Genomic DNA, 72,089 nt, shown 5'->3' with positions numbered 1-72,089 from the left:
GCAGAGAGGAACTTTGCCTAAACATCAGACTGTTACAATGGTTACACCATGAATATCAGTCTGAAAGAAGTCACTAAAAAAGATGCAAGTCTCTACAAGGCAGAATATTGACTACAATTACATTTACTTTAAGGAATTGGGATACCTAGTCAGTTGCACAACTAAGTAAGCGTTTCACTGTCAAGTCTACACCAGTTGTATTCTGCACATGTGACCAATAACATTTTATTTGAATGCATTCAACTGAAATTTTTCTTCCACATTTAACCCAACCCCTCTGAATCAGAGAGATTGTTGTTGGAGGTTAACTGACTTTCTCAAGGGCAGAACGGCAGATTTTTCCATTTGCCGGTTCGGCGATTCAAACCAGCGACCTTTTGATTACTGGCCCAACGCTTAACCGCTAGGCTACCTGCCGCCCCATGTACTGGTTGTATATTTTGTTGGTCCTTTTGGCGGTAGGAGGTGGAGAAAGGGTATCCACAGGAAGGCGTTTACCCTACTTTATGCAGTGCTGGTAGGTTCTGTCCTTTGTATTTTCAATCTGTTGAGGCATTGCTTGTGATGCACAATATGTAAATAATAGTCGAATTTAGTCCACCAAAGCCCTCAGCTGGAAGGGGTTTGCTGGTCTGTTAGGCACTGCCATATTGTGCAAGTGTTTGTCACGTGTGAATTGCATTAGTATTGAAATGAAAACCTGTAAACACAAACAATATATTTACACAAACTAACGTTAGCATACTGAATGTCTGATTGATGGGGATTTGTCTCACATTCCTGCCTCCAAAAGGACCGATCACATGGACAACCAGTGAAACATCATTTTATTCAACATTCTGGTTTGTTGAGGTCATAAGAGGAATCTTCCCTGATCTGAAAGCGAATTTCTGCCCGAAATATAATTATTTGCAATTCAATGGTGGGTCTTCAGGCTAAGAGAAACTGAACTGACCTTGCTGAGGAACTACAACAAACCAACGTTGGGAAATTGTTTAAATATACTTTCCATTATATGATACTTTCCAAGCCTAGAATCAATCGACAGAGTAAATCTAAATTGTATTTTTTTTTAATTGACAAGCTCATTTCCAAAAATCAGCTAGGGTTATGTAAACTAACTAGGCCAGCGGTCCACACTGAAAAAAATACAAAAAACAGCACCTCCGGCAAACAGGGGTGTAATCATTAGTTCAAACAGTTGCATTCCGTTTTGTAAATTAAAACGGGAGACAATTTTGCAACTAACACGAGGGGCAAATTCAGGTAGGACCCTCCCCGTTTCGTTCAGTTTGCTTCCCTTTAAGAAACGTTTTGCAACAGAATCGGCCTAATTAATACACCCTTGGTTAATCGACAGTATTGCTACCTCCAGTGAGTTGTGAATACCCAGGAAGCGCAATTGGAAGTAGTTTTGTATACACAAAACTTAACGGAATCGAATGTGAATATCACTCACCTTAACTGCCGAGAATCAGTCTCTGAAAAAAAATGGTCCGTTGTATTGTGTAACTGCAAAATAGAGGAAACTGTCAACTTCAACACAAGCCGCTCAAACAAGATAAATTGTGTAATTTAAACGAGTTTAACTATGGTGTTGTCTTGTCACCAGTCTGACGTTCAGCCGTATCTACTATCGTACAACACAACATAAGGAGAGTAATTCAGCATTCTTAAAATAAACGCCTGAGCGGTGTTTATTACTTTCTGATCCTGACGAGAGAAAATAACTATCGGGGAGGTTCTCTTTTGCACTGTTCAACCAATCGAATAAACGTGGAGGAGGAGTTAAGATGGAGTTTGCCCTTGTTAAATGGATGTTAATAACGTCCAAAAGTAACATCACATGCTCTCTTTCCATTCCTCCTAAAGACCGGATGCAATCGTTTGACTCCACTGACGGTGTACGGGACAGTTGCCATAAAGGCAATACCACAGCTAGAATAATGAGACAGATATTTCACCGGATGTATAAGTGTGAAGCATCCGGTTTTCCGCTTCCACTCACTACCAAATATGGTGATGAGAGGAAGTCCATTGGATGGCAGTGAGAGGAGATGGATTTTGTCTGACATTATGCAATTTTTTCACCAATTAAACTTTTGGTCTCAAAACAGTTTTCCGTTCCCAAAACTACACTCTGTTCCGAATAGAGTGGACTAAGTTTTGTAGATGTTATCCTTTGCCAAAGGAAAACACAAATGTTTTGTTTTAAAGAAGTGCAAGGGGGAATTGATTTATTACACACGTACTTTAGGGTAGGCGCTCCCTAACGGAAATATGCAAATATCTGCTTGAACGCTCCAATAGTTTCTCGCTAACTCATGCTTGGCTCTAACACCCTTCCTTGCTTGTTCTGCCCACAATGGCTCATTTGTTTCCATTTGAAACGACAGGAGTTGGTCTATCTTGGGTTAGTTGTACAATTCCCTTTGATACAAAGATAGACACTTTCACAGTACAATATGAAGAGCGGCTGAAACTGCTTCTCCATTGAAGGACCGATCACACTTGTCGGCGATGTCATATCGCAGCGACGTTGGCTATGCTCATGCGTAGGAACACATAATCAGGTCTAAAGGTAGTCTAGCAACAAAAAAAAGGTAGTCTAGCTCCAAACTGCGCATGGGCAGGCTGTCAAATCAAAGGCGGGCTGTCAAATCAATGGGCAGGCTGTGAAATCAATATAAAAAATCTAAAAACTTACTGAACTTGGTTTATAGTAAACACAGTAGACCGCTAATTTGATCAACTAGCAGTTGCTAGCTCATACACCGGAGAAAAACCTCCACCTGATTCCTCATGTGAAGAAATTGAGGAATCTGGACATTCGGTTGATTCAGAAAATCCAGTCAATAGTCCCACACCCAAAAAGACACAAATAATTGTCTTTGCGCGAACTTCAGGTCAACATTGTTTAAATATATATATATATATTCTTTTTTTCATTCTCAAGGTCGACAATCGATGCTGCCTCTGCAAAGATAAATGAAAGAGCCAATGGTCTGGAGAAAATTATACACAAAAAAATCGTTCACCTCTAGACCTCTCTGAATCATGCATAAAATAGTATCTAAGAGCTTAAACTTGCAAACACTGCTTCTTCTGATAAATGCACTGCACAGGAGAAGACCATCCAACATGCAAGAGTGCTTATCTGAAGCAGAGTGCATAGTAGGTGGCACCGGACTTCCCCGATGGATATATGGACATGGCTGTGGATGTTGCTCATTGTATTGGGATGAAGCAAGATGCCATCAGCAGCCACTCTATCATCATCCAGTTTGCTTTTCGCACAGTGAGAGATGCAGTTTGGAAGAAAGCAAAGGAAAGCGCCTTTCTGAAAGATAGAGAATTTAGATTCGGTGAGGACCTGACTGCAGGTTATCCAAGATGGCGTAGCAGTGAAGACGTGTTTGTTTGTCCTCTCGTGTACTTTTGTATTTTTCATATTTTTTTTGTATATATATTTCAATTTATTTTCAATCTCTTTTCGATTTTTAATTTGATTATACCTTCCGGTAACCTGCCTAACCCAATGTGATACGGAATTGCTATTATTTTCAATTTTAGAACACATTCAAGAACCTCCAGAAGCTAACCAGCTAATTAGCTACAAGCTATTAGTCATTGTTAGCCACTGCTAACGGCTTTTACCTTCTGTACAAATACAGGCCCTGTTTTTAGCCTGGATAATACTCGCTAGTCTACCAGTATCGGACTGACTCCACAACAACGCCGGATTCCTGCCGTAATCCCTGGACCACTACTTCTGATCGTCACAGCTAGCTTGCAGCTAGCTAGCTAGCTAGCTCACAGCCTGCAGCTAGCTAGCTCACCGTGGCATCCAGTACCGAAGCTATCCCTAAGGCCCACCTCTCGGCCTAGTCAGCTGTTCACCCAAACCCCACTCATACACGGCTAGAGCCCAATACTCCACCGGATCCTTGCTGTAAACTCTGGACCTTGGCACCGGATCACCGCTGCTACCGATTGGCTATAGTGGCTAACGCCACTGCCACGAAGCTAGCACCAGTTAGCTGTGAGCCAGGCGCATCTCCCGGCTAGCAAACTAAATTCTACAATACCTCTTTTGCCATCTGGCTTGGATTCTCTGTCGACACGGCGCCCCACCGCACCACCACGACTGGTCTGCCGAAGAATACTCCATCCGCTGTGCCTTCAACTGGCCTCCGTCGGAGCAGACGCTCCTACTAGCCCCTTGCTACTAACTTTAAACGCCGTGTCGCTAGCGTAGTGGTGGCTTCCCTGTTTCATCTACTGCTGCCCCCTGGACACTATGATCACTTGGCTACATAGCTGATGCCTGCTGGACTGTCCATTAATCACGGTACTCCATTCTGTTTATTTTTATTTTTTTATCTGTCGGCCACAGCCGCGAACTCAGACTCTGTGTGTGGTTAATCCGACCCTCTCTGCCTAGTCATTTTACCTGCTGTTGTTGTGTTAGCTTATTAGCTGTTGTTGTCTCACCTGTTGTTTTAGCTAGCTCTCCCAATCAACACCTGCGATTACTGTATGTCTCTCTCAAATGTCAATATGCCTTGTATACTGTTGTTCAGGTTAGTTATCATTGTTTTAGTTTACAATGGAGCCCCTAGTTCCACTCTTCATACCTCTGATACCGCCTTTGTCCCACCTCCCACACATGCGGTGACCTCACCCATTACAACCAGCATGTCCAGAGATACAACCTCTCTTATCATCACCCAGTGCCTGGGCTTATCTCCGCTGAGACCGTGTCTGTGCCTCGACTTAGGTTGGGCAAAACTAAACATGGCGGTGTTCACCTTAGCAATCTCCCTAGGATAAAGACCTCCTCCATTCCTGTCATTATTGAAAGAGATCATGATACCTCACATCTCAAAATAGGGCTACTTAATGTTATAGATCCCTTACTTCAAAGGCAGTTATAGTCAATGAACTAATCACTGATCATAATCTTGATGTGATTGGCCTGACTGAAACATGGCTTAAGCCTGATGAATTTACTGTGTTAAATGAGGCCTCACCTCCTGGCTACATTAGTGACCATATCCCCCGTGCATCCCGCAAAGGCAGAGGTGTTGCTAACATTTACGATAGCAAATTTCAATTTACAAAAAAAAATGATGTTTTCATCTTTTGAGCTTCTAGTCATGAAATCTATGCAGCCTACTCAATCACTTTTTATAGCTACTGTTTACAGGCTTCCTGGGCCATATACAGCATTCCTCATTGAGTTCCCTGAATTCCTATCGGTAGTCATAGCAGATAATATTCTAATTTTTGGTGACTTTAATATTCACATGGAAAAGTCCACAGACCCACTCCAAAAGGCTTTCGGAGCCATCATCGACTTTGTGGGTTTTGTCCAACATGTCTCTGGACCTACTCACTGTCACAGTCATACTCTGGGCCTAGTTTTGTCCCATGGAATAAATGTTGTGGATCTTAATGTTTTTCCTCATAATCCTGGACTATTGGACCACCATTTTATTATGTTTGCAATTGCAACAAATAATCTGCTCAGACCCCAACCAAGGAACATCAAAAGTCGTGCTATAAATTCACAGACAACACAAAGATTCCTTGATGTCCTTCCAGACTCCCTCTGTCTACCCAAGGACGCCAGAGGACAAAAATCAGTTAACCACCTAACTGAGGAACTCAATTTAACCTTGCGCAATACCTTAGATGCAGTTGAACCCCTAAAAACTAAAAACATTTCTCATAAGAAACTAGCTCCCTGGTATACAGAAAATGCCAGAGCTCTGAAGCAAGCTTCCAGAAAATTGGAACGGAAATGGCGCCACACCAAACTGGAAGTCTTATCATCAGTATCGAAGAGCCCTTACTGCTGCTCGATCATCCTATTTTTCCAACTTAATTGAGGAAAATAAGAACAATCCAAAATTCCTTTTTGATACTGTCGCAAAGCTAACTAAAAAGCAGCATTCCCCAAGAGAGGATGGCTTTCACTTCAGCAGCAGTAATAAATTCATGAACTTCTTTGAGGAAAATATCATGATTATTAGAAAGCAAATTACGGACTCCTCTTTAAATCTGCGTATTCCTTCAAAGCTCAGTTGTCCTGAGTCTGCACAACTCTGTCAGGACCATCGATCACCACATTCTTTTGGAGAGATTGGAAACCCAAATTGTTCTACACGGACAAGTTCTGGCCTGGTTTAGATCTTATCTTTCGGAAAGATATCAGTTTGTCTCTGTGAATGATTTGTCCTCTGAAAAATCAACTGTAAATTTCGGTGTTCCTCAAGGTTCCGTTTTAGGACCACTATTGTTTTCACTATATATTTTACCTCTTGGGGATGTCATTCGAAAACATAATGTTAACTTTCACTGCTATGCGGATGACACACAGCTGTACATTTCAATGAAACATGGTGAAGCCCGAAAATTTCCCTCGCTAGAAGCATGTGTTTCAGACTTAAGGAAGTGGATGGCTGCAAACATTCTACTTTTAAACTCGGACAAAACAGAGATGCTTGTTCTAGGTCCCAAGAAACAAAGAGATCTTCTGTTGAATCTGACAATTAATCTTAATGGTTGTACAGTCGTCTCAAATAAAACAGTGAAGGACCTCGGCGTTACTCTGGACCCTGATCTCTCTTTTGAAGAACATATCAAGACTGTTTCAAGGACAGCTTTTTTCCATCTACGTAACATTGCAAAAATCAGAAACTTTCTGTCCAAAAATGCAGCAGAAAAATGTATCCATGCTTTTGTCACTTCTAGATTAGACTACTGCAATGCTCTACTTTCCGGCTACCCGGATAAAGCACTAAATAAACTTCAGTTAGTGCTAAATACGGCTGCTAGAATCCTGACTAGAACCAAAAAATTTGATCATATTGCTCCAGTGCTAGCCTCTCTACACTGGCTTCCTGTCAAAGCAAGGGCTGATTTCAAGGTTTTACTGCTAACCTACAAAGCATTACATGGGCTTGCTCCTACCTTTCTCTCTGATTTGGTCCTGCCGTACATACCTACACGTACGCTACGGTGACAAGACGCAGGCCTCCTAATTGTCCCTAGATTTTCTAAGCAAACAGCTGGAGGCAGGGCTTTCTCCTATAGAGCTCCATTTTTATGGAACGGTCTGCCTACCCATGTCAGAGAGGCAAACTTGGTCTCAACCTTTAAGGCTTTACTGAAGACTCATCTCTTCAGTGGGTCATATGATTGAGTGTAGTCTGGCCCAGGAGTGGGAGGGTGAACGGAAAGGCTCTGGAGCAACGAACCGCCCTTGCTGTCTCTGCCTGGCCGGTTCCCCTCTTTCCACTGGGATTCTCTGCCTCTAACCCTATTACAGGGGCTGAGTCACTGGCTTACTGGGGCTCTCTCATGCCGTCCCTGGAGGGGGTGCGTCACCTGAGTGGGTTGATTCACTGATGTGGTCATCCTGTCTGGGTTGGCGCCCCCAAGGACCAGTTGCGCTCTGAGGTGGCTGATGTTGGTAGGATTTGGAGGATGATGGAGGCAACAAGGGAAAGAGCCTCAGATCCACAAAGTCCCCTCCACCAGATGGCTGATGAGATATCTTGGCACGACCGCCATATTGCATCTCCATCCCAAAGCCCTTGCTTGGAAGTGTAATTTGCCCGACTGCCAAGAATGTTGCCCTCATCCAGGCAAAGGTGGCGAGACACAGTAGTGATGACACCATAGGCCTTGTTGATCTCTGCACCAGACAGGGTGCTCTTGCCAGTATATTTGGGGTCCAACATGTACACTGCGGCGTGTATGAGCTTCAGGCAGAAGTCTTCACGCTTTTTGATGTATTTCAGAACTGCAGTTTCCTCTGCTTGGCGAAACAGTGAAGTAGGCAGGCCAGTGCAGATTTCTTCTCTTACATCTGCAAGCAGAGTCTGAACATCAGACAGGGTGGCATTGTCTCCCTCAATCCGTGCAATGGCTACTGCTATAGGTTTCAGGAGTTTCAGGCTGCTTACCACTCTCCCAAAATACATCATCCAGGAGGATCCTCTTGATGGGGCTGTCCATGTCGAAAGACTGTGATATGGCCATTTCTAGAAGAGACTCTTTCCCCTCCAGGAGACTGTCAAACATGATGACAACACCACCCCAACGGGTGTTGCTGGGCAGCTTCAATGTGGTGCTCTTCTCACTTTGCTTGGTGAGGTAGATTGCTGCTATAACTTGATGACCCTTTACATACCTAACCATTTCCTTGGCTCTCTTGTAAAGTGTATCCATTATTTTCAGTGCCATGATATCCTTGAGGAGCAGATTAAATGCATGAGCAGCACAGCCAATGGGTGTGATGTGAGGGTAGGACTCCTCCACTTTAGACCAAGCAGTCTTCATGTTTGCAGCATTGTCTGTCACCAGTGCAAATAGCTTCTGTGGTCCAAGGTCATTGATGACTGCCTTCAGCTCATCTGCAATGTAGAGGCCGGTGTGTTTGTTGTCCCTTGTGTCTGTGCTCTTGTAGAATACTGGTTGCGGGGTGGAGATGATGTAGTTAATTATTCCTTGGCCACGAACATTCGACCACCCATCTGAGATTATTGCAATACAGTCTGCTTTCTCTGTGATTTGCTTGACCTTCACTTGAACTCTGCATCCAGTAAATTAGTAGATAAAGCATATCTGGTTGGAGGGGTGTATGCTGGGCGAAAAACATTCAGAAATCTCTTCCAATACGCATTGCCTGTGAGCATCAGAGGTGAACCAGTTTCATACACAGCTCGAGCAAGACATTCATCAGCATTTATCTGACTATGTTCCTCCATTGAGTGAAAAAAACTTCTGATTCCAGGAGGACCATGAGCTGTTGCTATCGATGAGGTGTCTGATTCACAATTTTCACCTCAAATAGAAGAAGTAGAGGGACTTTTGTCAGAGGTTGCTTGTTGTGAGCACTAAGGGAACTTTATGCACTTGGCCAGATGTTTCTGAATCTTTCTTGCATTCTTCACATATGATTTGGAACATTATTTGCAAATGTACACAGCTTTTCCTTCTACATTAGCTGCAGTGAAATGTCTCCACACATCAGATAGTGCCCGTGGCATTTTCCTGTAAAGATTAGAATAAAAATGAGTAAAAAAATTAATAAATACAATTCCATGTACAGATAAATAGTTAAGCAGTTAGATTAAACAACTCCTTTGTAAGATAAATGTTTTAAAATTAAACATGTATGGTAACAGGTGAATTAACACTCCTCAGTTAGCAGGCTCAAGCAAGCTAAAACCCACATGGTAGCAAAAACTAACTAGCAGAAATTGCTAACAAGTTAGACATGATTTAAACACACTTTGCTGTAGGCTACTATTTACTAGTTAACAAAAAATCTTGTAGGTTATAAAATATATTCACCCCACCCAGTAGTGTAATCAAAACTTACCAGAAAGCATGTAGTCCTTGGCTCAGACAGTGTAGTAGTGTGGGCTCAATAGCATCTCATTAGTGTGCAGGATCTTGAGAATCAGCTGTACATGTGATGGAAGAGTGCACTGCACATGTGATAGAAGAATGCACTCTGCATGCAGAGGGTTGCAATTCCATTGAATTTCGGATAGTTTAACCAAAATATTCCACAAGACAGAGAATTGCCTTGTGTATCCCAAAAAAAGGTTCACTGTTATCAGCAAATTCTTTTGATAAATTTAAGCAACATTTCCGGGCTTATTAACTTCCCAAGGAAAATTTCCAGAAAATATCCGACCCTTTTTCCAACCCTAGATATCACAGAGATTGAGCATCTTGATCTTAATGAGAAAGCTAAATTGAATGATTTTACAGAATCAACTAGATACATTTTATGAGGAAAAGGCTAGAGGAACCTTCATAAGATCCAGAAAACAATGTCTTGAAAAAGGTGAAAAGAACAGTAGATACTTTTTTTAATTTGGAAAATCGGAGAGGGGAACTCAACACACTTTGGAAACTTAAGATTAATGGGGTGACCACTGAGGATAGAGAGTTGTTATCAGACTTTACCACTAAGTTTAAAGTCATGCTTGAATGATCTGATTGATGAATGACAATCAGGGTTTATGAAAGGGCGCCATATATCTAATAATCTGAGACTGGTGTTAGACTTGGTTGAGTATTGTGATCTATTGGATGACTTACCTGTTATCTTATTTTTGGATTTTCAGAAAGCATTTGATATCTTATGTCACGATTTTATCTTTGTCTTAAGCATTCTAAGTTTGGTAATTTGTGTTGTTATTAGAACTCTGTATAATGGTGACAATAGCTGTATCAAACTCTGTCATGGAACACCCTCAAGGTTTAACATTTACAAAGGAATACGACAAAGTTGTCCAATCTCAACTTCTGTATTTTTGTTAGTATCTGAAATCTTATGCTCATTAGTTTATCAAAGTCAATTTGAAGGCATTACATTCATTCCAGGCCAGAGAGAGCAAAATATCCCAACTGGCAGATGACACCTCACTTTCTTTGACAAATGTGTCACAAGTTAGATTAGCATGGGATATTGTGAAGCAGTTCTCCAAAATCTCAGGTTTGGTATTACGTCTTTCCAAATGTGAGATGTTTGTTCTGAAAAGAGCTGTCAATCCAGCAGATTGTAACATCTCTGCAAAAGATACTGTAACCTACCTCGGTGTAAAGATCACCAAAAATCTTAAGGCTGTGAATGATCTTAATTTGAATCCTGTAACGGATTCTGTCCCAAAAAAATGCTCATCATGGTTAGGGTGGGATTTAGGTCTTCAAGGAAGTGTGCTTTTATCCAAAGCTGAGGGGCTATCTTTTTTCTTCTATTGACATTCCCAAATCCACGTGCTGTACCTTTAGATAGGCTTTGTATAACTTCATATGGAAAAAAAACAAGCCAACAGCATTTGTGATGGCGGTCTAAATGTCTTAGACTTCACTCTCTTTAATCAGATATCAAAAGTCAACTGGGTTAAAAGGTACTTAAAAAGGCACATGCGGGTAAACTTGTGGGTAAACTTCCTGTGAAATTGGCAGCTTTTCACAAGCAGGCTTTAATGTGCTGGACTTTGCTGTATAAACACAATTTTTCACCTCAAATGTTTTATATGGATCAATGGGTCGATATTATATAGAAACAAGATGTTATTTTACTGTAACTGGTTCTCGAAAACATTGTCCTTGTCAGCCAATTAGTTAGTATTAGTGGGAATCTATTTACGCAAAGAGAATTTATGGAAAGATACAACTTTGAGGTTTCATGCAAGGAATATGACTGTTATAAAAGCTATACCAAGTGGGATAAAATCTTTACTTCAGAATAATGCATATTTTGGAACATATCCTATTGTCAGCGATATCCAGGTGAATGGCATAGGTTTACTAGATAAGATATTCAACAATTGTTTATTAAGGGATAGTTTCTACAGGAAGTCTATTCCCTCTGTGATATTTTGTTGGGATTCATTGTTTGATGTAAAGTGGCAATGTGCTTGGCTCACTCCACACACATTTATCTTTTGATCAATAAAGTAAAGGAGATCTCCTTTAAGATTATCCATAGATTATATCTGTGTAATAGCTTGATTTCCAAATATATTTATGATGTTACCATTGAATGCAGATTTTGTGAACTAGAAACTGAATCTATTGAACACTTATTCTGTAATTGTTTACATAATGAAGTGTTCTGGGCTGATGTAAAACTATATCTTGTCAACAAAATACATGCAACCATTGAAATATCTAAGTTTGACATATTTTACTACACTAATTCCACAATTGAACGTGAGTAGGTCATAAATCTCTTTTCATACACAAATCAACATTTTTGAAGAAAAAGCCCCTTCATTTTTTAAAACCTGATTTGGAAAACTATTTTGAATCATTAAAACGTGTACAAAACTAAATATAAAAAATATGTATTCGCTACATGTCTATTTTAATTGATATAATGTGGATTTGTATTTTTGTATTTAAAAAATGAATCTAATTTCTTTGTGGAATCCCTCTGGCTGTTCTGTTTCTTGTGTTTTGCATGTTACTGTTTAATAAAATACAAAATAAATAGAAAGGTTCGAGAGGATCAGAACCGCAAAGTATAATTGGTAAATTGTGACTGTTATTTAAAAATAATAAGTCTTTATGATGCAAGGTGACATGTAAACTCAGCAAAAAAAGAAACTGCCCCTTTTCAGGACCCTGTCTTTCAAAGATAATTCGTAAAAATCCAAATAACTTCACAGATCTTCATTGTAAACGGTTTAAACACTGTTTCCCATGCTTGTTCAATGAACCATGAACAATTAATGAACATGCACTTGTGGGACAGTTGTTAAGACACTAACATCTTACAGACGGTAGGCAATTAAGATTGGTCACTATGCTTATTTGACACGTCAACTAGTGTTATTTGACGTGTATCTTTTTTGACACACAAAGACACAAACGGTGTTCCATGGACATCCTGGTTGACAATGAAACGACGGAACAAATTAACAATGAAACAGCACAGCAAGTAAGTGAAAGAAATAGGTTTTGATGATGTTTTACTGGTAATGGGGACATACGTAAATGCCAACAAAATAACTTTTTGGTTAGTGTGGTGTGTGTGAGTTTGTAACCTTTATTTAATAACTAGGCAAGTTAGTTAAGAATATATTCTTATTTCAATGACGGCCCGGACGACGCTGTGCCAATTGTGCGCTGCCCTATGGGGCTCCCAATCACGGCCAGATGTGATACAGCCTGGATTCGAACCAGGGACTGTTGATACGCCTCTTGCACTGAGATGCAGTGCCATAGACCGCTGCGTCTATGTGTGTGTGGTAACTATTTAACTGTACTAGAATGCTTAAAAGGCCACCATTTTTTGTTATATCGGTATCGTTTTTTTGTCAAGGAAAATATTGGATACCGGCCAAAAATGTCATATCGGTGCATCACTAATTCCAATAAGGCATGACAAAGGTATAAATACAACATCCTGTTGAAACAAGGCTCGTATCGCTCTATTGTTGTTGAATGGATTAAAAGAAAAACAAATCTTTCCTATTGATGAGTCAAGTTTAATTGTAGGTATGTTCTGAGGTTCAGGTCTTGACACGTTCTGTCACGGCTGGCTGAAGGACTGGACCAAGGTGCAGCATGGTAAGCATACATTTTCTTTTTATTAAAAATGACGCCGACAAAACAAAGAACAAAAAACAAGCTTTGGGCTATGAAGCTTTGGGCTATGTGCCCTGAACAAAGTCAAAGTTAACTTCCCACAAAACAGGTGGGGGATAAGGGTACCTAAGTATGGTTCTCAATCAGAGACAACGATAGACAGCTGTCCCTGATTGAGAAGCCTACCAGGCCAAGACATAGAAATACAAAACATAGAAAAAAGGACATAGAATGCCCACCCTAGTCACACCCTGGCCTAACCAAAATAGAGAATAATAGCCTCTCTATGGCCAGGGCGTGACAGTACCCCCCCAAAGGTGCGGACTCCGGCCGCAAAACCTGACTCTAAAGGGGAGGGTCCGGGTGGGCCTTATGGCGGCGGCTCGGGTGCGGGACGTGGACCCTCGCAGCAGGCCCCGGACTGAAGACCCTCGTAGAGGGCGCCACTGGACTGAGGGGCGGCGGCTCCGGCAGCTCCGGACAGGAGGGGCGGCAGCTCCGGACAGGAGGGGCGGCAGCTCCGGACAGGAGGGGCGGCGGCTCCGGACAGGAGGGGCGGCGGCTCCGGACAGGAGGGGCGGCGGCTCCGGACAGGAGGGGCGGAGACTCCGGCAGCTCCGGACAGGAGGGGTGGAGACTCAGGACTCACCGGGCTGGGGAGACACACAGGAAACCTGGCTCTGGGAGCAGGCACAGGACTTACCGGGCTGGGGAGACATCCAGGAGGCCTCTTCCTTGGCCAAGGCACCAGATACACTGGGCCGTGGAGGCGCACTGGTGGTCTCGAGCGCAGAGCTGGCCCCACCCGTTCTGGCTGGATGCCAGCTGCCACGCGGCAAATGCGGGCCTGTGAATGCTCCGCCTCGACACCGTGAGCATCACCCCATAGCAAGGGGCCTGACCAGTCCCATGCTCTCCAGGGTAAGCACGGGGAGTTGGCTCAGGTCTGCTTCCTGACTCTGCAACACTGCCCGTGTGCCACCCCCCAAAAAATTTGGGGGCTGCCACTCGGGCTTCCTTGCCAGCCGTGTTCCCACATACCGCTGGTTCCTTTCTCCGGCTGCCTCTGTTCTCCTAGCTGCCTCCACCTGTTCCCATGGAAGACGATCCCTTCCCGCCAGGATCTCCTCCCATGTGTAGACTCCCTTGCCGTCCAGAACGTCAAATTGATACGGTGAGATAAGACAACCTTGCCTAATTCCTCTCTTTAACTCAAATCTAGGTGAGGTGCCATGTTTCAGTTTGATAGAGTTGTTACCATTCGTTATAGAGTCTTAATAGCCTTACAGAAATAAATCCCCAAAGAGGAACTGATGCTCCACTTGTGTCAAATTCTTTATAAAAAACAAAAAAATAATATGAAGCTATCCTCGGTTATTAGGTCTGAGTAGTCAAGTGTGTCTTATACTAGTCTGATATAGTTAGAAATATGCCTGTTCCTCATTAAGCCAGACTGTGTTTCATCAATGATTGCATCCAGGACTTCTTTAATTATTTTTGCAAGCAGTAAGGCTAATATCATTATTAAGAAGACAAATTGGACGCCAGTTATCGATGAGCAGCACTTCTTTTTTAGGCTTAGGTATCAATGTTATTAACCCCGGACTCATTGTAGGAGGGAGAACATTGTTTTAATACTCTCTCAAAAGACTTCCAAGTAGGAAGGGAGCTACTTGTTCAGAAAATAACATGTACAATTATGCTGTAATTCCATCAATACCTGGGGATTTATTGTTCTTTAGGATGTTTGATAGACTCGATAATCTCATCAACTATGATGGGTTTATCACACTGTTTAGATTCTGTATCACTGATAGAGTGAACATTATTCAGTGAGTCAAAAAACATCTGTGGTTTCCTGAGAGTACATAGAGCCATACAATTTCCTGAAAAAAATTGATACAGTAGTTATAACACAGTAAAATACTTATATTCCACCATAATTTGCAAATAAATTCATAAAAAAATCCTACAATGTGATTTTCTGGATTTTTTTTCTTCTCATTTTGTCTGTCATAGTGTCATAGGGGCATCATCATGCTGAAACAGGAAAGGGCCTTCCCCAAACTGTTGCAAGCACAGAATCGTCTAGAATGTCATTGTATGCTGTAGCGTTAAGATTTTCCTTCACTGGATCTAAAGGGCCTAGCCCAAACCATGAAAAACACTCCCAGACCATTATTCCTCCTCCACCAAACTTTACAATTGGCACGACGCATTGGGGCAGGTAGCGATCTCCTGGCATCCGCCAAACCCAGATAAGTCCGTCGGACTGCCGAATGGTGAACCGTGATTCATCACTCCAGAGAACGCATTTCCACTGCTCCAGAGTTCAATGGCGGCGAGCTTTAGACAACTCCAACCAACACTTGGCATGGCGATCTTATGCTCGGCCATGGAAACCCATTTCATGAAGCTCCCGACAAACAGTTCTTGTGCTGGCTTTACATCCAGAGGCAGTTTGGAGACACCCGAGGTCACACGTTTGTTAAAACACACTACATGCTTCAGCAGTCCCGTTTTGTGAGCTTGTGCGGCCTACCACTTCACAACTCAGCCATTGTTGCTCCTAGACTTTACAATAACAGCACTTGTATTAATTTTACTATCAATTGGGGAGAGAGCCTCAAATATCACATTAATTTGTACATCTCCACAATACACATATGAATCATGGCAAAGTTGCTTCCTGTTTGTCACATATTTGTTCCCATGGGTAAAATAAAAACACAAATGATTGATTGACAAATAGTGCCTCCCACAATGCAGGCAAGTTGCATCTGAGGAGGAGCCACTGCAGAAAATTGAAGTTGATTGCAGTCGAAACTTCATGATCTTTGATCACATGGTTCATGCAGTCGACATGTAGGCAGGCGCAAGTCAGACAAAATGTATCCCCATAATGCAACACTTTGAAAAGCGAACCGCTCGAACGCGCCAACATTCATCCACAAAGGCAAACGCATACTGTATGCCTTTGATTTTATTAGGCAAATGGATTTACAAAGAAACAAGTATATTTATCCAATGTATGGTTATGTCAAACAAAATACAAAACAAGTCTACCTTCTACCCCATTTTATGGCATCTGAAAGCAACAGTGCTCTGTAGAGGACAGTGTGGGTGCTGTCAAAACTGTGATCCCTGACTGTTCTCTCTGAACACACCAAGCGTGTGCTTCTGTCTAGGTATGTTCCATTCACTGTACTATGAAAGCTAGTTATTACAAATATTGCCTCGTCAGACCATTACTCTGTTCCAGCTGGCTGATAGGTACTGTTTGGTGTAACAGAATTTTCAACCAACCTTAGCCAGACTATCGATACGTCTAAAATTCCCAACTTGGAAGACAATCAATGTCTTATAAACATCCATGTCTAGTTGCAGGGGTTCGTTTAAGCAATAAGGCAAGAGGGGGTGTGGTATATGGCCAATATACCATGGCTAAGGGCTGTTCTTATGCGCAACGCAGAGTGCCTGGATACAGCCCATATACCATAAACCCACGAGGTGTCTTATTGCTATGATAAACTGGTTACCAACGTAATTAGATCAGTAAAAATGTAACGTTGTCATACCCATGGTATATGGTCAGGCGGCAGCGTTGCCTAGTGGATAGAGCGTTGGACTAGTAACCGAAAGGTGCTAGATCGAATCCCGAACTGACAAGGTCAAATCTGTCGTTCTGCCCCTGAACAAGGCAGTTAACCCACTGTTCCTAGGCAGTCATTGAAAATAAGAATTTGTTCTTAACCGACTTGCCTAGTAAAATACCACAGCATTCAGGCTTCAAACCATCAGTTCATAATTTAATTTAGAAAATTGGTTTTTCAATTAAATAAAAGTTCTGCTCCATGAAGTAATCCAACAATGTGTACGTCGCCATCTTAACCATTTAAAATCTTCTCTCATTGATCAAGAGAGGTAGGTCTCCACCACAAAGTGCTGCATGTCATGATGACACTCACCTGTCTCGATCAATGAGTGAGAAGACTTGAAATAGACAAGATGGCGGCGTACACATTTTTGGATTACTTCATGGAGCAAAGAATTTATTTAATAACAGAGCATTTTCTAAATTCAAACAAAGCCCCTGCAACTAGACATTGGCGTTTAGGAAGACATTGGTTGTTTTCCAAGTCGGAAATTGAGTAAGTGTCACCAAGGTTGGTCGGAAATTCTGTGATACGCCGCAAACAGTACCTAACCTGTAATGGTTAATGGAGCTTCACATTAGCCCGTTGCAATCTGCTAACTATATGAAAGCATGTAGGACAGGAGATCACTAACACTATCTTCTGTAAGTGCAAGTGGATTCCAGAACACACTAGTTAAGAAACAGTGCTGTAAACACAGAAGGACTAAGAGCTGAAGTTGAACCAAACAGACAGGTAGGTTAGTAATGCACAGAAGAATGGGAACAGTCTTGTTACTGTCAATGGTAATATCTGACTATTCCATTCTGCATACTTCCATGTCCATTCCAGAGCACCCAAAGGAGCATGAAAGTGGATTTCCAGTGTTTTCTTTATACCATTTTGACTCCTGTTCAGCTCAGGCTCCCTCCCTCAGTAACAGACAAGCTCCATCAGGACTCGTGGCTATTGGTCAATGCCCTCTTCCATCTCTGCTTCATTGCTGGGGGTAGAGCCTTCTTGTTCTGGGTCGCCTGGGAGCACGTCTGTGACCTTCTGAATGAGCTCCTCAATCTGCTCCTCTGATAACCGCTCCTCACTCTCCTCTACCATCTACACACACACACACACACAGTTAATCTCACCTACAACAAACACTAGTGTAGGATAGAAGGAGATGAGTAGGAGAAAGGGAGGAGAGTAAGTGAATAAAGAGTGAAGGATAAGCGTGGTCTCACCAGTTGAATCTCTACAGCAGTCTCTGGTCTGTGGTTCAGTAGCTGTAGCTTCTCAGCCCTATGGACAAACACACATATCACTATCTGTGTGTGTGTGTGTGTAATATGTTTCCGAATGACATGTCATGTTCATGATAGGAGGAGTGGGTAGTGTGTGTGTTTTGCCACTCACTTAGTGAGTTTGTGAGGCACCATGGTGGTAAGGAAGTTCTTGACAGTCTCTGGGTTCTGCCTGCTGCACGGAGTCTTGGACAGGTACTTCAGCGTCTGGAAAGAGAGAAAACAGGTGTGTGTCTGCTGCAAACCCTATACATTAAGTTCTGCTGGTTTTTGGCTACAGTGTGTTTGTGAGTGTGTACCCATCGTGGTACTAACCTCATACAAAAAATGTTGAGGTTCTGCGGTGTGCTACTAACCTCGTACATGATGGTGTTGAGGTTCTGTTGTCCAGCGCTGTGTTTGTTCTTCCCACTGTCCTTTCTCTGTTCCTTCAGATCTGTCAGGAGCTGGTACACCTAGGAGAGAGAAAGATTGAGAGGGAGATAGAGGGGGAGTGAGTGAGTGAGAAAAAGAGATTACCAGAGGGAGAGATGGGATGCAAATACAGTGACGGGGAGGTAGTGCATGAGACAGAAAGAAATGCAGAGGAAGGGAGGGAGAGACGGGATGAAAATACAGTGATGGGGGGAGGGGGACAGAAACAAATACAGTGGGGGGAGGGAGTGCATGAGACAGAAAGAAATACAGAGGGAGGGAGGGAGAGACGGGATGCAAATACAGTGACATATAACATGTCAAAAATGACCCCCAAAAAATAATACAATGGGCCGCAGCCAAATAATATAAATTACCTCATAGTTGCTGAGCATAGCAGCATTGGCATCCTTCCTGAATGATAAACATGAGACAGACGATTAAAAAGGTCTAATATCTTACGGTGTAATGCCATGAGATTGTACTACATACTTGACTCACTCAACAAGTGAAAATGTAGAAGACCCCTGTGACCCACCAAAACTACAGATTTATAGTGGTAATCTTTGTTGATTTGTGAGATTTCCTAAAGTCTAAATGTATTCTTTAAATAGTCTTGAACCAGCAGGTTAGCGTTTTTCATCATGAAAAATGTTCTGGATGCAGAATTGGAGACTGGTCACTAACTGGCACAGCGACAAAGTCATAAAATCTGATTTCAAACCGAACCTTAACCACACTGTTAAGCCGAATGCATAACCCCAAATTTAAATTATGACCAATAAGCCAATTTTAACTTTGCATCCTGCCTATCTATGGTTTAAGGGGAAATCGCTCAGTTCTGACTCCAGGACAAGACTCGTGATAATAAACGCCAACCTGCATACTGGTAATCGGAGGACACCATGTTTGTGCCAGAAAGAAAACCACTTTATAAGACATAACTAACTAGTAGTACCTACTCTGGTTATTTAGCTGAAAAAAATACATGATTCCATACTCGTCATGATCAGGCACAAGGCATCCAGGCAATAAGATGTAGGCCTAGCTATCATCTTTGTTTTATAATCACAGTTTGTTGCGTGCACTGCTGAGTATTTACAGGAAAAGCTAGCTATATATTTCACAAGACAACAACTACGCACAACAGTTAGACCATTTTAACATACATCTATGTCGATGAAATAAATGGTCAGAAAATGCTTACACTTCCATTTTGCCAGCAACTCTAGCTTGATCCCTTGCCAATTTAATCCGTCTGGAAACATGTTTGCTGATAAAATGAGTTCCTAGCCCGCAGACGTTTATATAACTCGTGACATTACCGTTCTACTAGTAGCAGGATATTATGCTGGCAGCACGACCTCTGATTTTATTTGTTTTAGGACTCTAGTGCAATATAACTGTTTTTCACAGCATTGAACCCACCTCTGAAAAAGTGTATGGATAATTTGACGTATTCTTCTTATTATTAAAAGTTTACACAAATTTTACGCAAATACTATAGCGCTGAAAGTGATTGTGCAGGCTATATTTAAAACAATACACTTTTAATAAAATAGAAATGTGCACTGAGTGCACAAAACATTAAGAACACCTTCCTAGTTGCACGAGTCCCCCACAGTTCTGTCAAGTTGGCTGGATGTCCTTTGGAGGATGGACCATTTTTGATACACACAGGAAACTGCAGTGAAAAACCCAGAAGCCTTGTAGTTCTTGACACAAACCAGTGTGCCTGGCACCTACTACCATACCCCGTTCAAAGGCACTTAAATATTGTTTTCCCCATTCACCATATGAATGGCACACATACACAATCCATGACTCAATTGGCTCAAGGTTTACAAATCCGTATTTAACCTGTTTCCTCCCCTTCATTTACACTGATTGCACTTCAAAGAATTTCATCGGTAGCCATGAAGTACTTTGAAAGGCTGGTCATGGCTCACATCAACACCATCATGCCGGAAACCCTAGAACCACTTCAATTCGATACTGCCCCAACAGATCCACAGATTACGCAATCTCAATCGCACTCCACACTGCCCTTTCCCACCTGTACAAAAGGAACACCTATGTGAGAATGCTGTTCATTGACTACAGCTCAGCTGTAGTGCCCACAAAGTTCATCACTAAGCTAAGGAACCTCTGACTAAACACCTCAATCTGCAACTGAATCCTGGACTTTCTGACGGGCCGCCCCCAGGTGGTAAGGGTAGGCAACAACACATCTGCCACGCTGATCCTCAACACTGGGGCCCCTCAGAGGTGTGTGCTTAGTCCCCTCCTATACTCAATGTTCACCCACGACTGTGTGGCCAAGCACGACTCCAACACCATTATTAAGTTTTCTGAAGACACAACAGCCTGATCACCGACAACGATGAGACAGCCTATGCTGCCCTACTAAGCAAAAAGGCAGTAACTGCTAATTTGGTCGAAAATTGGTTAATGTAATTTTTGCTACATTAAATACATGCTTAATCATGTGGACAAGTATCCTGCCTCTATTCTATTGTGTTTTGGAGAAAATGGGGGTCATGTTAGCAGTAACTGCATAAAGTTACTGTGAAACCAAGGTAAATAAAAGCCCTTTTTTCTCAGTTCCACGCTATGAGCAGTTACTGCCTTTTCACTTGGTAGGGCAGTATGGGGAGGAGGTCAGAGACCTGGCAGTGTGGTGCCAGGACATCAACCTCTCCCTAATATGAACAAGACAAAGGAGCTGATCGTGGACTATAGGAAAAATCTATTCAAAACACATTTTATTTGTCACATGAGCCAAATACAACCTTATAGTGAAATGCCTATACAAGCCCTTAACCAACCATGCCGTTTGAAGAAAAATACCTACAAAAAATGAGAAACAAAACTAACAAATAATTAAAGAGCAGCAGTAAAATAACAATAGCGAGGCTATATACAGGGGGTACCGGTACAGAATCAATGTGCCGGGGCACAGGTGGGTCAAGGTAATTGAGTTAATATGTACATGTAGGTAGAGTTATTGAAGGGACTATGCATCGATAATAACAGAGAGTAGCAGCAGCGTAAAAGGGGGGGGTAATGCAAATAGTCTGGGTAGCCATTTGATTAGATGTTCAGGAGTCTTATGGCTTGGGGGTAGAAGCTGTTTATAGAAGCCTCTTGGACCTAGACTTGGCTCTCTGGTACCGCTTGTGGTGAGGTAGCAGAGAGAACAGTCTATGACTAGGGTGGCTGGAGTCTTTGAACATTTTTAGGGCCTTTATCTGACTACTAAAGCCTCTGTTAGCTACCTGGGATGAATGGAGTTAGGGGGGAGGTGCTAACTACTAAAACGGCTGTTAGCTACCTGGGATGAATGTAGTTATGGGGGGAGGTTCTGACGACAAAAACTGCTGTCAGCTACCAGGGATGAATGGCGTAAGGGGGGAGGTGCTAACTACTAAAACCGGTGTCAGCTAACTGGGATGAATTGAGTTATGGGGGGAGGTGCTGACGTCTAAAACTTCTGTTAGCTACCAGGGATGAATGGAGTAAAGGGTGAGGTGCTAACTACTAAATCATCTGTTAGCTACCAGGGATGAATGGAGTTAGGGGGCAGGTGCTGACTACTAATCGTCTGTTAGCTACCAGGGATGAATGGCGTAAGGGGGGAGGTGCTAACTATTAAAACCGCTGTTAGCTTCCTGGGATGAATGGAGTTAGGTGAGAGGTGCTAACTACTAAAATGTCTGTTAGCTACCTGGGGTGAATGGAGTTAGGGGGTGAGGTGCTGACTACTAAATATTTTGTTAGCTACCTTGGATGAATTGAGTTAAGGGGGGGGGTGCTGACTACTAAAACCTCTGTTAGCTACCTGGGATGAATGGAGTTAGGGGTTGAGGTGCTGACTACTAAAACCTCTGTTAGCTACTAGCGATGAATGGAGTAATGGGTGAGGTGCTAACTACTAAAACCTCTGTTAGCTACCTGGGATGAATGAGTAAAAGGGGAGGTGCTAACTACTAAATCGTCTGTTAGCTACTAGCGATGAATGGAGTAATGGGTGAGGTGCTAACTACTAAAACCTCTGTTAGCTACCTGGGATGAATGAGTAAACAGGGAGGTGCTAACTACTAAATCGTCTGTTAGCTACTAGCGATGAATGGGGTAATGGGTGAGGTGCTAACTACTAAAACCTCTGTTAGCTACCTGGGATGAATGGAGTTGAGGGGTGAGGTGCTGACTACTAAATCTTGTTAGCTACCTGGGATGAATGGAGTTAGGGGGCAGGTGCTGACTACCAAAACCTCTGTTAGCTACCTGGGATGAATGGAGTTAGGGGATGTGGTGCTGACTACTAAAACCTCTTATCTACCTGGGATGAATGGAGTTAGGGGGGGAAGGTGTTGACTACTAAAACTTATATTAGCTACCTGGGATGAATGGAGTAAGTGGGATGTGCTGACTACTGAAACCTCTGTTAGCTACCTGAGATGAATGGAGTTAGGGGGGAGGTGCTGACTACTAAAACGTATATTAGCTACCTGGGATGAATGGAGTAAGGGGGATGTGCTGACTACTGAAACCTCTGTTAGTTACCTGAGATGAATGGAGTTAGGTGGGAGGTGTTGACTACTAAAACCTCTGTTAGCTACCTGGGATGAATGGAGTTATGGGGGGAGGTGTTGACTACTAAAATCTCTGTTAGCTTCCTGGGATGAATGGAGTTATGGGCGGAGGTGTTGACTACTAAAATCTCTGTTAGCTTCCTGGGATGAATGGAGTTATGGGCGGAGGTGTTGACTACTAAAACCTCTGTTAGCTACCTGGGATGAATGGAGTTAGGGGGTGAGGTGCTGACTACTAAAACCTCTGTTAGATCCCTGGTACATCCTGCTTTGGGTGCTTATCTAATCTTATGAAGGGGAAGCTCCAGATAGCCCAGAATAAGCTGATCAAGGTAGTATTGAAAGTGAGTCCACATACTCACATAGGCAGGAGCTGCTTTCAACTGGCTGCCTGTTGAAGCTAGTGTCCCCGATTAGACTAGGTGTGGTTTACAGGAGTATTTATGGTCCTGCACCCAGATATCTAAGTTATTACTTTCCTTGTGTTAGGGATGCACACAATCACAGCACCAGATCAGGTGTTGCTGATGTGTGCTTATACAGGTTCAGGAGTAAGGCTGGGAAAGGTACTTTCTTGTATACTGGAGCCTCAGAATGGATTGAGTTGCCTCTGCCCATAAAAACAACGTCCTCTCTGGGCAGCTTTAAAAAGTAAAAATATGTTTTATGTCTTCTGTGCCCATATGAATAACCCCTATGATGTAACTGGAATGATGAGATAGATGTTCTTCTTCTCTGTTGTTGTTTTATTATTTCACTACCATACTGTGTTCGATCTCGTCTGTCTAGCCATCTTGTCTCAAGAGGACCACCAGACTTTATTGTGTGTTATCCTCAATGATTTTATTCATGTGCATGTATTGCTTTTTCAAGTTTTATGTGTGCTTGTTTTTTTAAAATGGTGAAATGAATAAACTAAACTGAACAACTAACTATCATGGTCCAAGCACACCAAGACAGTTGTGAAGAGGGCACGACAAAACCTACTCCCCCTCAGGAGACTAAAAAGATTTGGCATGGATCCCCAGATTCTCAAAAAGTTCTACAGCTGCACCATTGAGAGTATTGCATCGGTTGCATCACCGCCTGGTATGGTAACTGCTCGGCATCTGACCGCAAGGTGCTACAGAGGGTACTGCGTATGGCCCAGTACATCACTGGGGCCATGCTTCCTGACATCCAGAACCTAAATACTGGAGGAAGGCCCAAAAAATGATCAAAGACTCCAGTCACCCAAGTCATAGACTGTTCTTTCTGCTACCGCACAGCAAGCGGTACCGGAGTGCCAAGTCTAGGACCAAAAGGCTCCTTACCAGCTTCTATCCCCAAGCCATAAGACTGCTGAACAATTAATCAAATGGCTACCCGGACTATCTACATTGAACCCCCCCCTTCTGGGGGGCCCTTTTGTTTTTTACACTGCTGCTACTCACTGTTTGTTATCTTTGCATAGTCACTTTACAAATTACGTCCACTAACCTGTACCCCCGCACATTGACTCTGTACAGGTACCCCCTGTATATAGCTTTGTTATTGTTTTGTAATTTTATTGCGTTGAACCGCATTGTTGGTTAAGGACTTGTAAGTAAGCATTTCACTGTATATTTGGTATATTCAGCGCATGTGACAAATACAATTTTATTTGATTGAGGTGAATTTAACAAGTGGCATCAATAAGGGATAATAGCTTTCACATGGATTCATCTGGTCAGTCTATGTCATTGAAAGAGCAGGTGCTCTTAATGTTTTGTATACTCAGTGTATGTTATTTGAGTCTGCAAAACTTAAATTGGTCTCTTGTGCTGGGCCACAGGTTTAATACAGAGTACTGGTGACTCTTTAATCCAGTAGGGTTTCTACTAACCAAATATGGTTTGTTTTTTTGAGGTGGACTGTGTTGTACATATCTAGCAGCACTTTATTCTCCATCCCCTCTATAGCTCCAATGCAATAAACGTCTAATAGACTGTACATTGGATACATATTGGCTTGAAGAGAGAAAGCTTGTCTACCTGTCTCAGCTAAAGTGGAGTGGGACATACTCAGTAGGGTCTCTATTAACCAAATATGGTGAGGGGGACTGTGTTGCACGGTCTACTGCTTGCTGGCTTTTCACTATGGAGGAGGTGGAGAACGAACTGCTGCTGGGTATGTGCGACACAGTCACCCTCCAAAACTACACATATTTGGTTAGTAAGGACCCTAATGAGTATTGTCCACCCCACTTTAGCTGAGACAGGTGTCTTGTTTTGCACACTTTGTAAAAAATAATACAATGCAGTACTACAGGGTATTTCTTAACGTAGCTCTTTATTAGCTAGCTATAGCTGGCATGTTCACATATTGCCAACCAGGATCAAACTGACCATGACCTAACCATTTGGGTGGTCTTAACCAATCATAGCACATAGCATGGCGTTGAAATGCAATTAAAATTCAGTATGTTTACACATATTAATATTACATCCCCCTTCTTTTAAAACAAAATAAAAATGTTTACATATTCTAAGGGTTGCTTTTGAATACATGCTCTGTGGTTTGAACTCAAGGTAAGTAACCATTTATATTGCATACTACACCAACCGAATCAACATAGACTCTGAAACAATGATCCAACATACTGTTACTTTTCAAACAAGGGATTCTCAGCAACTCAGCTTCCACTGTAGAAATAACATCTTAACATTTCAAACACATACAATACCCAAGCATTTCAGGTGAACTTTCAATAACAAGTTTACAGTCTGGAACTCTTTTAGGGCAGCGATCCGCCTACACCCTTTGACATTTCACAGGTCTAGGACAGCTCTGGGCTTGACCTCTCTTCCTGACCGTGTGCGATATGATGCTGAGCATGCTTCTGTGTCAGTCAACGGTTCTTGTGGTGTTGCAGGTATGTTGTGCTGTGTGTGTGTTTAGTCCATCACGTCTCATCAGTGTGTTGTTCTTGTGATGACGATTGCGACGGTACACCGCTCCTTCTGCGGTGCGGATGTGATATGAACGTTCAGTGTCAGCTGGCTGGATGATGACTGCTGGCTTCCAGAGGCCATGCTCCTGGATTCTAACTGACTCTCTGTCGATCTGTGTCAGCTGGCTGGATGACGACTGCTGGCTTCCAGAGGCCATGCTCCTGGATTCTAACTGACTCTCCGTCGATCAGTGATGGCAGTGGTCTAGCTGACCTGTCGTAGTATCGCTTTTGTTGTTGTTGTCTCGGTGTACGTTTTTCATGCATTTCCTTGTAGCTGACGACCTCAGGTTGCAGCTGCTGGTTGGTGCTGGGAAGGATGGAGCTAAGCCTGCGGCTTATCAACAGCTGGGCTGGTGATTTGAAGTTGTCAACTGGAGTGTTGCGGTATTCAAGGAGACTGAGGTAGGGGTCTCTCTTGTCTGCTTTTGTTTTATCCATGAGTGATTTAGAAATCTGCGCAGATTTTTCAGCAAGGCCATTACTTTGAGGGTAATGCGGGCTTGTGGTGACATGTGTGAACTCCCATGCTTTTGTGAAGGATTCAAACTCATTTGATTTGTAACAGAGCCCATTGTCAGATATTAAAGTCTCTACAATGCCATGCCTGGCAAAGGCTGCTTTCAGCTTGTGTATCACAGCTGCAGATGTGGTGCTGTGAAGCTTGTCGAGTTCGAAGTATCTGCTGTAGTAGTCCACTGTTACGATGTAGTCCTCGTTGTTCCAGGTGAACAGATCGGTTGCCAGGACCTGCCAGGGTCGGTCTGGGATACAGTAAGGTAACATTGGCTCTTTGGTGTTTGAGGGGCGTCGTTCAAGACATATGGCGCATTTACCAACAATGTCCTCTATTTGTTTGCACATTCCGGGCCAAAACAAAATGTCCCGTGCTCTCTGTTTGCACTTTTCCATGCCCATGTGTCCAGCATGGATCTTTGTCAAAATCTCTTCTCTGAGACTCCTTCTCTCCTTTGAAAATTATTCCGTTGATCTGTGATAGTTCATCACGATGGTTCCAGAATTCTGAGACACTCTGAGGGCATTTTCTCCTCTCCTCAGGCCATCCATCCTGTATGACTTTCCTCAGCTGTGTGAGTTGTGAGTCCTTTTCTGTTTCTGCTTGGCTCTCCTTCAGTTTTGTGTCACTAACTGGTAAGTTGCTGTACACAGTGTGCACTTGCATGTCCATGCCTTCACTGAGGCTGCTGTCCTTATAGGTAAGAGACTTCCTGGAGAGTGTGTCTGCGACAGGGAAGTCTTTGCCTGGACAGTGAGTGATTGTGAAGTTGTTTTTTTGTAGTTGAAGGATCATTCTCTGTAGCCTTGGCGGGGCAGCGGCTAGTGGTTTCCTCACGGTTGACTCAAGGGGCTTGTGGTCGGATTCCACAATGACTTGTCGTCCATATATGTACTGATGGAAACGTTTACATCCGAACAGAATGGTGTAGAGAAACTTTTCGATTCGAGCGTAGTTGATTTCACAGTCTGTGAGAGATTTGGAAGCATAGCCGATGGGCTTTCCTTCTTGCAGTAGCACTTGCACCTAGTCCATTCTTCGACGCGTCCACTTGGAGTCTGAGCTCTTTGTCGGGGTCGTAGTAGGCAAGGATTGGTCCTGGTTCTCTCGTGATCAAGTCTTTCACATTCTGGAAAGCAATGTCATGTTGCTTGTCCCAGAGAAACTCACTGGACTGCTTTAGCAGTTGACACAGGGGTGCATTAGCATTGGAGAGGCTGGGTGCGAACTTGGCTAAGTAGTTGACCATGCCAAGCACTGTTTCCAGCTCTGCACGGTTCTTTGGTGGCTCCATTTATTTTATGGTTAAGATCTTCTGTGGATCTGGCTTGATTCCAGTCGCTGTGAGAAGATGTCCGAAGTAGCTGCCCTCTGTAGCGCCGACTGTGCTCTTCTCGGGGTTGAGCCGGACTCCTCTCTCGCGGGACCTTTGCAGCATCGTGCGGAGGTTTCGGTCGTGCTCCTCTTTGGTTCGACCATAGACAAGGATGTCGTCCACAATTGCCACAACTCCGTCTAGGCCTGCGTACACTTCCTCGATCTTTCGCTGAAACTCGTCTTAGGCTGAGATAATCCCAAAAGGCGACGGAACCTGTAGCGCCCAAACAGTGTGTTGAATGTTGTGAGCTTAGATGACTCTTCTGTGAGCTTGATAGCCCAGTAGCCTGATCTAGCGTCCATGACACTGAAGTAGTGTGCTCCCGCTAGCTTGTGTGTGATGCTATCTAGCGTCGGTAAAGGATAATGGGGGCGTTTGATAGCCTTGTTCAAGTCTCTTGGGTCGAGACATACATGGAGCTTGCCTGTGCGTGGTTTCTCCACCACCACTAACGTGTTTACCCAGTCAGTCGGTTCTGTAACCTTGGTGCTCCATGCTCTCCAACTCTTTCTTCTGACGGCACGGAGAGCAAGGGGAATCTTTCTCGGTGGGTAGACCACAGGGGTTGCGTCTGGGTCAAAGTAAATGGTACATTCTCCTGGGAATAATCCTATTCCTGTAAAAACATCAGCAAACTCCTCCAGTAAATTGTCTGTCTCTACTGGTGCTGTCACTGGTAAAACTAGCTTGATGAGGTCCATGTCTAAACATGCTTTAAGACCTAGCACTGCAGGTGCTCTAGTGTCAACAACATAAAAGTCCAACATCATGTCACTTTCCTTGTATTTGCATTTGAAAGTGCATGTGCCTTTTACTGGGAGCTGTTCACCACCATAACCAGTCACTCTGCACGTGGTGGGCTGTAGCTCGCATTCAGATGTCAAGCTGTGATACTTATTCAGAGGAATAATGTTTACAGTTTCTAGTGTCAGTGTCTAGTTTGAACTTTAGCTCTGTGCCTTGTGTTCCTATCTCAATGTCAGCAAAGGCTTGCTCTGTCTCAGACATTTTACTTTTCTGTGTCACTGAATCAATAAACAGTTCATCAGCGTTTGACTCTGATTGACATTTCATCTTCGCTCACTGTGTGTACTGTTTTTCCACGGTAAGCTCTGCACACTTTTGCAAAGTGATTCCATTTTCCACATTTAGTACACTGTTTGCCTTTAGCTGGGCAATTTCCTTGTTCGCCATGCACTTTGAATCCACAATATCCACATGTTTTGAGTCTGTGTCGCTCTGTCCGTTCGAAAACGCGCTCTCTGTGCACCGGATAATGACAACAGTCTTTTTTTCTTAATTATTGGTCATTATTTGTTTTAACAAAGTACTTAATGTATTTTCTTGCACATTAAAAATGGCCATTGATAAAAATTAAATATCATTCGAATGAGTTATCCACATTGCAATGTTTTGAAATGCGGGCTTTTATTTAGAAGGTTTCAACATTACCATGCGAAAGTGACGTAATTGTTTGTGCTGCTGGCAAAATACTAGTATTTGTGGTTTTGATTCTTATCACACCATTTGTTCCCTGTCGTCGACGTTTTGCTGATGCTAGGTAGTGAACAGTCAGACATCTACGGTATCTTTGAGAGAAGAGAATGGCGAGTGCAGATGTAAGACAACTTTTCGATGTATTTCTTTATTAAAACTGTTGAGTCAGCTAAACTCGTCCACGTTTGGCTTTGTATGTCCAGGGATTGTTTTCATTGCGCTGTGCAGTCAAATCAGCTGTCCAGAAGCTTGGACAACATGGGTCTTCTCTAGGTTAAATAAATGCTAGCTTGTTGGATCTAGTGGTTCTTCAAAGAAAAGCAGCGCTGACAGGTTTCAATGTTGTTTGCTAGCTGGCGGCTTTGTGAAAATTTGGAGACGAATGATACTGCCTATGCTGTCTCTGTCGGTGTATTTGTATATCTGGCTTTTTTTATTTGTCTGTCTATCTGTCTGCGTGCCCATGCCTGCCTGTTTGTCTCTATCAGGGGAGTAAACTGTGGGGAGGTCGGTTCGTGGGTGACACCGACCCGATCATGGAAAAATTCAACGCGTCCATCGCCTACGACAAGCGGATGTGGGACGCAGACATCCGTGGCAGCAAGGCATATGCTAAAGCCCTGGAGAAGGCCAAGCTGGTCACTGCAGAGGAGAAGGACAATATCCTACATGGGATGGACCAGGTGAATACACACGCACCAGTATATTTTGTTTTATTTAACTAGGCAAGTCATTTTATTTACAATGATGGCCTACCAAAAGGCCTCATGTTGGGAGGGGGGCTTCGATTAAACAAATATAGGACAAAACACACATGACAAGAGACACCACAGCACTACATAAAGAGAGACTTAAGACGACATAGCATGGCAGCAATACATGACAACACAGCATGGCAGCAGCACAACATGGTACAAACATTATTGGGCACAGGCAACCGCACAAAGTCAAGAAGGTAGACAATGTGGAAGACTACTAGATTGTACTGGCCACATCAAATCAACAATATCCCCTAAAGTTTAAAATGTATCCACACATTAACCCACCGCGTTTGACATTTGAATGGCCTTATTTTTTTGGTTATGGGGACCGTTGAATTTTGATCACACTATCGAACGCAACAAAAAGTGGGTGTGAATGTGTCATAGCCCACCATGTGGCTTTTTTGGAGTTAATAGGTGACGGCTGAAAATCTGCCTTAGTGCAGAATTCCTCTCTGCATTCACATGTGCACGGCAAGTTTTAATGTCACATGCACACGTATAGTGAAATGCCTTTCTTGCAAACTCAAAAACCAACAATACAATAATCAATAACAATGTATTAATAGAAAAAAACCTATAGAATAGTAAATAAAGTAAGTACCACTTGCCTCACTGATGTTTGAAGTAAGCATACTTACTTATAAAGGAAACATTTAAAAAGTCAGTTCCAATACCATATTTACATGTGCAGGGATACTGGAGTGATGGAGGTAGGTATGTATAGGGGTAAGGTGACAAGGCTATATATCCTATACAACATATAAGACAGAGTAGCAGCATCTTGTATGTGAGTGGGTGTGCGTGTGTGTAGAGTCAGCAAAAATGTATGTGCATATTGGGGTGGCAGGTAGCCTAGTGGTTAGAGCGTTGGACTAGTAACCGAAAGGTTGTTAGATTGAATCCCTGAGCTGACAAGGTAAAAATCTGTCGTTCTTCCCCTGAACAAGGCAGTTAACCCACTGTTCCTAGGCCGTCATTGTAAATAAGAATTTGTTATTAACTGACTTGCCTAGTTAAATAAAGATTAAGTAAAAAAATGTGTGAGTGAGTGTTGGAGTGACAGTGTGTGTGAGTTTGTAGGGCCCTGTGAGTGTTAATAGCGCAAAGGTTAAAATAAAAGGTCAATAAAGATGCAAGGTTAACTCAGATAGTCCGTGTAGCTATTTTGCTTAGCTGTTTATCAGTCATATTGTTTGGGGATAGAATCTGGTCACTTGAACAGATTCTATCCCCAAACAATATGAAGATGAATATGAAAATGCAGATGTGAAGATGAACCAAACTTCACTTACGGATGACCGTGCGTGTGTGTTTCAGATCCATGATGAATGGGCCAAAGGTGTTTTTGAGGTCAAGCCTGGAGATGAGGACATCCACACAGCCAATGAGCGCAGACTAAAGGTGAAGTGTGGGTGGGGCTAACCTTGAATCGTCAATTCAGAGTGCTGGCTGAAGATTGTAACAATATTCAATTCCGGACTCCTGATTGTCAGAATTACTGTGCATTCGGAAAGTTTTCAGACCCCTTGACTTTTTCCACATTTTGTTACATTACAGCCTTATTCTAAAATGTATTCAATAGTTGTTTTCCTTCATCAATCAACACACAATAACCCATAATGACAAAGCAAAAACTGTTTTTTAGAAATGTTTGCAAATGCATAAAAACCCCCCCTGAAATATCACATTTACATGAGTATTCAGACCCTTTACTTAGTACTTTCTTGAAGCACCTTTGGCAGTGATTACAGCCTTGAGTCTTCTTGGGTATGACGCTACAAGTTTGGCACACCTGTATTTGGGGAGTTTCTCTCATTCCTCTCTGCAGATCCTCTCAAGCTCTGTCAGGTTGGATGGCGGAGCGTATCTGCACAGCTATTTTCAGGTCTCTCCAGAGATGTTAGATCAGGTTCAAGCCCAGGCTCTGGCTGGGCCACTTAAGGACATTCAGAGATTTGTCCCGAAGCCTCTCCTGCATTGCCTTCGCTGTGTGCTTAGGGTTGATGTCCTGTTGAAAGGTGAACCTTTTCCCCAGTCTGGGGTCCTGAGCGCTCTGGAGCAGGTTGTCATCAAGGATCTCTGTACTTTGCTCTGTTCATCTTTGCCTCGATTCTGACTAGTCTCCCAGTCCCTGCTGCTGAAAAACATCCCTACAGAATGATGCTACCCGCATGCTTCACCGTGGTGCCTGGTTTCCTCCAGACGCGACGCTTGGCATTCAGGCCGATGTTCAATCTTGGTTTCATCAGACCAGAGAATCTTGTTTCTCATGGTCTGAGAGTCCTTTAGGTGCCTTTTGGCAAACTCCGAACGGGCTATCATGTGCTTTTTACTGATGAGTGGCTTCCATCTGGCCACTCTATCCTAAAGGCCTGATTGGTGGAGTGCTGCAGAGATGTTTGTCCTTCTGGAAGGTTCTCCCATTTCCACAGAGGAACTCTAGAGCTCTGTCAGAGGGACCATCAGGTTCTTGGTCACCTCCCTGACCAAGGCCATTCTCCCCCGATTGCTCAGTTTGGTCAGTAAGAAGAGTTTTGGTGTTTCCAAACTTCTTCCATTTAAGAATGATGGAGGCCACTGTGTTCTTGGGGACCTTCAATGTGTCCACATTTGTTGGTACCTTTCCCCAGTTCTGTGCCTCAACACAATCCTGTCTCGGAGCTCTACGGACAATTCCTTCGACCTCATGGCTTCGGGTTTTGTTATGACATGCACTGTCAACTGTGGGACCTTATACAGACAGATTTGTGCCTTTCCAAATCATGCCCAATCAATTTAATTTACCACGTCTAGACTCCAAGTTGAAGAAACATCTCAAGGATGATCAATGGAAACAGGACGCACCAGAGCAAAATTGAGTCTCATAGCAAAGGGTCTGAATACTGTAAGGTTTTTCTGTGTTTTATTTTGAATACATTTGCAGACATTTTTAAAAAGCTGTTTTCGCTTTGTCATTATAGGGTATTATGTGTAGATTGAGGGAATAATTTAACATGTGGAAAAAGGAAGGGGTCTGAATACTTTTCGAATGCACTGCATATATTTGTATTATATTTATCTCTGTGTGTGTTTTATCAGGAGCTGATAGGTGAGCCAGCTGGGAAGTTACACACTGGTAGGAGCAGAAATGACCAGGTAGGTGTGGTGATCTGCTGAATACACGTTCTTTGCCTGTTTTTTGAAAGAGAAGTAACTAGTGGAGTTTTGAGATTGTTCTATCCTGCTGTGTTTTATTGGTGGACGATTGGGTCTCAGACATGATTCTGTGTTTCTATTGGTTGATCAGGTGGTAACAGACATGAGGTTGTGGCTGAGGGATGCTATCTCCATTCTTAAGGGAAACGCTCTCCAACTCATCACAACCATGGTGGAGAGAGCAGCAGTGTAAGTTTTATGTACAGGTAACTGACAAAATAAAGGAAACACTTCAGTAAATGAGGGATACACAGTATATTGAAAGCAGGTGCATCCACACAGGTGTGGAATTAACATCCCATCATGCTTAATGAAAAAATGGCTAGCTGGGTCTTGTCTGAGCGGTTGTCTTCTGAGCCCTCACTCGCTATGTACTTAATGCTGATTCATGGAGATTCTGACTTGCTTACAGGCTGTCTGTGCAAGAACAGTACTGATGCTTCTTAGTCCAGAACTTTTATTTATGTTCCTCACTATCACACAGTATTAACACACACTCTTCAGTTATTTAGGAATCAACTTGTGGTTTTTCTTAGATACACGCACAATCTTGCTAGTAAACACAGTCAACTTAGTCGCCATACAAAATGTGCGTTTTCTTCTTTCGATGACTAAAAATACTCAGACCTGGGGTGGGAGGGGTTCAGATGTGAATTTGGGCAAGCTGATTGACTGAAGCCAAAGGGCTGTGATGGATAGCTGCTAGGCCTCGCAGCTCTTCTTCCTCTGGGAAGCGACAGCTTTGTGCGTGTGGGTGGTGACAGCAGCCCCTTTTGGCATATGGGAATGCAAACTAACTCATCTGCATCCAGGGGTTCGGAAACTGTTCTTCATCTGGGTACCGGAACATCTTCACTGTAGCCAAGTCAGAATTCGGTGTTTTGCAGGAACGTGAAAAACCGTTGGTTGCTAAACCGTCTCGAAGGACCATGGGGGGAAAAAGGATAGGGTGTAAACCTGTCCCTCTGATGACTAAACTAGTTTGCTGGGTTAGGTTCTGAATCTCCACAATGCTGCCGGCTAGAGCAATATGGATGCTGTTTTGACTGACTTGTCACACACATTACCGTCAACCAACACTATTAACATTTAGGGCCATGTATAAAAATGCTAGGCAAACCCAGTTGCCTGTTATTTTGGCTACCGTGGCTAGAAGAAGTGATGTTAGTGATTTTGAAAGAGGGGTGATTGTTGGGGTATGTTTGGCAGGAGCTTCAGTGACAAACTGTTCACGCTGATCTTTCCCGATATGCCATGGTCGCTTCAGTCACCAGATCTCAACCCAATTGAACACTTATGGGAGATTCTGGAGTGAGGCCTGAGACAGCGTTTTCCACAACCATCAACAATACACCAAATATTGGAATTCCTAGTGGAAGAATGGCGTCAAATCCAACAAATAGAGTTGCAGACACTTGTAGAATCTATGCCAAGGCTCATTGAAGCTGTTCTGCTGGTTTGTGGTGGCCCAACGCCCTATTAAGACACAGTTGGCAGTTCCATGTATGCACGCACACACACACAATATCATGTTTACCTATTGTCTTTTGATCTGCAGAGAGATTGATGTCCTGTTTCCTGGGTACACCCACATGCAGAGAGCTCAGCCAATCAGATGGAGCCACTGGATTCTGAGGTACTATAGCCTCTCCTTCTGTTAAGCCCCACTGCATATCTTTGCAATGTTCCTAAATGATTTCTAGATCCTCTGCTTGTTGCTGAGTCACAGTTAAAAACAGGATTGAGGAATCAAATATTGATGGAATATAAAGTGAATGTTGTTTCAGTCTACAGAGCATACAGTGACTTCGGAAAGTATTCAGAGCCCTTGGACTTTTTCCACATTTTGTTATGTTACAGCCTTATTCTAAAATGCATTAAATATTTGTTCCCCCCTCATCAATCTACACACTATACCCCAAAATGACAAAGTGACAACTGTTTTTTATAATTTTTTGCTAATTTATTATTTATTATTATTATTTTATATATTGTTTGTTTACCAGAGGTGGTAATGTGAAGAACAACATGACCTGCACCAAATTCAGATTAGGACATCTGCCAAGGACTAGATCAAATGTATTTTTACCTGGAGTTTTTCCTCATTGTAGGTTACTACTTTTAGTCTTAATCTTGGGTTGTTTACTACCTTACTCACCTTGTTTAGCACATGGCCTCACATGTGAATTGTGAAAGATTTAGATGGGGCTAAGGCTTAGAAGGGTGTGAACAATGGTTAATAGGTGTAGACAAAGGAGAGCTCTCCAGTAGGTGTGCCAAAACATTCAAGGGCCATTTTCTCAAAAGTGGAGTTACAAGTTTGTCGAGTTACAAGTTTGTCGACTTTCAAAGCAGAATTACTTCCCCGTTGTTCCTGCAGTATATGATATACTATTTCCTAGCTCTGAGTCTCTACTTTTATCCAATGTAAAAAACACACTTTCAAATGTTGCAAATTAAAGGCAGAATTGAGGTGGTCGGGGATGTTGTTAGTCTAAACATATTTCTATGATTGTTGCCCAGTCATGCGGTGGCCCTGAGCAGAGACGTGGAACAGCTTCAGGAGATCAATAGACGAGTCAACGTGCTCCCCCTGGGAAGGTACACGCACACGAGCGTGCACGCACACACACACACGGTTATGTCATCTGTGAGTTAGTTATACCTTGTCTACTCTTGTTACCCAGTGGAGCAATAGCTGGAACTCCATTCAACATCGACAGGGAAATGCTGCGTCAAGGTGAGAGTCAACCTGCATAGATAATCAGCTCCTTTAAACATACATAACCTATAAACATACATAAGGAGCCGTGAACTCTTATGAATGGTTATAACACGCGCTTATAAGGCAAAATGTCAATTAATTATACACATGTACCAAGTCAGTGGCTGCGGTCCAAACACTTAAAAGACACACCCTATTCCCTCTTTGCCCCTGTAGAGCTGGCCTTTGATGACATCAGCATCAACAGCATGGACGCCACAGGCCAGAGGGACTTTATTGGTATGGTAACCACATTGGCTTTATTACTATTCTGAGAAGACATGTAGATGTGAAGTTGAGAAATATTGGCATTAACCGACTCACTGCATTGCCCTGCTCATGCTTTGTCTCGCTCGCTGGCTCCACCCTCCCCTCCCTCTCTCAGCTGAGTTCTTGTTCTGGGCATCTCTGTGTCTGACGCACCTCAGTAAGATGGCAGAGGACCTGATGCTCTACAGCACTAAGGAGTTCTCCTTCCTCACACTCTCTGACGCATACAGGTGTGTGTGTGATGACTGAACTCAAAACAATATGTTCTCCTTTTTTCCTTTGTTATATTCTAACAATCTTTCTCTCTGTGTGTGTGTAGCACAGGCAGCAGTCTGATGCCTCAGAAGAAGAATGCTGACAGTCTGGAGTTGATCAGGAGTAAAGCTGGCCGTGTCTTTGGCAGAGTAAGACCCCAACTGAAACGCATTAGAACACCATTAGTTATATTATAATAAGAAAGCATCCTTTATTATATTAATAGTATTATAAGTGTGTGTAAACTAGGGATGCCCGCTATATCGGTGAACATATCGGAATCAGACGATATTAGCTAAAAATGCCAACATCGGGATCGGCCCGATGTCTGTCTAGTTTACGTCAATGTGAAAAACCGATATCAAAGCTGACGTGCATACCTATATAACGTACTGACGCCACGAAAAATGTTGTGCTGCACCTGCAACACAGCATTCCTAACCTTAGCCCACAATGTCTGCTGTGTGTATCGAGCAGTCATTTGAAAGAGTAAGAAAATGTCAGCGAGACAACTCAAAGGCAAAATCCATTAACGCCAAGATAATGGAATTCATTGCCCTTGACAATCAGCCGTTCTCTGTCGTGGGTGATGTTGGCTTTCGCGACTGGTCGAGCACCGGTACACACTAACGTTACCAAGTGCGCTATTGTTCATATGTTGCCCTACCAGAGTTGCACAGTAATAGCGTTACTGCTATTAGCTTCACGACATACTATGGAATGCCTTTTGAGTCTTTGAGTGTCAAAAATGATAACACTATTTGACAATAACAGTATTTGAAACGTCAAATAACACAGTTCTAATATAGAATGGTGTGTGTTCTGAATTTCCACGTGCAAGCCAAACGCCACCACTACTATCAGTAGCACCGTCAAAGCTGTACAAAAAACCCTGCAAACATCGTCCACGAAAGATGTGTTTACAATACCGCTTTGGTAACAAAGCATTATTTGTTCGACTGCAACTTCTGGGATAGCTAGCTAGCTTTAGCTTGGTAACTAGCTAGTACCAATACAACCAGCCTGAAAACAATGACCAGTAGGAACTGCAGTCATTTTCATTATTCTTAGCAATGATTTAGGAATCCTTGGAGTAAGTATTGTTGTTCGCCTATTGAAATTGAACATCATTTCATGAACATAAGTAGCTAGCCAGCTACTTAACCCTTTTGCCCAAAGCTAACGTTATAAGCAGCCAGCTAGCTTCATCTGGCTAGTGAGGCTCGACCTGACCGGGTTAGTCCGGTATCAGTCAGAGTAGACTGATACCCCATGTCATTGATATATAGCCCTTCTTACATCAGCTGATATCTCAAAGTGCTGTACAGAAACCCAGCCTAAAACCCCAAACAGCAAGCACGGTGGCTAGGAAAAACTCCCTAGAAAGACCAAACCTAGGAAGAAACCTAGAGAGGAACCAGGCTATGAGGGGTGGCCAATCCTCTTCTGGCTGTGCCGGGTGGAGAGTTTAACAGAACATGGCCAAGATGTTCAAATGTTCATAAATGACCAGCATGGTCAAATAATAATAATCACAGTAGTTGTCGAGGGTGCAGCAAGTCATCACCTCAGGAGTAAATGACAGTAGGCTTTCCACAGCCGATCATTAAGAGTATCTCTACTCTGCTGTCTCTAGAGAGTTGAAAACAGCAGGTCTGGGACAGGTTGCACATCCGGTGAACAGGTCAGGGTTCCATAGCCGCAGGCAGAACAGTTGAAACTGGAGCAGCAGCACGGCCAGGTGGACTGGGGACAGCAAGGAGTCATCATGCCAGGTAGTCCTGAGGCATGGTCCTAGGGCTCATGTCCTCTGAGAGAGAGCGAGAGAGAAAAAGAGAGAGAAAAATTATCTGTTCAATTATGGTATAGTACTACTATTTGTATTCATTTGCATCACTGTCAATTATATACTTTTATTTTGAAGGCTAACCACAAAGTCTACTATTGTGGCTAATCCTTATTGTCTAGCTTCACATAGATGGGTCTGACCAGCATTAATCAAATAAGAACTGTTATAAATTAGGGTTATTTTAGATGACACCTAGCTATGTAGTTAGCTAGCTAACTATAGCTACTGAAACAGATTTTTCTATGTTTTTGGTTTGCACCCATGAGCTAGCAAGCTTATTTTTTTTATGACCAGCACTGTAGGTGCGTGAGACAACTTTACCAGCATCGTAGCATACGTATCGATGAATCGTTGTGACATATGAAATACGAGTGATAGTGTAATCAATTTGTAATTACGTAAAAAACGAGTGAACGCGTTAAATTATTATGTGGCGTGCAGTCATATTCAGGTCCTGATTGGTCAAATCGTGTTATTTGTATCAGTATCTATTGTCTATCTTTTTTGACATGCAAAGACCCAAACAGCGTTCTATAGAAATCCTGGTTACTGGTAATGGGGACATAAGTAAATGCCAACAAAATAACTTTTTGGTCAGTGTGTGTAACCTTTTATTTAACTAGGCAAGTCAGTTAAGAACAAATTCTTATTTACAATGACGGCCTACCCCGGCCAAACCCAGACGACATTGGGCCAATTGTGCGCTGCACTATGGGACTCCCAATCATGACCGGATGTGATACAGCTTGGATTCGTGCCAGGGACTGTAGTGATGCCTCGTGCACTGAGATGCAGTGCCTTAGACCGCTGCGTCCGTGTGTGTGTGTGTGTGTTAAGCATTCTAGCACAGTTAAATAGTTAAAAGGCCACAAATTTTGAATATCGGTTATTGGTATTGTTTTTTTTTTGGCAAGGAAAATATCAGATATCGGTATCAGACAAAAATGTCATATTGGTGCATCACTAGTGTAAACCTGTCCTGTGTGTCAGTGTGCAGGCTTTCTGATGACCCTGAAGGGCCTGCCAAGCACCTACAACAAAGATCTGCAGGTACAGTCACATGTGTGTGGTGTGTGTGTGTGTGTGGTGTGTGTGTGTGTGTGTGTGTGATAATTATCTCGTTCTCTGACTCTCTAGGAGGATAAGGAGGCCATGTTTGACTGCTTTGACACGGTACACGCTGTGCTGCAGGTCACCACAGGTGTCGTGTCCACTCTAAAGGTGAGAGATGCTACACCTGACCCCATTCACCTTAGATGCTACACCCTAGTGCACAACACTGTACACCTTTAGACCATTGTGCCCTACTTACTACATCCTAAACCCTTACACCTTAGTGCCCTACAACATCCTTCACAACCAATTTCTCTGACCCATTTCCTGTTTCCTGTATCAGATCAATCCCAGTGTGATGGAAGCTGCCCTCAGTCCTGACATGCTGGCTACTGACCTGGCCTACTACCTCGTCAGAAAGGGGGTGAGTACGAAGTATCCACTCAAACCAGGGATATGTGTGTTTGTGTGTTCATCACAATCATGGTATGGTTTGAAGTTGAACTGTTTCTGTGTCACAATTGTGGTATTAAATTATCTCGCTCTCTCTCGCCAGGTGCCGTTCAGAGATGCTCATGGTATCTCAGGTAAAGCTGTGTTTCTGGCTGAATCCAAGAGCATTCCCCTGAACCAACTCACTGTGGAGGATCTGCGGACTGCCAGGTAAGCGCAAGCACGCATGCACACACTTCTTCATAGTAACACTCTTTTGCCCCCCCACTCCTTCTTTTCCACTTCACCCTCCCCTTGCTCCTCTTTCCAGCCCTCTGTTTTCTAGTGATGTGTCTGCAGTGTGGGACTACAGTAGCAGTGTGGAGCAGTACAGTGCCCCCGGTGGCACGGCCAAGAGTAGCGTGGCAGCACAGGTGGAGCACATGAGGACCTGGCTGAAGAAACAGGTCCAGTGACCTCTCCTCCTCACCGCTTACCTTTTAACTTTTGACCCCAACATGAACTTTTACAAGCAACATTGGTCAAATGGATCTCTGGGGTGTATCCTAAGTTCCAATTTTCTCTTTGGCTCCTGATAACATCACATCCATGCATGTATGACTAAGTTAAAATTTGACTAAAGTAGTAGTTAGGATTTGCCTAAGAACCATTGTTTGCCTTCTAGAACAGTGTCTAATCTAGAAAACATTGGGTCCATTCTGTAGGACTGCCTTGTTGCTCAGGCCATGTAAAGTGCCTTTTTAAAATACCGGTAGATGCCATGGTTACCACTTTAGATCGATTTTGAAAAATGGGAGTTCAAAACTTTAGTGCATTTAGATATATTAACCTCTATAGTAGTGATATGTACAACTATATATTTCAGACAGTTCATACCTTTTTGTCTTAATGTGTTGATGATTAATTAAATGTTGCTTATTTACAAAATGTTGTCACTGGCTCTTCATGGAAGATACAGTGCCTTGCGAAAGTATTCGGCCCCCTTGAACTTTGCGACCTTTTGCCACATTTCAGGCTTCAAACATAAAGATATAAAACTGTATTTTTTTGTGAAGAATCAACAACAAGTGGGACACAGTCATGAAGTGGAACGACATTTATTGGATATTTCAAACTTTTTTAACAAATCAAAAACTGAAAAATTGGGCGTGCAAAATTATTCAGCCCCCTTAAGTTAATACTTTGTAGCGCCACCTTTTGCTGCGATTACAGCTGTAAGTCGCTTGGGGTATGTCTCTATCAGTTTTGCACATCGAGAGACTGAATTTTTTTCCCATTCCTCCTTGCAAAACAGCTCGAGCTCAGTGAGGTTGGATGGAGAGCATTTGTGAACAGCAGTTTTCAGTTCTTTCCACAGATTCTCGATTGGATTCAGGTCTGGACTTTGACTTGGCCATTCTAACACCTGGATATGTTTATTTTTGAACCATTCCATTGTAGATTTTGCTTTATGTTTTGGATCATTGTCTTGTTGGAAGACAAATCTCCGTCCCAGTCTCAGGTCTTTTGCAGACTCCATCAGGTTTTCTTCCAGAATGGTCCTGTATTTGGCTCCATCCATCTTCCCATCAATTTTAACCATCTTCCCTGTCCCTGCTGAAGAAAAGCAGGCCCAAACCATGATGCTGCCACCACCATGTTTGACAGTGGGGATGGTGTGTTCATGGTGATGAGCTGTGTTGCTTTTACGCCAAACATAACGTTTTGCATTGTTGCCAAAAAGTTCAATTTTGGTTTCATCTGACCAGAGCACCTTCTTCCACATGTTTGGTGTGTCTCCCAGGTGGCTTGTGGCAAACTTTAAACAACACTTTTTATGGATATCTTTAAGAAATTGCTTTCTTCTTGCCACTCTTCCATAAAGGCCAGATTTGTGCAATATACGACTGATTGTTGTCCTTTGGACAGAGTCTCCCACCTCAGCTGTAGATCAGTTCATCCAGAGTGATCATGGGCCTCTTGGCTACATCTCTGATCAGTCTTCTCCTTGTATGAGCTGAAAGTTTAGAGGGACGGCCAGGTCTTGGTAGATTTGCAGTGGTCTGATACTCCTTCCATTTCAATATTATCGCTTGCACAGTACTCCTTGGGATGTTTAAAGCTTGGGAAATCTTTTTGTATCCAAATCCGGCTTTAAACTTCTTCACAACAGTATCTCGGACCTGCCTGGTGTGTTCCTTGTTCTTCATGATGCTCTCTGCGCTTTTAACGGACCTCTGAGACTATCACAGTGCAGGTGCATTTATACGGAGACTTGATTACACACAGGTGGATTGTATTTATCATCATTAGTCATTTAGGTCAACATTGGATCATTCAGAGATCCTCACTGAACTTCTGGAGAGAGTTTGCTGCACTGAAAGTAAAGGGGCTGAATAATTTTGCACGCCCAATTTTTCAGTTTTTGATTTGTTAAAAAAGTTTGAAATATCCAGTAAATGTCGTTCCACTTCATGATTGTGTCCCACTTGTTGTTGATTCTTCACAAAAAAATACAGTTTTATATCTTTATGTTTGAAGCCTGAAATGTGGCAAAAGGTCGCAAAGTTCAAGGGGGCCGAATACTTTCGCAAGGCACTGTACATATAGTGTGTTGACATAAAGAGGGCTAACCTTCCACTCAGTCAGAGAAGCACTGTCATCATTCAGTCAGTTGTAATTGAAAGAAGAAGAAAAGACCTGGCTGGAACGCCGCCATATCTTGTTTGCTCTAGTCTAGAGTATTGCCCAGAAGATACATATTTCCCAGAATATAAACATATTGCGTGTCTAATGCTTTCAGGTAATTGAGAAGTGTCTAGAGGTTGCTTTGGAATTGGACCTATCTTTGACTGTGAGCTCCCTCAGTGCAGCAGCAGTGGTGGAAAAAGTACCCAATTGTCATACTTGAGTAAAAGTGAAGATACCTTAATAGAAAATGACTTATGTGAAAGTCACACAGTAAAATACTACTTGAGTAAGTAAAAGTATTTGGTTTTAAATATACTTAAGTATCAAATGTAAATGTAATTGATAAATTATAGTTAAGTATAAATCATTTCAAATTCCTTATATTAAGCAAACCAGACAACATATATATTTTTATTTAAGTCTAGACAGGGACACCAACATTTTTACAAACTTAAGAATTTGTGTTTAGTGAGTCTGCCAGAAGGGATGACCGTGGCAGTAGGGATGACCAGTGATGTTCTCTTGATGAGTGCATGAATTTGACAATTTTTCTGTCTTTCTAAACATTCAAAATGTAACGAGTACTTTTGGTTGTCAAGGAAAATGTATAAAGTTAAAAAGTACATTATTTTCTTTAGTAATGTAATGAATTAAAAGTTGTCATTTAAATTGTGAAGTACAGATACCCCCCAAAAAACTACTTTAGTACTACTTAGGTATTTTTTTGTACCTAAGTACTTTATGCCGCTGCCCTCCCCAGTACAGAAATGGTCAGGATTTCTGCTGACCTCGTGTAGTCAGCATCTCTAAAAACCCCACTCTGACTTGAGCCTAACCCCAGTCACCTTTATCCCCTACCTGTCTGTTGCTGACAGGGATGGTCCTGTAGAACTGTGTTCAAACAACTGCCTGGTCACAGCCTGGTGTCGTCATGGAGCCCACGTTTGATTTTAAAAAAAAAATCTTTATTTAACCAGGTAGGCAAGTTGAGAACAAGTTCTCATTTACAATTGCGACCTGGCCAAGATAAAGCAAAGCAGTTCGACACATACAATGACAGAGTTACACATGGAGTAAAACAAACATACAGTCAATAATACAGTAGAAACAAGTCTATATACGAGGTGAGATAAGGGAGGTAAAGGCAAAAAAAGGCCATGGTGGCAAAGTAAATACAATATAGCAAGTAAAACTTGCAGTGGAAGAATGTGCAAAGTAGAAATAAAAATAATGGGGTGCAAAGGAAAAAAATTAATAAAATAAATACAGTAGGGAAAGAGGTAGTTGTTTGGGCTAAATTATAGGTGGGCTATGTACAGGTGCAGTAATCTGTGATCTGCTCTGACAGCTGGTGCTTAAAGCTAGTGAGGGAGATAAGCGTTTCCAGTTTCAGAGATTTTTGTAGTTCGTTCCAGTCATTGGCAGCAGAGAACTGGAAGGAGAGGCGGCCAAATAAATAATTGGTTTTGGGGGTGACCAGAGAGATATACCTGCTGGAGCGCGTGCAACAGGTGGGTGATGTTATGGTGACCAGCTAGCTGAGATAAGGGGGGACTTTACCTAGCAGGGTCTTGTAGATGACACGGAGCCAGTGGGTTTGGCGACGAGTATGAAGCGAGGGCCAGCCAACGAGAGCGTACAGGTCGCAGTGGTGGGTAGTATATGGGTCTTTGGTGACAAAACGGATGGCACTGATAGACTGCATCCAATTTGTTGAGTAGGGTATTGGAGGCTATTTTGTAAATGACATTGCCGAAGTCGAGGATTGGTAGTATCAATAGTAGTTGTGCAGATCATGTGAGGGGGGAATGATGTCAGTCTGAACCCTGGGACTGCTTTGATTCCCTGAGGAGGGAAGGGTAGGGGGAGAGGACAGGGCAGTATACACTGTATGGTTCTAATACCCTTTTCACACTTCTGAGCCTAGACCTGCTGAACTAAACTACTGGTATGCATCCACCATAGTTGCTGGAACCTTGCTGGTTCAGGTTGGTAGGATATTGTGAAAAAGGTATGAATGTAAAGTTACTGTTATTCTGGACAATTCCCAGGGCTTCTATAAGAATTGTAGTGAGGGTGATCATCATTGGACTCCTGGGAACAACACTGATATTGGAGAAATGTGTTGCATTTGCAGCTGGATGTGAATTGGAATTTGTGAGTTAATTGGTTGATCAGTACCTCGAACAGGAAGGTGAGCTGCGCTATACCTGACGTATCATGCTCAGCCTCTAGACTATTGTATGGCTCCTTGATGTGAACAATGTGCAACTAGAGAGAGGGAAAGATGGAGAAGAGAAACGACAGGGAGATGGAATAGATGTTGTAATTGTATCACATGGTTATTCTCCGCCTCAGGGTTTACCTTCATGGGATAGTGTTCCCTGTCAGTGTGTTCGGACCCAGGTACCCCCAGACCTCCTTCACTGACCTGCACCGACCAAGGCAGGGAGAAGTGAGCTAGAGGAGGACAGTCAGTCAGTCTAGTGTCAGATTTCTACATTCCATGCCTTCATCGTTTCTGTGAATGGTATTTAGCAGGAAGAGCTGATCTAGGGTCACTTGAGAAGCACAATATTCTATCCTCTTAGTTTTACAACGGTTGGCAGTTACTTTTTTAATGACGGACAAGAATTATAAACTAGGTTATATTCCTGGAGTATTTTCATGATGGTATAAAGAAGATTTAGAAGAGGGGTTCTGGTAGTTCTCACCGTAATGCCCCATGTTCTCAACAGTGATGTTGAGATGACTGTAGAAGGTCAAAGATAACGGGGACTGGTTGGCTTGGACATGGTGGGTCACAATATTTATGGGAGACTGACGCAGACCGCCACACGATACAATATGGTGATATATTTTTTTTTACCTTTTAACTAGGCAAGTCAGTTAAGAACAAATTCTTATGTTGGCAGCAGCCACTCAATGTTAATGATGGCTGTTTAACAGTCTGAATGCCTTGAGATAGAATCTGTTTTTCCGTCTCTCGGTCCAAGCTTTGATGCACCTGTACTGACCTCGCCTTCTGGATGATAGCGGGGTGAACAGGCTGTGGCTCGGGTGGTTGTTGTCCTTGATGATCTTTTTGGCCTTCCTGTGACATCGGGTGGTGTAGGTGTCCTGGAGGGCAGGTAGTTTGCCCCCCCAGAGATGCGTTGTGCAGACTTCAATACCCTCTGGAGAGCCTTACGGTTGTGGGCAGAGCAGTTGCCTTACCAGGTGGTGATACAGCCCGACAGGATGCTCTCGATTGTGCATCTGTAAAAGTTTGTGTGTTTTTGGTGACAAGCCAAATTTCTTCAGCCTCCTGAAGTTGAAGAGGTACTGATTGGCCTTCACCACGCTGTCTGTGTGGGTGGACCATTTCAGTTTGTCAGTGATGTGTACTCTGTGTAACTTAAAACTTTCCACCTTCTCCACTACTGTCCCAATTATTTTGGATAGGGGGGTGCTCCCTCTGCTGTTTCCTGAAGTCCATGATCATCTCCTTTATTTTGTTGACGTTGAGTGTGAGGTTATTTTCCTGACACCACACCCCGAGGGCCCTCACCTCCTCAGTCTCGTCGTTGTTGGTAATCAACCCTACCTCTCTAGTGTTGTCTGCAAACTTGATGATTGAATTGGAGGTGTGCATGGCCACGCAGTCATGGGTGAACAGGGAGTACAGGTTGGGGGCTGAGAACGCACCCTTGTGGGGTTGAGGATCAGCGGGGTGGAGATGTTGTTTCCTACCCTAACCACCTGGGGGCGTCCTGTCAGAAAGTCCAGGACCTAGTTGCACTGGGTGGGGTCGAGACCCAGGGTCTGAGCTGTAGTCGATGAACAGCATTCTTGCATAGGTATTCCTCTTGTCCAGATGGGTTAGGGTAGTGTGATTGCGTCGTCTGTGGACCTTTTGGGTCGGTAAAGCAAATTGGAGTGGGTATTGAGTGTCAGGTAGGGTGGAGGTGATATGGACTACTCTCTCAAAGCACTTCATGATGACGGAAGTGTGTGCTAGTCGATAGTCGTTTAGCTCAGTTACCTTTGCTTTCTTGGGAACAGAAACAATGGTGTCCCTCTTGAAGCATGTGGGAACAGCGGACTGGGATAGGGATTGATTGAATATGTCCGTAAACACAACAGCCAGCTAGTCTGCGCATGCTCTGAAGACACAGCTAGGGATGCCGTCTGGGCCGGCAGCCTTGGGAGGGTTAACACTGGTAGCGGGCAGTGTCGGTGGCGCTGTATTGTCCTCAAAGCGAACAAAGAAGTTGTTTAGTATGTCTGGGAGCAAGACATCGGGGTCCGCGACGGAGTTAGTTTTCTTTAGTCCGTGATTGACTGTAGACCCTGGCCACATACCTCTCATGTCTGAGCCTTTGAATTGCGACTCTACTTTGTCTCTATACTGACTCTTAGCTTGTTTGATTGCCTTGCGGAGGGAATAGCTACACTGTTTGTATTCGGTCATGTTTCCGGTCGCCTTGCCCTGATTAAAAGCAGTGGTCCGCGCTTTCAGTTTTGCGTGAATGCTGCCATCAATCCACATTTTCTGGTTGGTTAAGGTTTTAATAGTCGTCGTGGGTACAACGTCACCGATGCACTTGCTAATAAACTTGCTCACCGAATCAGCGTATACTCGAGGTCGACCGATTACCAATTTATTGGAGGACCAAAAAAAAGCCGATACCAATTAATCGGCCGATTTGTTTTTGTATTTATTTCATTTATTTGTAATAATGACAATTACAACAATACTGAATGAACACTTATTTTAACTTAATATAATACATCAATAAAATCAATTTAGACTCAAATAAATAATGAAACATGTTCAATAAAAGTGCAATATGTGCCATGTAAGAAAGCTAACGTTTAAGTTCCTTGCTCAGAACATTAGAACATATGAAAGCTGATGATTCCTTTTAACATGTGTCTTCAATATTCCCAGGTAAGAAGTTTTAGGTTGTAGTTATTATAGGAATTATACGACTATTTCTCTCTCTACGATTTGTATTTCATATACCTTTGACTACTGGATGTTCTTATAGGCACTTTAGTATTGCCAGTGTAACAGTATAGCTTCCATCCCTCTCCTCGCCGCTACCTGGGCTCGAACCAGGAACACATCGACAACAGCCACCCTCGAAGCAGCGTTACCCATGCAGAGCAAGGGGAACAACTACTCCAAGTCTCAGAGTGAGTGACGTTTGAAACGCTATTAGCGCGCACCCCGCTAACTAGCTAGCCATTTCACATCGGTTACACCAGCCTAATCTCGGGAGTTGATAGGCTTGAAGTCATAAACAGCACAGTGCTTGAAGCATTGCGGAGGGCTGCTGGCAAAACATACGAAAGTGCTGTTTGAATGAATGCTTACGAGCCTGCTGGTGCCTACCATCGTTCAGTCAGACTGCTCTATCAAATCATAGACTTAATTATAACATAGTAACACACAGAAATACGAGCCTTGAATATGGTCTTTAATATGGTAGAATCCGGAAACTATCATTTCGAAAACCAAACATTTATTTTTTCAGTGAAATACGGAACCGTTTCGTAATTTATGGATGGCATCCCTAAGTCTAAATATTGCTGTTACATTGCACAACCTTCAATGTTATGTCATAATTACGTAAATTTCTATCAAATTAGTTCACAATGAGCCAGGCGGCCCAAACTGTTGCAGATACCCTGACTCTACTCTGCGTGCAATGAACGCAAGAGAAGTGACACAATTTCACCTGGTTAATATTGCCTGCTAACCTTTCTTTTAGCTAAATATGAAGGTTTAAAAATATATACTTCTGTGTATTGATTTTAAGAAAGGCATTGATGTTTATGGTTAGGTACATGTTGGAGCAATGACAGTTCTTTTTCGCGAATGCCCACCGCATCGATTATATGCAACGCATAGATAAACTAGTAATATCATCAACCATGTGTAGTTAACTAGTGATTATGATTGATTGATTGTTTTTTATAAGATAAGTTTAATGCTAGCTAGCAACTTACCTTGGCTTCTTACTGCTTTCGCGTAACAGGCAGGCTCCTCGTGAGGCAGGTGGTTAGAGCGTTGTACTAGTTAACTGTAAGCTTGCAAGATTGAATCCCTGAGTTGACAGGGTAAAAATCTGTCGTTCTGCCCCTGAACAATGCCGTTAACCCACCGTTCCTAGGCCGTCATTGAAAATAAGAATGTGTTCTTAACTGACTTGCCTCGTTAAATAAAGTAGTAAAAAATAATAATAAATCGTCAAAATCGGCGCCCAAAAATAACGATTTCTGATTGTTATGAAAACTTGAAATCGGCCCTAATTAATCGGCCATCGTGGAATCAGATTGGTCAGACCAGCGTTGAACAGACCTGAGCATGGGCGTTTCCTGTTTTAGTTTCTGTCTATAGGCTGTGAGCAACAAAATGGAGTCGGTCAGATTTGCCAAAAAAGAGGGTGACGGAGGGTTTTGTATGCATCGCGAAAGTGAGAGTAACAATGGTCCAGGATTTTGCCAGCCCAGGTCGCGCATTCGATATGCTGATAAAATTTAGGGAGCCTTGTTTTCAGATTAGCCTTGTTAAAATCCCAAGCTACAATAAATGCAGCCTCGGGATATGTGGTTTCCAGTTTACATAGAGTGCAATGAAGTTCTTCCAGGGCCGTCGAGGTGTCTGCTTGGGGAGGATGTACACAACTCATTATAATCAAAGATAATTATTTTGGTAGATAACGTGGTCTGCATTTGATTGTAAGGAATTCTAGGTCAGGTGAGCAAAACGACTTGAGTTCCTGTATGTTGTCATGATCACACCACGACTTGTTAATCATAAGGCATACACCCCCGCCCTTCTTCTTACCAGAGAGATGTTTGTTTTTGTCAGCTTGATGCGTGAAGAAACCAGGTGGCTGTACCGACTCTAACATATCCCGAGTGAGCCATGATTCCGTGAAGCAGAGAATGTTGCGATCTCTGATGTCTCTCTGGAAGGCAACCCTTGCTCGGATTTCGTCTACCTTGTTGTCAAGAGACTGGACATTGGCAAGTAGTATACTTGGGAGCGGTGAGCAATGTGCCTGATCAGAAGACCGCTCCGTCTGCCCCTTCAGCGGCGCCGTTGTTTTGGGTCGCCTTCTGGGATCCGGTTCATTGTCCTGGGTGGTGGACCAAACAGAGGATCCGCATCGGGAAAGTCGTATTCCTGGTCATAATGTTGGTAAGTTGATGTTGCTCTTCTAGCCAAGAATTCCTCCCAGCTGTATGCAATAAGACTTAAGATTTCCGGGGGTAACAGTGTAAGAAATAATACAGAAAAAAAAAATACTGCATAGTTTCCTAAGAAAGCGAAGCGAGGCGGCAATCTGTCGGCGCCGGATGTAAAAATGAAAAATAAATAATAATTGCCGTCCGGACCTGCCCGCTCCTCACCCTTGGTGCTGTCCTCCTGGCCGTCGTCATCCTGCAGCTGGAGCCATGCGTCAGTGGGAGGCTGTTGTCACGTCTACTCCGAGATTCAGATCAACTTTATTATCCCACCAGGGGGAAATACATTTGGTCATGTGCTTAAAAAGAAAGTACATGAAAACACAAACTAATTCATTCAAAGTGATATAGCTACACATTTAAAGTGAAAGTGCAATATGCTGTATACTTGAGGGACAAACAGACTATTTGTTATACAGCCTATTGGCTGTTGGAATCAAAGAGTCCCCTTATCTGTTTAAATTTCCTTTTGAAGAAGTCTTTCCCCACAACGTATCTGGCTGCTGCTGTGACTGAATTTTGAGTGAAGGGGATGAGTGCTGTTCTGTAAAATGCTTTCAAGTTTTGTGTACAGGTTGGTGGCCGATTCTTGATCTATACCAATTATCCTTCCCACCATCTTTAAGCGCTGAAGCTTGACTTGGTCTTGCACTCGCATGTTTACGAACTCGCATATCAGACCAAGGACAGCACACTCTGCAGGACAGATTTATAGAACATTTGTAAGATATAGCGGTCAACATTTAAAATGGTTCAGTTTACATTAAAAAAATTTATCTGTTGCAACTACTTTACCTTTGTAAAGGCACAGTCATTAAATTTCAGTTTCGATTCCCAGGTACTTACTTATATGTGGTCACTATCGACTGATTCCCCATTGATCTTCGTAGGGGGTAGTGGAGCTTTGTTCAATTTGAAATCGATTTCCATCTCTTTTGTTTTCTTAACCTTTCTAGCGCAGGCGTTCCGCTAGCGACCCACCTCGACAACATCCGGTGAAATTGCAGAGTGTAAATTTCAAATTACAGAAATATAAATATTTAACATTCATGAAAATACAAGTGTCATACATTAAAATAAAGCTTAACTCCTTGTTAATCCAGCCACTGTGTCAGATTTCAAAAAGGCTTTCCAGCGAAAGCACACCATGCGATTATCTGAGGACAGTGCCCCGCAAACAAAATCATGAAAAACATTTAAAAGGTTAACCTTTTTTAACAGAACTGATATGGCAGGCGAAAACCCGAGGACAAACCATCCAGAAAAAGACAAATTCCGCCCACCACTGTTTCCAATGGCTGTGATGTTTAATATGAAGGGAAAACCTCCCAGATTGCAGTTCCTAGGGCTTCCACTAGATGAGACTTGTTTACGTGTTGCTGTGCGTTTTGTTGCCAACCTTACTTTGCTACCTGACAACTTTACGGTTTTTACTTTTTAATTACTGTTTATATATATATTTTTTCCCCTCAATTAGTTTTTTTTCCCATTCAACTTTTTCACTCTGGACGCTTTATCTGGACATGGTTCGTTAGGACCTCCAACAGCCGAAGCTAAGTAGTAACATTAACATGATGCCTTCTAATTGCAGTACAGTGCCTTGCGAAAGTATTCGGCCCCCTTGAACTTTGCGACCTTTTGCCACATTTCAGGCTTCAAACATAAAGATATAAAACTGTATTTTTTTGTGATGAATCAACAACAAGTGGGACACAATCATGAAGTGGAACGACATTTATTGGATATTTCAAACTTTTTTAACAAATCAAAAACTGAAAAATTGTGCGTGCAAAATTATTCAGCCCCCTTAAGTTAATACTTTGTAGCGCCACCTTTTGCTGCGATTACAGCTGTAAGTCGCTTGGGGTATGTCTCTATCAGTTTTGCACATCGAGAGACTGAAATTTTTTCCCATTCCTCCTTGCAAAACAGCTCGAGCTCAGTGAGGTTGGATGGAGAGCATTTGTGAACAGCAGTTTTCAGTTCTTTCCACAGATTCTCGATTGGATTCAGGTCTGGACTTTGACTTGGCCATTCTAACACCTGGATATGTTTATTTTTGAACCATTCCATTGTAGATTTTGCTTTATGTTTTGGATCATTGTCTTGTTGGAAGACAAATCTCCGTCCCAGTCTCAGGTCTTTTGCAGACTCCATCAGGTTTTCTTCCAGAATGGTCCTGTATTTGGCTCCATCCATCTTCCCATCAATTTTAACCATCTTCCCTGTCCCTGCTGAAGAAAAGCAGGCCCAAACCATGATGCTGCCACCACCATGTTTGACAGTGGGGATGGTGTGTTCAGCTGTGTTGCTTTTACGCCAAACATAACGTTTTGCATTGTTGCCAAAAAGTTCAATTTTGGTTTCATCTGACCAGAGCACCTTCTTCCACATGTTTGGTGTGTCTCCCAGGTGGCTTGTGGCAAACTTTAAACAACACTTTTTATGGATATCTTTAAGAAATGGCTTTCTTCTTGCCACTCTTCCATAAAGGCCAGATTTGTGCAATATACGACTGATTGTTGTCCTATGGACAGAGTCTCCCACCTCAGCTGTAGATCTCTGCAGTTCATCCAGAGTGATCATGGGCCTCTTGGCTGCATCTCTGATCAGTCTTCTCCTTGTATGAGCTGAAAGTTTAGAGGGACGGCCAGGTCTTGGTAGATTTGCAGTGGTCTGATACTCCTTCCATTTCAATATTATCGCTTGCACAGTGCTCCTTGGGATGTTTAAATCTTGGGAAATCTTTTTGTATCCAAATCCAGCTTTAAACTTCTTCACAACAGTATCTCGGACCTGCCTGGTGTGTTCCTTGTTCTTCATGATGCTCTCTGCGCTTTTAACGGACCTCTGAGACTATCACAGTGCAGGTGCATTTATACGGAGACTTGATTACACACAGGTGGATTGTATTTATCATCATTAGTCATTTAGGTCAACATTGGATCATTCAGAGATCCTCACTGAACTTCTGGAGAGAGTTTGCTGCACTGAAAGTAAAGGGGCTGAATAATTTTGCACACCCAATTTTTCAGTTTTTGATTTGTTAAAAAAGTTTGAAATATCCAATAAATGTCGTTCCACAATCATGAAAAATACAGTTTTATATCTTTATGTTTGAAGCCTGAAATGTGGCAAAAGATCGCAAAGTTCAAGGGGGCCGAATACTTTCGCAAGGCACTGTACCTACACGTACGCTACGGTCACAAGACGCAGGCCTCCTAATTGTCCCTAGAATTTCTAAGCAAACAGCTGGAGGCAGGGCTTTCTCCTATAGAGCTCCATTTTTATGGAATGGTCTGCCTACCCATGTGATAGACGCAAACTCGGTCTCAACCTTTAAGTCTTTACTGAAGACTCATCTCTTCAGTGGGTCATATGATTGAGTGTAGCCTGGTCCAGGAGTGTGAAGGTGAACGGAAAGGCTCTGGAGCAACGAACCGCCCTTGCTGTCTCTGCCTGGCCGGTTCCCCTCTTTCCACTGGGATTTTCTGCCTCTAACCCTATTACAGTGGCTGAGTCACTGGCTTACTAGGGTTGAGTCACTGATGTGATCTTCCTGTCTGGGTTGGCGCCCCCCCTTGGGTTGTGCCTTGGCGGAGATCTTTGTGGGCTATACTCAGCCTTGTCTTAGGATGGTTAGGATGGTAAGTTGGTGGTTGAAGATATCCCTCTAGTGGTGTGGGGGCTGTGCTTTGGCAAAGTGGGTGGGGTTATATCCTTCCTGTTTGGCCCTGTCCGGGGGTGTCATCGGATGGGGCCACAGTGTCTCCTGACCCCTCCTGTCTCAGCCTCCAGTATTTATGCTGCAGTAGTTTATGTGTCGGGGGGCTAGGATCAGTTTGTTATATCTGGAGTACTTCACCTGTCCTATCCGGTGTCCTGTGTGAATTTAAGTATCTCTAATTCTCTCTTTCTCTCTTGGAGGACCTGAGCCCTAGGACCATGCCTCAGGACTACCTGACATGATGAGTCCTTGCTGTCCCCAGTCCACCTCCAGTTTCAACTGTTCTGCCTGTGATTATTATTACTTGACCATGCTGGTCATTTATGAACGTTTGAACATCTTGGCCATGTTCTGTTATAATCTCCACCCAGCACAGCCAGAAGAGGACTGGCCACCCCACATAGCCTGGTTCCTCTCTAGGTTTCTTCCTAGGTTTTGGCGTTTCTAGGGAGTTTTTCCTAGCCACTGTGCTTCTACACCTGCATTGCTTGCTGTTTGGGGTTTTAGGCTGGGTTCCTGTACAGCACTTTGAGATATCAGCTGATGTATGAAGGGCTATCTAAATACTTTTTATTAGATGTCAACATTCTTTAGCTCCCATTTTGCTGTAGTGTTTTCATGCGCGAAGATGAGAGTTGCGTTCTTTGTCTCCGGTAAAGACAATAACGATTCTCCGTCTGAAATTGTATTGTTTATTTACGTATTATGGTACCTGAGGTTTGATTATAAACGTTGTTTGACTTGTTTGGTTTTTGGGGATATAAAGAAGGACTTTATCGAACAAAAGGACCATTTATGATGTAGCTGGCACCTTTCGGAGTGCCAACAGAAGAAGATCTTCAAAGGGAAGGCATTTATTTTTTTGCTATTTCTGACTTTCTGACATCTGCCTGGTTGAAAAATGTTTTTAATGCTTTTGTGTGCGGGGCGCTGTCCTCAGATAATCGCATGGTGTGCTTTCGCCGTAAAGCCTTTTTGAAATCTGACACAGCGGCTGGATCAACAAGAAGGGAAGCTTTTATCTGATGTATGACACTTGTATTTTCATGAATGTTAAATATGACTGTTTCTGTCATTTGAATTTTGCGCTATGCAATTTCACCGGATGTTGTCAAGGTGGGTCACTAGCGGAACGCCTGCGCCAGAAAGGTTAACATTTATTTCAAGAAAGTTATCTGCACACACTGGATGAATTTTGCCGTTTCTCTATCAAGACCATGAAGAGAGGCTTGGTCTGGGTGGAGGAAACCCACAACAGCGGTGTCATCTGCATATTTAAAAAAAAAAAACTTCTGGGCTGCATCAAAGGCTTGACAATCGTTAGTGTACAGTATCGGTGAAAGTACCCAACCTTGAGGGGCTTCCGTATTCAACATTCTAGATGTAGAGATGCCGGAGTTAAACTTCATTTGTTGAGTACGGTTCACAAGGAAGTTATTTATCCGCTTGATCAGTTGAGTTGACAGCCAAATTCATGAGTTTATATACCAGTGGGATTGGATGGTGTTAAACGGGCTACTGAAGTCAATTAATACATTTTTTACTAGGCTATTTGCCTTCTCTAAATGTTGATATTGTTCAGCATTACCAGTAACGCATCAACACCCCTGGAGGCACGGTATGCAAATTGATTTGAGTCTAATTGGGATGAGAGACCGGAGGAGAATTTGTTTTGGAATAATCTTTTTCAAAACATTTCATAGGTACATATGTCAGGGCTACAGGGTGTAAATCGTTATTTTCTTTTGGTCTGTTGTTTTTAGGTATTAAGAAAATCAGTGACTTCTTCCATAAGTCTGGAATTATCCCACTGTTCAGTGACCGCTGGAACAGCTTCTGGAATGGTAATGCGAGCTGGTCTGAGCATGCCTGAAGTGCCTTGCTGCTGACGCCATCTGGACCATATGATTTTCCTGGGTTGACACGTTGAAAGTATTGCTTGACGTCATTCACAGAAATCAGTATATCAACAGCTGGTATGCTGTCTATACTGTCCAAGGCCACTTTCTGCTGCGATTATAAAATCACACATGTCAAACCTACAATGGAAACTGTTCAAATCATTTGCAAAGCAAGGTAATTTTTGACAGTCATAATGTCTCTTTGGTTTGTAGCCCTTTCCAGGCTTTCCTACTGTCCTTGTCCTTGAAAAGGTTCTCTAATTTGTCTTTGTATGCTGCCTTGCACTCCTTTGGCTTTTAAGTTGCCTCTGAATATTTTTCCTTTCCTCTTTATTGCCACCTGATTTAAACATCCTTTTTTCTGGGCGAGGAGCTCTTTTAATTCCCGAGTTACCCACTGGTTATTATTGGGAAAGATAATACTTTTATTTTTGGGAATAACGAGATCCTCACAGAATGGATGTACTCAGAGACGGTATCCGCTGCCTCTTCCAGGTCATCGGCACTGTCTATCAGGGCCTCCCAGTCAGTGGACTCAAAACAGTCTTGGAGGACTTCAGGAGTCCAGCTTTTAATCTCCACTTTTTTGGCAATCTCTCACTGCAGATGCGCTTTGTAGACTTGGAGGAGCTGAGCCATGTTATGATCCGAACCCCCAAGATTGGGTAGTGCCTTGGAAAAATACGCACCTGGGATGTTAACATAATAGATATGTCTCTCTTACTGCCCGGAATGCCTATACTGATCCTAAAGCTACTGTATGCAGTAAGCACATGCCGATGAACCAGAGTAATACTATTAGCACTGAGGTGGTGTGCCCTAGTAGGAAGTCTACTTTGTGCAGCCCACCCTGCACTATCAAAAATAACCCGAGCATGTCTACCTCTGCTAAGCTTCCCAGAAAGCAATAAAAATAATCAAGCATCCCAGAAAAGTGTTACAAATAGCCCAGGTTAACATATGTTGCTTAAGAAACAAGTTTCACAAAATCAACCATTTGCTAGTAACATATGACATTCATATTCTGACAACCTCTGAAACTCACTTAGATAATACCTTTGATACAGTGGTAGCATTAGAAGGTTATAACATTTACAGTAAAGACAGAAATGCCAGAAAGTGTTGCGGTCTATATTTAGAACCACATCGTGGTAAAGCTTAGAGAATATCTCCTGTTGAAGTAATATGGCTGCAGGTTCAAATGCCTCACCTAAAGCCCATTCTGGTAGGAAGCTGCCAAGTGCTAACAGTTATCTGGATAACGTGTGAAATGCTTGATAGTGTATGTGATATCAGTACAGCGGTATACTTTCTGATTTTAAATATTGACTGGCTTTCATTAGGATGCCCACTCAAGAGAGAGCTTCAAGCTGTAACTAGTACCTGCAACCTGGTTCAGGTTATCAATCAACCTACCAGGGTAGTTACAAACAGTACAGGAATGAAATCCTCAACGTGTATTGATCATATCTTTACTAATGCTGCAGAAATGAGTTTGAAATCAGTATCGAAATCCATCGGATGAAGTGATCACAATATAGTAGCTATATCTAGGAAAACCAAAGTTCCAAAGGCTGGGCCAAATATTGCGTATAAGAGGTCATACAATACGTTTTGTAGTGATTGCTATGTTGTTAATGTGAAGAATATTTGTTGGTCTGTGGAGTGTAATGATGAGCAACCAGACGCTGCACTTGACATATTTATGAAATTATTATCCTAGTTACTAATAAGCATGCACCCATTAAGACAATGACAAAAAACGGTTAAATCCTTGTGGCTTGATGAAGAATTGAAAATGTGTATGGTTGAGAGGGATGAGGCAAAAGAGATGGCAAATATGTCTGGCTGTACAACCGATTGGCAAACGTACTGTAAATTGAGAAATCATGTGACTAAACTGAATTAAAAGAAGAAACGATAAATTACTTAAAGAATGATAGTAAAACGCTTTGGAGCACCTTAAATTACATTTTGGGCAAAAAGTTAAACTCCACTCCATCATTCATTGAATCAGATGGCTCATTCATCACAAAACCCACTGATATTGCCCAATACTTAAATTATTTTTTAATTGGCAAGATTAGCAGACTTAGGCATGATATGCCAGCAAAAAATGCTGACACTACACATCCAAGCACAGTGGGGAGAGGAAGTATTTGATACACTGCCGATTTTGCAGGTTTTCCTACTTCCAAAGCATGTAGTGGTCTGTAATTTTTTTTAAATCATAGGTACACTTCAACTGTGAGAGACGGAATCTAAAACACAAATCCAGAAAATCAGTAATTAATTTGCATTTTATTACATGACATAAGTATTTGATACATCAGAAAAGCAGAACTTAATATTTGGTACAGAAACCTTTGTTTGCAATTACAAAGATCATACGTTTTCTGTAGTTCTTGACCAGGTTTGCACACACTGCAGCAGGGATTTTGGCCCACTCCTCCATACAGACCTTCTCCAGATCCTTCAGGTTTCCGGGCTGTCGCTGGGCAATACAGACTTTCAGCTCCCTCCAAATATTTTCTATTGGGTTCAGGTCTGGAGACTGGCTAGGCCATTCCAGGACCTTGAGATGCTTCTTACAGAGCCACTCCTTAGTTGCCCTGGCTGTGTGATTCAGGTCATTGTCATGCCCCAAAACCTGAAGGATCTGGAGAAGGTCTGTATGGAGGAGTGGGTCAAAATCCCTGCTGCAGTGTGTGCAAACCCAGCCACGACCCATCTTCAATGCTCTTACTGAGGGAAGGAGGTTGTTGGCCAAGATCTCGTGATACATGGCCCCACCCATCCTCCCCTCAATACGGTGCAGTCATCCTGTCCCCTTTGCAGAAAAGCATCCCCAAAGAATGATGTTTCCACCTCAATGCTTCACGGTTGGGACAGTGTTCTTGGGGTTGTACTCATCCTTCTTCTTCCTCCAAACACGGCGAGTGGAGTTTAGACCAAAAAGCTCTATTTTTGTCTCATCAGACCACATGACCTTCTCCCATTCCTCCCCTGGATCATCCAGATGGTCATTGGCAAACTTCAGACGGGCCTGGACATGCGCTGACTTGAGCAGGGGGACCTTGCGTAGGCTGCAGGATTTTAATCCATGATGGCGTAGTGTGTTAATAATGGTTTTCTTTGAGACTGTGATCCCAGCTCTCTTCAGGTCATTGACCAGGTCCTGCCATGTAGTTCTGGGCTGATCCCTCACCTTCCTCATGATCATTGATGCCCCACGAGGTGAGATCTTGCATGGAGCCCCAGACCGAGGGTGATTGACCGTCATCTTGAACTTCTTCCATTTTCTAATAATTGCGCCAACAGTTGTTGCCTTCTCACCAAGCTGCTTGCCTATAATCCTGTAGCCCATCCCAGCCTTGTGCAGGTCTACAATTTAACCCTGATGTCCTTACACAGCTCTCTGGTCTTGGCCATTGTGGAGAGGTTGGAGTCTGTTTGAGTGTGTGGACAGGTGTCTTTTATACAGGTAATGAGTGGAGAACAGGAGGGCTTCTTAAAGAAAAACTAACAGGTCTGTAAGAGCTGGAATTCTTACTGGTTGGTAGGTGATCAAATACTTATGTCATGCAATAAAATGCAAATTAATTACTTAAAAATCATACAATGTGATTTTCTGGATTTTTGTTTTAGATTCCTCTCACAGTTGAAGTGTACCTATGATAAAAATTACAGACCTCTACTTGCTTTGTAAGTAGGAAACACTGCCGATTTTGCAGGTTATCAAATACTTGTTCTCCCCACTGTATATCTGACCAAATTATGAAAGACAAGCATTGTAATTTGGAGATGTTGGCGGTTAACTTCATGGAGAAACTCATTGCCCAAACCTACGATGATGCAGCTGTAATGGAATGCATCTGCTATTTGTATTTACAGCTAAGTTCCCTCCTCTTCCCTGATCAAGAGGTGATGACCCCTCCACTCCTCTACCATTGTAAACTGTCTCCTGACATAAACTGAAGCCATGTCACATGTGCCCGTTCATCAACTGGCACACTGAATGTTTCCTCCAAGTACTGTGAGTGCCCCTATAATTTTCTCTCATTACTGTACTGTATGTAGAGTCAATCACACACACAAACATGATCACATTATTACACATCAATGATTTTACTCCTCTCTTGGACTAACTCATTCTTAGCTCTTTTGTCTAACTGTGTAGTGTATTGTGTTTTGTCTTCCCAGTCAAATCCTGTCCTGCCCTCAGTGGAAGATTTGAGCTCTTCTCCAACACCATCCATCCATGATGAACCTGTCCTGTACTGAAGACTATGAACACCTCAACCACTGTCCTGCACTGAGGTCAAGCCTCTGAACACCCCAACTCATGCCTCATACCCTCATTCAATCACTGCTGTGATCCATTCCCAACACTGTGTAAGTAGCCCTCTCATTCACATTCCCCATAATATTGTACTGTAAATGTGTTTATTAAATGCTTTAGGCTAAAAGTCTTTGATTTTTGAAACACGCATTTTCATCTCTGTAAGTTCCGTGCCTATACCGTGGGTCTCCCATCCTCCTCAATGTTTCAAGTCACCAGCCTCCACTGACAGAACACAACTGTGAAGAGTTTTCACAAATATTAGCGTCATAGCTCTTGTGGGACTTTAACTGGGGGAAATTACCTCACAATTCAGTATTTTAATCTATGGATCTTGGGTCAATTAAATGGGCTAATCAGCCTACTCAGTGGCACCCACAGACAGTGGTGATTTTAGCATGTAAATCTTGGTGCGACAAAAAAAAAATAATCAACATGTGGCTTTGCTGTATGCATCTAAAACATAACACTAAATAATACATTAATTGCACTATAACAGTGAGCACAAACTGTTAGGGCCTACATGAACAGCAGAGCTTTTTCAGCACCATGGAGTGAATCCTGCTACACCTGGTTATAAGTGCAGGTAGCCTAGTGGTTTAGAGCGTTGGGCCAGTAATCCCCGAGCTGACAAGGTAAAAATGTTGTTCTGCCCCTGAACAAGGCAGTTAACCCACGCGGGGGCCAGTCGTGTATAGCCGTAACGGAAATTTTGGTGACCTTATTTGACCTTTTCTGCTGCTTTTGAGACACGGTTCGTTCCCTCCTTGGTGCACTACTTGATTACACAAGTATAAACACCATGGGACCATGCAGCCGTCATACCGCTCAGGAAGGAGACGCGTTCTGTCTCCTGAAGATGAACGTACTTTGGTGCGAAAAGTGCAAATCAATCCCAGAACAACAAAGGACCTTGTGAAGATTCTGGAGGAAACCGATGCAAAAGTATCTATATCCACAGTAAAACGAGTCCTATATCGACATAACCTGAAAGGCTGCTCAGCAAGGAAGAAGCCACTGCTCCAAAACCACCATAAACAACAATAGCAAAGAACCTTGTGAAGATGTTGGAGGAAACCGGTACAAAAGTATCTACAGTTGAAGTCGGAAGTTTACATACCTTAGCTAAATACATTTAAACTCAGTTTTTCACAATTCCTGACATTTAATCCTAGTAAAAATGCCCTGTTTTAGGTCAGATACCCTACAAATTGAGTATATGTAAACTTCTGACCCACTAGGAATGTAATGAAATAAATCATTCTCTACTATTATTCTGACATTTCACATTCTTAAAATAAAGTGGTGATCCTAACCTACCCAAGACAGGGAATTTTTACTAGGATTAAATGTCAGGAATTGTGAAACAGTTTAAATGTATTTGGCTAAGGTGTATGTAAATGTCCGACTTCAATTGTATTATTCTAATATATATTCATTATAGAATTGACAGTTATTAATGATAAACCTTTAAACTGCACTCTTCCTCCCTAATCTCTCTATTTTTCAGCTCCAGATCACAAAACCTACACACAGTCCAAGTGTTGCAGGTCTGCCAACTTCCTTCTGGTTACATTGTATTCAGAGAAATATCCAAAAAACCAAAGACCGCTTTAACTGCGAATGTACTTTATTGCAGATATTTTCCTCAAATGAAATGGAGCATACATAAAATAAACAAGTTATTACAATTTATTTACATTGGGTGTATGTGAGAGGGAAAGCACACATTAAGCCATAGTCTTTTACAATATTATCAATCACACTTTGGTTTAATAGATAGAGAATGGATATGAAGGCGTAGATATCTCCAATCCTAAAATAAAATGGTGCGATCACTAAATAAACAAGTCTTTACAACTTATTTACATTGTGGATAATGTGTGTGAGTGCATGTTTTATTTATTTTTCCTTGTCAGCCACCCATCTCTGCTTTGTCAGTCTTGATAGGCCCAGTGTCTTCTGGGTAAGGCTGTCAGACAGTGGTGGAATGATTGGCAGATCTGAAAGATATATACATGTAGGTATTATCAAGCATCTCCACATTGTAGCCTGTACATTTAATATATTCACTGATCATGTACTCTACCTTAGCAAATAAAGGTGCAGTTCAGGTCATATCCAATACCAGGAGTATCAAATTCCAGTCTTTGAATGATGCTGTGTCTGCATGTATGTATTACAATTATACACTTCAACAGTTTTTACCAATCTTGGTCCTGGGACATCAATGGTTACACATTGTAACTAACAGACTAGAAACAGGATTTAAGTAATTAAAGGCTGATTTGTAATTCATATATACAGAAATATAATTTTAAAAAACAGTACACTACACTTCCTATGCATCATGTAAATACTCTAAAACCGGTTCATCTCAATATCTAATGCCCTTCATCTGCATTGATCTGATACAGGATCATTATCCAAGTGTTATAAATACAAGTTTAGTCTGTACTTCAATGGACATCTGTTGTGAATTATAAAAACAGAGGAAGACAGACGAGGTGGCGAGAGAGGTGTAAAAGACAAAGTGAAAGAGGTAAGAACATAGGAGCAGGGAAGGCAGCATAAGATTAATGAATCAGTGCTACCCAACTATTCTCTCAGTTCATCACAATTACATAGTGTCTCTAGTCGGCCCGAAGGTTATCTTAAAAGCGGGTGAGGAGGCAATGATGGGACTGGGGGTTGGTATCCTCTCTCACATCAAAACAGACGAGAGACATATGGAGAGAGAGCATGTTTAAGCCTTGTGTTTTATTTTTTATTCTAACATTGTTAGTCATAATAATCAGGAGGTGAAATGCAAAACTGACCTTGGATCATTAACTCTGGGACTACTGCATCTCTATTTCAATGTAAAGCATATCTTTAATAATATGTTCACCTGACCAAGTGATCTCACCTCTGATCATGCTGTGCCCTCTATGTAGCCAGTTGAGATATGGGAGGGGTTCACCGACACAGCTGATATAACCTAGAGGATTTAGGGAGAAGATGAGAGGGATGAAGTGAAGGAGAAGGTAGTTAAAGAAAGAGTTGAACAGGAATCTGTGTGTGTGTGGCCTCACCTGGTGTCCACACCACACTAAGTGGCTGCAGAATACTTTATGCTGAAAAACATGAACGGACACACGAGGACAAACAATTTAGCGTAGTTATAGAAATAATGAAGTGTTGGCCCTCTTGCCCATTCTTTGAAGGCGGAAGGAGCCACAGTTATACACCAGAGCCTGCTTACTGCACAACACAATCCATCAATCAGATCGATACATGAGTGTGTAGGTGTCGGTTATAGGGCGTCTAATTGAAGTAGAAATAAAAGGGAGAAAAACTGGGAATTGAATAACTTCAGTTGACATAGCTAAGTAAATGGAAGAATACTCTTACTGCAATGTGAATGGCTCTTAAAATAGCCTTTGGTTGTGCTAAGCGTAGGCTATGGTGTTGCCATTGAACAGCATGCTCTTCGAAGAAGTAGGAGGTAAAGATCTCCCGCACACTGATTGCCTCTTGCTGAGCAGTTGGACCCCATCCTCGAAACATCCTGCAGAGCAAGAGACTGCTTCTCTGGCACACGGCGGCGAGCTGCAGATCCCCTCCTGGTCCTTGTCTATCCTCATGATGTTTTGCAGAACACAGGTAGCCTTCACACACCTGAATTCCTCCAGAAGGTAGTCCCAGATGGCCCTGGTCACCCAACCTTGCAGTGCCTTACACGTTAACTGTAGGCAATCGTTTTGAAGGAATCTCCAGTTACAAGGTATCTGTAGGAATGTGGAAGACAATGTAATTATTAGACTGTTACATCACCAGGTCATTGTGGATTACTAAGTATAATATCCCTGATAACAAATCATGATAACATTGAACTATGTCTGTCCTTTCCTAGACCAGGTTTACAGCTTTCCTAGCCCAGGTTTACAGCTGCTGTTGCTAACGCAACAATTCTTTAGTGAATAAGAATTGAAAGTTCATACCAAGTTGCTATGCTCATGCTGTATTCTGGCTGGTATAGTCAAAATTCATCCTTCCAGCGTGTAGGTCGTCACTTTCACGTTGAGATTCGATGCTATTTGCTTTAGGTTCCTGTCGTTCAACCAGAGCTCACGCGGAGGTTGGCTTAGTTCTGTAGGTGACCTTGTCCTTTTTAACGAGGGATCCGCAGGTCCCCAGTCCTTGGAACAGGAAGTTGAATTTTCATCAACGGGTTAATATAGTGGTGAAAGGGCGTGTTTCATAGTTTTACAACCCTTGTCTGTTCACTTGGCCTCTGAGTGAGCAGAGTTTCACTATGACAAACCGTTCTCTCATTTAAGAAGCTAAAATTACATTTCATTTTTCACAAATAGTTTCCTATTTAAACATTTTACTTGCACAACAATTCCATGTGAATCTGATAACTAGAATGTGTAGATTTTCCAAGACACAGTTTGTCGTCCTATCATCAGTAATCATGTCTCAGACGCCAACTGATCTGACATCATATTCATTAAGTACCGACGTATATTTTCAGCTGGTTGGATTACCGAAAAATGGTTCCTTTATCCACCTTTTGATGTTCCCAGTATCACTATGTTAACAAAGGGCTTTTCAAGAGTCAACTCTATAGAGTAGAGAGAGAAACCGGTGGAAGCTATTTATGGGGGTCATAAACCTCCCCCAACAGGCCAACATCATGACAGTCCCCCCATGTTGGGTTCAATCGTGCGAATAACCTGCACGTTGCAAACCAACACAAAAATTACTGTGGGTTGTCCTAGTTCTGGACCATCGTTGTGGTGCCCCTCTGCTGGTCGACCCGGGTAGGATTTCTGCGAATGAAGAAGTCCGCTCCAAGGCTGGGCAGCAGATGTCCAGTTGGTGATCGCTGTTGCAGTGGTCCCTCTGGTTGTCGACCCGGTTAGGGTGTCTGCAAATGAAGAATTCCACTCCAAGGCTGGGCAGCAGATGTCCGGATTTGGATCGCCGTTCCGTACCAGTCGTCTGGTCGTCCAGACTGGAAGATCTGGGCAGTAACTTAGGCAGATGTTAACAACGCACACACACACTCATGAAATGTACAATTACATTTCCTCCCAAATGAGCGGCATTGTGGCACTACCTGATGGTTGTATGGGGAAGTTGTTTATGGCTCTTTCACTTTCTACGTGCCGAAGAAAATGAAACAAAATTAAATGAAAGCATAAACAAAACAAAATACAGTTATGCCACCTTAATCATCTAATTGGACTGTATTCTATATATGTCCATGGTCTTGGCAAAATTACCCTATCATGGCAGTGTCTAATGTCATATCTAGGGCTTTTCTAATATGCAGGGTGTTGGTTAGGGTACTATCCTAAGTTGATAACTACATGATATGTCTACAGCTGTAAGGCACTAGTTTTTGGGCAGTCTACAGGGATGAACTATGGACTTCTGAGAAAACTGGTGAGTGCTGTAGCTGTAGAGTTAAAGGCCTCAAAATAAATGTTCAACTTTACTAAGGCTGGTATTTTGCTCGAACCCTTAAGTGATCCTCGCATAAATCCTAATTGGATGTTCCGTTGTGCATGTGCGCTTATGTGTACACAAGCACATGTCAAGGGAAGAAAACAAAGTATCCTGGCAGATTACAACTTGTTCAGAATGAGTCTGACGTAGTCAGGTAATTTTCAGGTCAATGCCTGGAGGTCAGTCAGAATTGGTGTCGAGGGAGTCTGTAGTGGTTTTTCTACCAGTCACTGTCTTCCACTTGTAGTGGTGGTAGGTATGAAGAAGTCTACTTCATAGCTACGTTATCCACGGAGGAGCAAACCTCACGACGGAAGTACTCTAAGCACAGAACCAGTCGTATGTGGTGTGATCATGGTTCATGACTTCTAATAACTTTTCTCCTGAACGGAGGGTTCTATTTATTAGTGGCGTGTGTTAACCATTGGAAAAGTGCAATGGAGATTCCCTTCCCCGTTTTGCACTCTGAGTGACTCCTATGTCGCTATTATTATAACTTTTGTATGACTGATGTCTTTAGTGAGAGGTCGAATGCTTTAATATTTAATCATTTCTGCCCTCCGAATTCATATTTGTTATATAAATAGGCCCTTTCAATTTTCTGGCTTGCTGTTCCAAATAAAATTGAATATTTTATGTTCACATAATTTAAAAAGCAGGTCACTAGGTGTAGGAAAAATCATAAGCAAATAGGTAAACTGTGATATAACTAAAGAGTTAATCAGGGTGATTTTTCCACAAATAGACAGGTATTTTCCTTTCCATGGTAGCAAGATCTTATCTATTTTTGCTAACTTTCTATAAACAAATACATTTAAAACATGTATGTCCACATCTCCGTCAGACCATTTTATTGGTAAACTACATGGTAATGTAAAATTTGCATGTTTTAGTGATCCAATGCGTAATATAATATCATAATTTGGTTTTAATCCAGAGAGAATAGCAAAAGTATCTAGATCCTCTATGAGGCCGTGGAGAGACTAATTGTGGTTTTAAAAGAAAAGAATCAGCGTACAATGACAGCTTAGTTTAAGCCACGGATTTCTAATCCCTTAATATTATTGTTTGATCTAATCTTAACAGCTAACATTTCGATTAATAAATAGATATGTCTATAGTGGACAACCTTGTTTTACTCCTCTAGAGAGTTTAAAACTTTCTGAGATGTAGCCATTATTTACTATTTTACACCTAGGAATACTATACAGAACTTTAACCCATTTTATAATTTTATAAGAGATTCCCCAAAATTGAAATATTCTAGGCATTTATATATAAACTCCAGTTGTACTTTATCAAAAGCCTTTTCAAAATCCGCTATGAAAACCAGGCCTGGTGTCCCCGATATTTCAGTGTTCTATTGTTTCCAGTACTTGTCTTATATTATCTCAAATGTATCGTCCATGTAAAAAACCTGTCTGAATAGGATGAATAATAACTGACTATACTTTTTTAATTCTATGCCACAAGCATTTTGCTAGGATTTTTGCATCACAACACTGAAGTGTAAGAGGTCTCCAATTTTTTAAATGGACTGGATCTTTATATATACACCACTTGGGTCCCTTTTCAGTAATAATGATATCAGACCTTGTTGCGTGTCTGATAATCTACCATTTATGTAGGAGTGGTTATTGACGCTACCCATCCCTTTAGCGGGATAATTGTCATCAACAACTGCTGAATTGTAGAGCGCCACATTCAAATAATATTACTAAAAATATTTATATTCATGAAATCACAAGTGCAATATAGCAAACCACAGCTTAGTCTTTTGTTAATCCACCTGTCAGAGTTTGAAAATATGCTTTACAGCGAAAGCTATCCAAGCGTTTGTGTAAGTTTATCGTTCGCTCGACAAAACATTATGAACACCTAGCATCAAGTAGCTTGGTCACGAAAATCAGAAAAGCAATCAAATTAATCGTTTACCTTTGATCTTCGGATGTTTTCACTCACGAGACTCCCAGTTACACAATAAATGTTCCTTTTGTTCCATCAAGATTATTTTTATTTCCAAAATACCTCTGTTCGTTTGGCGCGTTATGTTCAGAAATCCACAGGAAAGAGCCATCACAATGCAGACGAAAATTCCAAATAGTATCCGTAATGTCCACAGAAACATGTCAAACGTTTTTTATAATCAATCCTCAGGTTGTTTTTAAAATATATAGTCGATAATATATCAACCGCAACTGTCTTTTTCAGTAGGAGAGGGAAAGGCAATGGCTGCCCAAACTCTGTTGCGCGAGCAAAACTCATGCGAACACCTGGCGCGATGTTATCTTTCACGCTCATTTTTCAACATAAAAGCCTGAAACAATGTTTGAAGACTGTTGACACCTTGAGGAAGCGATAGGGAAAGGAATCTGGTTGATATCCATTTAAATGGAGCAAAGGCAGGCTATGGAACATGGAGTTTTCTAAATAGAAGCCACTTCCTGTTTTGATTTTCCTCAGGGTTTCGCCTGCAGTATCAGTTCTGTTATACTCAGACAATATTTGGACAGTTTTGGAAACTTTAGAGTGTTTTCTATCCTAATCTCTCAGTTATATGCATATTCTATCATCTGGTCCTGAGAAATAGGCTGTTTACTTTGGGAACGTTATTTTTCCAATAATAAAAATAGTGCCCCCTAGCTTCAAGAGGTTAAAACATGCTAATAAATGGTCCTTTGAGTATATCAAAAAATGTTTTGTATACTTCCACTGGTCTGCCATCCAGCCCTGGAGTTTGGTATACTTCCACTGGTCTGCCATCCAGCCCTGGAGTTTGGTATACTTCCACTGGTATGCCATCCAGCCCTGGAGTTTGGTATACTTCCACTGGTCTGCCATCCAGCCCTGGAGTTTGGTATACTTCCACTGGTCTGCCATCCAGCCCTGGAGTTTGGTATACCTCCACTGGTCTGCCATCCAGCCCTGGAGTTTGGTATACTTCCACTGGTCTGCCATCCAGCCCTGGAGTTTGGTATACTTCCACTGGTCTGCCATCCAGCCCTGGAGTTTGGTATACTTCCACTGGTCTGCCATCCAGCCCTGGAGTTTGGTATACCTCCACTGGTCTGCCATCCAGCCCTGGAGTTTGGTATACTTCCACTGGTATGCCATCCAGCCCTGGAGTTTTCCCATCCTTAATGGCCCCAATTGCATCAAGCAGTTCCTCCTCTGTAATTTGGCCTTCACATGAGTCTCTGTACAGATGTTAATTTTACAATATTGTTAGGAAAAAAATCCATACAATTAGTTTGTTAGTGGAGATGGAGGAGCCTGAAATGAAAACATATTCTTAAAGTACTTTACTTCCTCTTTCAAAATTATAATTTGGTGAATCATGCGTGACTCCATCATTTGTAACAAGTTTTAATACATTGTTTTTGGTAGCATTTCTATATTGATGCATTTTTCCCCATATTCCATCCAGTTCGCTTTATTTTTATAATCTATTACACTGGATCTTTCTTGAATAAGTTCCTCCATTTATTTTTGTTTTTCCTCTAACTTATTCTGTGCCTTTATGGTACCGTTTTTATTGCTATCTAACTGTACTGTTAGTTCTTCAATTTCCTTTGTTAATATGGACTCCTGATCTAAATTGCTTTTGTTTTATTGATGAGTACTGAATTGCATGGCCTCTAAAGGCACAATTAAGTGTACCATACAATAAGGGGATCTGCTGTACCTAGGTTATGTCTGAAAAAGTCAGTTGTAAATTCTTCTGTCCTAGATCTAAACAATTTATCATCTCGTAGGCTTTGATTAAATTTCCAATATCCTCGCCCAATTATGTGATGATCCGACCGGCATTCTGTCCCCTATCAACACTTTTTAAACTTTTGGTGCCAGAGAGATTGGTATAAGAAAGTAGTCAAGGCGACTAGCTTGATTAAGCCTCCGCCATGTATATCTCACTAGGTCAGGGTATTTAAGTCTCCACATATCCACTAATTCCAATATATCCATGACATTCATGATTTCCTTAAGAGCCTGAGGGTGATAGTTTGTAGTGTGATTTCCTTTCCGGTCCATAGAGGTATTTAAGACCATATTAAAATCTCCCACCATTATAATAGAGTCTAGTGTTGCTTGTAGAGTTGATAAATTCTTATATATTTTCAAAGAAGCTTGGATCATCATTATTCGGACTGTATAGGTTAATAAGCCATATCTGTTTTTGTCCAATAACATATTTAAAATAATCCATCTACCTTGATAATCTGTTTGGACAATTTGCACATTTGGATCAAAATTACTGTTAATTAAAACCATCACCCCCCTTCTGAATTTCTTTGCCCATGGGATAAATATATTTCGCACCCCCAGTTCTTTTTCCACAAAACTTCATCCACACACACAGCTGAACCATGATATTTGCATTGCTACTAAGTAAACCTCCAATTGGTCCCCACCATTCCACCCGCTAAAAGCCCTCCTCATCCCGAGCTGGGCCGTCATCCCAATGCCCGGCAGACCACCTCCGACCCCCCGCATCCCATAGCCCTGAACAGACTGGGATCCATCCTTGGAAAAGAGCACACAGTGCCATTTATCGAATTGAAGTAGATCAAATGCCAAATGTATTTCCATCGCCCTCACCTCGATTTGTATTATATATATATATATATATAGCTGTGAATTTGTCCCAAACATCTTTTACTCCTTCGCAACAGTTGTGGGATACACACATACACACACTCAACCCTTTCCCTACACACAAACTTAAACTCCCATTCTCAACAGTTGCACCATCCCAGAGCCCAACTCAGGAAAGGTCCTGATTTACCAATGCACTTACTGTTGCAGCTGCATGAGAAGGCCTGCAAGATCGCACAAAAAAAATGGGCAGAAATGTATTAACCATTGTCACATCCTAGATGATGGAGGTCAAATGTACACCTTTCCCTGAAACACCCACAATACGGTCACCCATATTGACCATATTCCCAAGCATCTCCATGCAGACTTTTGATTTTGTGCCACCAGGGTCACAATAATATACCCCCTCTCTGAATGTCCGAGTGTGACCCCCTCCCCATGGGTTACTGCAGCTAGTGTTGCCAGCACTGCCACTGCCTGGGTGGGGGCACCCCACCGGAATCCCCACCGGCTAGGTACAAGGTCGTCAAGGTTCTCATTAGCAGCTTTGAGAATTATCTTGTATAGTATGCTCTCCCTTTAGGGGGCTTTGGCTTTGCAGGACCAACCCTGCCAAGCAGGCTCAGAATCTTGAGGGGGCAGTGCTGCTCTTGGTCTCTGACTGCATTTTGGCTGCATACAGACCGCTTACAGCAGGCCCATAAAACAGTTAGGGACTTCTTCTTAGTATCTGGGTCGTTCAGGTGGGTGTCTAGGGTATAGGGTTGTGGACCGTACCATTAAATTAGGATCATAAATAAATAATTAGATAACTTATTTAAAAAATGTAGTTCCCCATGATAGGACAATAAATCAAATGTATAATATATATATTTTTGAATTGTTCCACCATGATAGGACAATAAATAAATAAGACGCATAATTAATTATAAGTATATGCATCATCTGAACAACATTGAAAGCTCTCTCATACCCCGGCTCACAGCAATACATTGGTTCTGGGATATGCAACCATTTCATTACTCACTCAACTTTCCCAAACATAACAAATAAAATAAAAAATAAACACACCACACCATCCACACATACTGTGCCTTCTGTTTACATAGTTGTTATCTTCACCATGTTGAATTAGTGCTTGTGTGTTCCAATTAGTTATATGTGAAGATATACAAAAGCAAAAAAAAAAAAAAACACGTTCAAGTTTGATTTTGTACATAGCTTCGTGTGGGATATGAAGCGCTGTAAGGAGGAACTCTCTAACTACAGATTCACAAACTTTTTCTCCTGGATACTTGTAAGTACCATATTCTCTCTCATGGATCTAGTTTGTATGTCCAGTAAGGCTTCTCTCAGAACGGTGTTCTCGTTTAATATCATTCACTTCGGTTTCAATCTTATTGACTGTCCCTTTTAGCTTGTTTGTTTCTTTCTCCAATGTCGCAGCTTTTTCATCACTCATCTCGAGGCTGGCCTTCAAGTCTTTTACATCCTTACTAACTAATTCAAGTATACCCAGTTTGTCATTTAATGATTTTAACAGATCGGTTTCGTCCTTTACCATTCCCGGTGGTGAAAATATTAAATCGTCTGTGTCTGTAGAAGAGTCAAGTTTTCGTTTTGGAATCGGTTCCCATGTTACTCCGTCATATTGGGTGTTGCTTGTTTTCGTAATATTTGTCGATAAATGTCTCTAGTCTTAAGATTTGTTTTGTGTTATTATCCAGATTGAAGGTTATCACCCACCAGATTGTGTAGTGCTAATATTGTAGTCTAACTTGCCGATATTGAATATTACGTTTTATCTTGAGGTGCTCTACATAACTTTGTTCAGTCATTTGTTTTGGAGGTGGACAAGTCCACTGGACTTCCTGTACGACCAGTGTGGTACACCTCAGTACTATCTTAGATGTGTTCTAAGATAATCCCCGTCTAGGGGCCTGTCTGCTCCTCACTGTTCTCATAGGGGAGTTTACAACTAGATTTGACTTATGCTCTGGCGGACTCGTATGGTGTTGTCCGTAGTCTCGACCCCCCCACCGGCCTCAATGAGGCTCATCATGGGTCTGGGCT

The 72,089-nt window shown here is 42.3% G+C and overlaps 3 protein-coding genes across 4 annotated transcripts in view; 1 reads left to right on the top strand and 2 right to left on the bottom strand.

The window, feature by feature from the left end:
- Window positions 1-1,922, bottom strand: part of LOC139392537 (protein-tyrosine sulfotransferase 1-like) — a 19,586-nt gene extending 17,664 nt beyond the window's left edge. The window contains exon 1 of the mRNA XM_071140581.1: window positions 1,460-1,922. The gene's annotated coding sequence lies outside the window, so the exon portion shown is untranslated. The remainder of the gene's footprint in view (window positions 1-1,459) is intronic.
- A 14,173-nt stretch (window positions 1,923-16,095) lies between these two features.
- On the bottom strand, window positions 16,096-19,747 carry LOC139392519 (calcitonin gene-related peptide-receptor component protein). Of its 2 annotated transcripts, none has more exons than XM_071140564.1 (6): window positions 19,683-19,747; window positions 18,853-18,889; window positions 18,418-18,516; window positions 18,174-18,268; window positions 18,002-18,059; window positions 16,096-17,876 (listed from the first exon to the last, which is right to left on the bottom strand). In XM_071140564.1, exons 1-6 carry the CDS (start codon window positions 19,688-19,690, stop codon window positions 17,730-17,732), a joined length of 444 nt encoding a protein of 147 aa, XP_070996665.1. In that variant the 5' UTR covers window positions 19,691-19,747; the 3' UTR covers window positions 16,096-17,729. The 2 variants fall into 2 exon arrangements, with proteins under 2 accessions (XP_070996665.1, XP_070996666.1); XM_071140565.1 differs by having other exon boundaries at window positions 19,438-19,735.
- A 9,646-nt stretch (window positions 19,748-29,393) lies between these two features.
- Window positions 29,394-40,963, top strand: LOC139392619 (argininosuccinate lyase). Its single transcript, XM_071140715.1, has 16 exons — window positions 29,394-29,555; window positions 29,922-30,116; window positions 31,515-31,598; window positions 33,276-33,332; window positions 33,484-33,581; window positions 34,951-35,028; window positions 35,916-35,993; window positions 36,080-36,132; window positions 36,334-36,396; window positions 36,542-36,656; window positions 36,746-36,830; window positions 39,521-39,580; window positions 39,668-39,751; window positions 39,927-40,007; window positions 40,140-40,246; window positions 40,347-40,963. Exons 1-16 carry the CDS (start codon window positions 29,541-29,543, stop codon window positions 40,489-40,491), a joined length of 1,398 nt encoding a protein of 465 aa, XP_070996816.1. The 5' UTR covers window positions 29,394-29,540; the 3' UTR covers window positions 40,492-40,963.
- Window positions 40,964-72,089: the final 31,126 nt, after the last annotated feature.

This window comes from Oncorhynchus clarkii, chromosome 33, assembly GCF_045791955.1.
Source record: "Oncorhynchus clarkii lewisi isolate Uvic-CL-2024 chromosome 33, UVic_Ocla_1.0, whole genome shotgun sequence".
Lineage (NCBI taxonomy): Eukaryota > Metazoa > Chordata > Actinopteri > Salmoniformes > Salmonidae > Oncorhynchus > Oncorhynchus clarkii.
This window is presented reverse-complemented; position numbering and strand designations above follow the sequence as displayed.

Bases quoted from the DNA above. Each gene is read 5' to 3' on its own strand.
- LOC139392619 (XM_071140715.1), top strand. The intron at 33,582-34,950 runs GTAAGTTTTATG...TTTGATCTGCAG, and splicing joins ATGGTGGAGAGAGCAGCAGT to AGAGATTGATGTCCTGTTTC. The intron at 36,397-36,541 runs GTATGGTAACCA...TCCCTCTCTCAG, and splicing joins AGGCCAGAGGGACTTTATTG to CTGAGTTCTTGTTCTGGGCA.
- LOC139392519 (XM_071140564.1), bottom strand. The intron at 18,269-18,417 runs GTTAGTAGCACA...CTCTCTTTCCAG, and splicing joins TCAACACCATCATGTACGAG to ACGCTGAAGTACCTGTCCAA. The intron at 18,060-18,173 runs GTGAGTGGCAAA...GTTTGTCCATAG, and splicing joins GTGCCTCACAAACTCACTAA to GGCTGAGAAGCTACAGCTAC.